The sequence below is a fragment of the Stylophora pistillata genome, chromosome 2, assembly GCF_964205215.1.
Source record: "Stylophora pistillata chromosome 2, jaStyPist1.2, whole genome shotgun sequence".
NCBI lineage: Eukaryota > Metazoa > Cnidaria > Anthozoa > Scleractinia > Pocilloporidae > Stylophora > Stylophora pistillata.
The window spans coordinates 23,522,935-23,595,023 of record NC_142520.1 but is presented as its reverse complement, the minus strand read 5'-3'; the positions used below and the strand labels follow the sequence as shown (position 1 = coordinate 23,595,023).

General features: G+C 37.8%; 3 protein-coding genes and 2 pseudogenes across 3 annotated transcripts; 4 read left to right on the top strand and 1 right to left on the bottom strand.

Moving 5' to 3' along the window:
- Positions 1–14,721: 14,721 nt before the first annotated feature.
- On the bottom strand, positions 14,722–16,034 carry LOC148737907 (uncharacterized). The gene is made up of 2 exons (XM_088748758.1): positions 15,875–16,034; positions 14,722–15,406 (listed from the first exon to the last, which is right to left on the bottom strand). Exons 1-2 carry the CDS (start codon positions 16,007–16,009, stop codon positions 14,957–14,959), a joined length of 585 nt encoding a protein of 194 aa, XP_088604884.1. The 5' UTR covers positions 16,010–16,034; the 3' UTR covers positions 14,722–14,956.
- A 3,016-nt stretch (positions 16,035–19,050) lies between these two features.
- On the top strand, positions 19,051–19,753 carry LOC148737906 (uncharacterized; annotated as a pseudogene).
- A 7,557-nt stretch (positions 19,754–27,310) lies between these two features.
- On the top strand, positions 27,311–28,228 carry LOC148737905 (uncharacterized; annotated as a pseudogene).
- An 11,805-nt stretch (positions 28,229–40,033) lies between these two features.
- LOC148737904 (G protein-coupled receptor GRL101-like) lies at positions 40,034–46,020 on the top strand. Its single transcript, XM_088749359.1, has 6 exons — positions 40,034–40,068; positions 41,251–42,247; positions 42,599–42,680; positions 43,254–43,295; positions 43,454–43,534; positions 45,974–46,020. The coding sequence occupies exons 1-6, from the start codon at positions 40,034–40,036 to the stop codon at positions 46,018–46,020; spliced, it is 1,284 nt and encodes a 427-aa protein (XP_088605485.1).
- A 693-nt stretch (positions 46,021–46,713) lies between these two features.
- Positions 46,714–49,392, top strand: LOC148737903 (OTU domain-containing protein DDB_G0284757-like). The gene is made up of 3 exons (XM_088749358.1): positions 46,714–47,020; positions 47,794–48,061; positions 49,292–49,392. The coding sequence occupies exons 1-3, from the start codon at positions 46,799–46,801 to the stop codon at positions 49,390–49,392; spliced, it is 591 nt and encodes a 196-aa protein (XP_088605484.1). The 5' UTR covers positions 46,714–46,798.
- Positions 49,393–72,089: the final 22,697 nt, after the last annotated feature.

The following is a 72,089-nucleotide window of genomic DNA, read 5'->3' as shown; positions in this document are numbered from 1 at the left end:
TTTTGGGCAATTTTTGTTTTCTTTCATTATTCCACTCATTTAGGCGGACAAAGAAATGGCAAAATTGAGAGGGTCAAATCGCACCTTGATACATGGCATGGGGTTATACCAAGTTAGTCCAGCGAAGAACAAGGCTTCTTATTCACAAAAATCCAATACAATTTTTGGGCTACTCAAGACTACAAAATTTTAGGACCCCAAATAAAACTGACACAGAGGTCAAAATACGCTATTCCTTGTCACGCAATTGGAAGTGAAAAATCAACAATGCGCACGTTGAAAAGACACCAGGCCGTTTTGGGGCGAAAAATCGTTTCTACACTGGATAGAGAGCTAATTTAGTTCAACTTTCGTCGTTTCTGTTGCTCAGGTTACCTGATATTCAAAATGTTGGCGGTTATTTTATAAACAAAACAAGCCAAAATGCAAAAGCGTCCTGTACGATACGGATACAATTTGAAACTGGTAACAAACCATAAAATCAATATGTTTGCCATATTTACCCTTTAATATGAGTATTGTTAATGAATTTGTACATACCATGCATTAGCGCCAAACATAGATTGCGCATTCGCCTCACGAAATGCTGTCGTGAACTGCCTTCTGCTTCTCTCGGGTTACACGACAAGCGGACCCCCCTGTCCTGGGCCACAATTGCAAAGCACACGTCCGTTACCCCAAACACTTGCATTCTTTCCTTATAATTCTTGCTCACTTTTAGCAAATGTTAATTTGGTAAAAGAGAGTTATTTACAGTCATTTTCTATGGGCATCTTTTTATCCTCTCTTTCTTTTTGTTCAAACTGATGGGTTCAGAGAGGGATTCAGTCTTTCCAGACTGTGACTTTTATTTTGGAGAATTCTAAGACATCCTCTTGTTTGACAAAAAGCAGTCTCTTCTTCAAGAAAGACAGAAGACATCGTTTAAGAAGAGAAGTTGCATCCATTGCCAACAAACACGCCGATCTTTTTTTTCTCTTTAAGTTTAAGGATGCGTGAGTACTTTTCAGCACCACTGCAAAGTGTTGCGGCGTATACAGTACGGCAAGTGCATATTTACAGGGGAAAGGCACTCGCTTCTCGACAAGGCAAAGATGCCTTTGAAAAACATCAGGAAGGATCTAGTGCATAGACCTATATTGCCACTTGTGAGATTGCAGAGTAAAGAATTCAGGCGTTACTGTAGAGCTGGGCAATACCATCTTCGAGAAAGGCTTTCCATTTTAGTGCTAAGCAGAAGGCCTTCCTAGAAGGCAAATTTAAAATAGAACACACTGGAAACATAGCAGATCCGGCAGAGGTGGCTCAAGGATATGGGGCGTGGAAATCATGAAAATGGAGCCGCATATCAGTCATTGTAGATGAATTCCTAGCACCCAAGCAAATGATGGTCAGTTGCCTAGGGTTTTCCTCCCGCAACTCTGATGCGCGCTGGCGCAGAAATTGCCAGCGGCAGTTGACACGAAAAGTAAGGGCCTCTTCAAAAAAGGCGGCAAACAATGATAGCGCGAACACATTAAACAATGTTTAAGGCATTTCGGCATGGAGGATGAAACAGAGAGAGGAGACCGGTTTTGAAATACCAAGGTGAAGTTTTCTGCAGAGAAACAAGGCTTAAGGAGGGTTCGTTTTGCAGAAAATAAACCCAACTATGGGATGAGAGAACAAGAATGGTCAAAAAATCACGCTCAGTTTCCAAAGGCTTGACACAGCAGAGAAATTTGGTCTCCGGCGAGATTTAAGGGTTATTTCCGTCAGCCATAACGCACAAATTTCACAATAAATATTTTTCGAGCAGAGACAGCTAAGAATGTTGCCGAACAACCACTAGAGTTGTGAAATTCTGGCTGCTAATCGCACTTGCTTGTAAAATTATTCATTCTTTAGAGGTATTGCCACAGATGATATAGCGCATGCAATATTTATGACACCGCTAGATTCAATGGGAATAGTCTGAAGGCTCAGCCAGCAGATGGGTGTAAGGGGCTTGGGGATGTAAGCCGAAGTTACACGGCGCGAATTTTGAAAAGACAACTGTACGACTGCATAGTCGACCGTAGATCGCACTTTGAACGGCCGAACGATGTGTTGGTGCCAAATAAAATCAAAACAAGCCAACTTGTGGGAATGAGAGTCAACAAGACTCAATATGTTCTAATTTTTGACCCAAAATAATACTTTTATCTCTACTTGAAGAAAGTACCAGAGTATTGTGCGAACATACATAGTGTAATACACCGCGGTTAAATTGAAAACCGTTTACTCACGTCCTTTACACACTTACTCTTAACCAATAAAGAACTACTGCAATAAATTAAATACACGCTACATATATACATGCAAATTCGTGGGCCCCGAGTGTATTACATCCCTTGCATTCGTTTCCACATGTGGATACTACTATACACTACACATAGATTTAAAAATAGTCTCAACTTTGGAAAAGAACACGTGACAATTAAAGGAACTAAAAGAAAGGTGAAGTATCGCTTTGAATCACAGCTATGTGACATAATCATAAACTAAGTTATTGCTTACTGTTGCCCGCGGGTCTTGATTACTTTATCGAGAATTACGGTCTAAACTTGTCTTTTACTCCAAAAAGGAGCTTGATTACACGGAGTCTTATCCTGACTTAAAACTTTAACTATAATTTTCTATCTAAAAAGCACTAACTAAACACGGAGGCGTCAATCTAACCAAACTATCAAGAGACCAAAACGCGATTTGTAAAGTAACCAGCTCATTCGGCTTTAATAAAAACTCCGAAAACCTCATTAAATTCGAAATTAAGGGATAACAAATTGGCGTAAACGAAAAGTCAAAAGGAATTAAGAAACCAAACTAACTCCGTAATAATAGTAATAAACAATAACAACAACAACAACAACAAGAACAACAATCAAGAAACGCGGCAAACGTCCACGTCAGTTTTAATGTCAAGATTAAAGTTCTTTAAGGGAGGGGAACATGGGGGGTTCTGAATACCACAACACCGCGAACAAAATAGACTCTATTCTGTTTGCGGTAGTCAGATCCCCCATTTGTTCGGAACAAACACCGCATCTCCACAAGGGATATTATCAACACGCCGACAGTATGATATACTCACAGGTTTTACCTGATCCGGTTTCAATCATCGTTACCACGCGCTGGTCTTTGACTGGCTCATAATGCGTGTTGTAGTGGTCCAGAGGTCAAGTAAGATATTATCGAACACAGCTTGGGGTTGATCAGCCAACGTTTATTAAAGATTAGCTCGTTTTGTTGGACAATTAACTACAGGTTAAAAAATCCAACGAAGTTATTCTTCAACACTGGAACTTTCAACGCTGGAAATGTTCTATTTTACCAAACACCGTCAATTTAAAATTACAAACATTGTACATCGTAAGCTTTGAGATCACTGCAAAACCGCAATGTGAGTTCTTCTTCACCGCAATACAGCATTAAAAAAGGGTCAAGACCGCAACACCGCAAAACCCCAATATCTCAGCCATGTTAAAGTGATTCGTTAATTTGAAAAATCACACGCACCATGCATGAATACGGAAATTGAAATTTGAAAATTAAAACCAAAAGAGATTGTCTACACCTGCCATGATCCAGCTCAAGAAAGGACTGCGTGGAGCGGACCTACAAAGTTCATGAATTTTTTTTGCAATGACGACCATTCAGAGTACTAAAAAGGCGAAAAACAAAGAAAACATTAAACGACTCTCATGGGTTTATTGCGTTACAAACACTGTTTGATTTCTTTTCTGGCTCTCGAAGTAAACAAGTCATTGCTTATTCTTTTTATGTCGAACATTTTTTCCAACCTAACAAAGCCGTTATTGACCAAATCTGTCCTGTCGAGATGGCTAGATATTGGCGTTATTCTGTTTTTCGCGTTTTAATGGATATCAATTTTGTCTCGGACCACAAAAACGCAAAAAATAAAAAAGGACGAGGACAATATCCAGCCATCTTGAACGAAACAGATTTGGTCAATAATGCATATGTATTCGAATGGTGAGGCAAGCATTTTTGAATTTGTTATCACAATGAGCAGTTACAGTTTGTAAAAGCTAATTTGAAACCTTAAACAACAAAAACCCCAAGGACAGATTATAGCGAGATCGTTAACTGCGTTATCATGGGAGGTATAATTAAGCCACCAAAGAAAGCACGACCGCCAAAATAGGATTGGCCAATGGCTAATACATGTTACATGGAAGGATTTCTGATATATCAGCTCCGCGCAATCAACGAAATGTAATAATGCAGCGGACACGTTTGGCTCAAAATATGAATCTCTTGCAGTATCAGTAGCTTTGCTTCTTATCCAAAACATTTCTCACCACTTGAAGGTATTGATAATAACGATAACGCATTTAAATCAGCAATGCAGCTGAACGCTCGTTACACAAACTAACTGCCATCATTTGTTGACAGGTACTTGGACAACAATCGGTTGGAGGACTTACCAAAAGAGATATTCATGAAGAATACCAACCTAAGAACTCTGTAAGTCAAAAGTGAAGACTATTCCTCCTAATTTTAATCCTGCAGGCAATGTAAAAGGACAATGCACAGGGAAAATGAAAGTCTTAAAGAGTTAGTTGTAACAGTTACTACACTGAAATGATCAGACGTATTCACCAAAGTTAAAAAAAAAAGCTAGAGCCGTTATACCGCGTGGGATATCCTGTTTTGGTTACAATGCGAACAATTTTTCGAATAATAGTTGCTTACTTCCTAAAAAAAACATTTAAAGTGATTCCAAAAAAAATACAATGTAAGAAGATTAGTTGCTTTTGGTATCGGAGTTTTCATAAGACACGGAGAAAAAGATCACCAATCATTTGCGCTCGAGAAACTCGTAAGGGGTGGAGGAGGGGAGTTTTGCGGTTGGCAGAGCAGAAAAAGGTGACTTGTTTTAAAAAACGAATGCAATATAGTGGCCCCGATAATGCTTGGGAAAAAGAAACGATAGTAGGCAAAAGGAAAGCTTCTTGATTACATTTTTTTCAGACTCTTCACTTACAGTGTAACAAGAACTTGGTTACCTCGTTTCCTTTTATTATAAGTTATTTTTTTGTTTGGCAAACCTTTTACTTTGAAGTTTTAATTTTGCGCGGGGCGGTGGAAACATTCAACCTATTAAAAAGGTGTTCAATATTAAACCAGAAATATTTTGTTAAGATTCAGGTGTAAATTTAAAGAAAATTGTTCAAAATCAATAGCGGAGAAAAAAAAACAGGATTGAACAGAATATGATAGCAGCCTTTTTTAAAACATTCAAACTTTCTACTTATTCTGATTTAGACAAATCTGTGTGCAAATAATCCTTCTCATCCACCCTTAGGAGCGAACATCACTAATCATAAAATATGCAAAGTTTGTCTAATACAGCTTGAATGCAAGACTACTGAGTCGGGTTTCTATTGATTTCAAAAGGTTCCGCTGATTCCTTAGCAGAGATACAGATTTTATTCCCCCCCTCTGTCTTGCGAAATAAGCCTGATCATATCATATGAATCTGTGCGTGCACGATTAAACAGGTTTTATGTAATCTTCAACAAACTATTTTCAATATACGTTTCATATGACTATTCCAATATTTTCCGCTCCAAACCATTGCTGCTAATTTACTCAACCCTTATCCCCTACTCAGTGTTGCTTGTATTATTATGAGAACTACAATACATGACACTGTGTAATGTCGAGCCTTGTGTAGTACAACGATAGGTAATCAAGTTGCTTTCAGAGCTAAAAAAATCGAATCTATCTCAATTCATATTGTCACAGATTATAGCTTCTTATCCTCTCTGGTGCCTTGAGATGTCAGACTAAAATGTAGATATCAAATCAATGAGAATATTGGATTAATAAAGTGTATGATATTTTAGGCCCTCGTATTAGCACATGAGGAATAGATTGAAGCATATTTGTTTTCTGAACTTTGTTGTCAAATACTATGTAATTGACACTAAATTTACTAAATTTTGGCTGGTGGCTGGACAACAACCAGTTGAAGAAATTGCCATCATGCATTTTCAGTAACAATACCCAGCTGCAATGGCTATAAGTTTGGAGTGTTTCTTAATATTGATGTAAGAGAAACAAGTCAAATTTGACCTTCAAAACAGGCATTTGAATGGGTTGTATTGCATATTTCATGCATATCATTGGTCATGTCCAAATAAAGCCGCACTAAAACACAGACTAAGAAATTGCCTCTAAAACATGCATTGTATTCGTTCGCAAAAATGGATTATCGAAGAAAAATTTGTAAGGGATTTTGAGGTAAAATTCTAGTGTCAAATTTACCATTAGACCCTTCCCCTCTTCCTCAAATAGTCTCGCTATCAAATGAAGAATATTCTGTGTAATTCAGTGTTCAAGGGTGTGTTTTAGTCCTCTGTTTATTCTCCTTTGCATGAGCGTACGATTAAAAAAAAAATAGAAAAAAACAACAACAACAACAACAAAATAACAGCTTAGTGACACCTCTAGTGACAACCCAGTTTGAATGAGCCAGCCGCCAGATTATTTCGAGAATCGAAAATCAGTGACGAAAAATTTCATTTTCTTTTATTTTAGCAAAACATCCCTTTCTGTGATCTAGTTTCGAAAAAAATATTTTACAGTTCCAGCGTTCTTTTTTTTTTTTTTTTGGCTGAAATTTAAAAAAGTTAGAAACTTGGCTAAAATAGCCGTTTTTGCCTTGCCTAAACGCGGGTCAAATCATCACGCAACTTTAGAAACATGTTGGCAGCGCTAAACAAGTCCATTCCTCATCAAACGTTGCACAGTAATTATAATATCACAGCACAATAAAATCATACAGAAATTTTCTGGTAATTCTCTTTGGTTTGGGTTTTATCGCCGTTTTTATAGAGGTGTATTTTGCACGTCTTTTTGGGAGACAAAATGAAGGCTAACTTTGACCGGTTTAAACGACAGCTGGTACCTAAAAGATTTCGATATTAAAACCATATCAGACGAGAGCTCATTTATCAAACTATACACCTGGAAAGTTTGGCCTTTGGAAATTAAGTCTCGTCTCGGTAGTCAGATAAAACGTGATGCCACCCAAGCGCCATGTAAGCGTGCAGAATTCGATTTTCATTTCAAGCTAATTATGTTTGTCGAAAATACACAGAAAAAATTAAATGACCATTAAACGGCATCAGCATCGTTATGTTTCCTCTGTGAAGCTGTGAATGTAAAGCAAAGTAGTTTTTAATCTTTTAATCTTTCTTAATCACGTTTTAAGTGCCAGCGTGTCTCTTCACGCATGTTAACACGGCTGATGGGATTTACAAACTTCAGAACATGTCGAAAACAATCACAGTGTTGGCTAAAACGCCGCTAAATTAATGATGTGTTGGTTGCTTCTTATCATATATACACAAAAATCTTCGTGCTAAAACAGGAAGAAAAAGAAAGCTATTTGGATCATTCACAGCATTCATGGCATAGACAATGTATGCAATTTATCAAGTTTATTGACCTCTGCGTGACCTAAGCTGTGACGCTTAACATGTTCAGATAAACAAAGAATCGCCTCAAATTCTTTTATTTCTGCTTAAAAAATCTTGGATATGAAAGAACAATATAAAAATCCGTCGAGGAAACCATCTTCATATTTTTTAAGGAACTTTCCGAGAATTATTTTTGTGAAAATCTATCGTCGCGCAAATGGCCTCCTCGAATGGCAAGGATTCACCCATGAAATCCAATCGTGCAGTCAAGGAGGTCCTGAAGTTGTGGCTATCATGCAGGATGTTCTGAAGACCCTAAAGCTGAACACGGGGAAGGAACGAAGGCATATTTCAGGCAAGACAACGCCGGTTGCTATCATTCATCATGTTCGATCCTAGCGTGTCCAGCCATTGCAGAATCTACTGGAGTCCAGGTTATAGGAATTGACTTTTCTGACCCGCAGGGAGGTAAAGGTGCCGCAGTTAGACTTGTGGCAAAATGTAAAGGCCTCGTAAGGGTCTACATAAACGAAGGCAACGACAGGATGTCAGTTCCAAGAAGCTCTTCTTTCCCACTGAGGCATCGAAGGAGCGAGAGTAGTTGCAATTGACAGCATGGAGGATTTCGTTATTGATGAGGCAAGGAAGATTTCCGGTATCAGCAAGCTCAACAATTTTAAGTTCAACCCCGTAAGCATTATAGCTTGGCGTGCCTATGAAATCGGGAGTGGGAAAGATATCAAATTAGAGAAGCAATCTTCCGGTAAGTGCTAGTGAGCTACATCATACAGTGTTGACAAGTAGCATATTTTTGATATGTTGCAATTTTTTTTTGCCACCTGTCCGTGCGCAAGTCCCCCGTCCATACTCGACCACACCCGTGTTCGTGGGTGTGCTCATCACCCGACCGTCTTACCGTGCATCCGTGCATGTGTTTGTTAAGTGATCGCTTCCCTCCCGCTTACTGTTTCTCCTTTTTTTTCCTGTCGGTCAGATCCGTTAGCCAGTTTCACTTTAGCCAATTTACAATTAACATCGCAATACTTTTTTTTACATGCATGGTCTTTTTCGTACCGATTCTTCTTTGCAAAATCGCATAAAAAATTACCACAAGTTAACAACGTCTTCTTTACGGAATCTTTTGATGACGACAACATCATTCTATTTTCAGAGTGTAGTTATCGCTGGATGGGGTCAACATTTTCCACAGGTGGTTTTAAATTGCTCAGCAAAAAGCAGCCCACGCAGACGGAGTCGGAGACTACAGAGAAACCTGAAGTCTCTGAGACGCATGAAGAGGTTGCTGGTGATGAAACAGAGGCATCAAGACGGGTGCGTGAAATTTTTTCAAAGGCATTCTGCCTTAGAGAAACGCCTGTCCTCAGAAAAGTTCACAAGGTCTTTAGAGAAGAGATCTTTGCTAGACCTGGCCAAGATCGTATATAAATCTGCAGTGGAAAAAGGTGTGGAAACCATACCAACTCTGCAACTAGTTCCAGGAAGTGAACGTCGAACTGATTGCTGTAATAAGACTGGGATTTTAAGTCAACCAAGAAAGCCTACAGGCTTATTGAGAAGCAAAAGGCATACCTTGATGCCAAATTCAATATTGGCCAAACGTCAGGTAGAAAATTAGATGGGGAAGTAGATGCAAGAGAGATGAGACGTGCCCAAGGACCTGACGGTGCCAAGGTTTGGAAACAACTACCGGATCATCGCGATGCTCAGGCCAGCGAGGAGGAAATCAACCTCACGATGGCAGGGAATTTGGCCCCAGAAACCATCTCTCTTCAGCACCCGATAGTGTTCGATCAGTTCGATATCTGTACCATAGTGAAGAACGACACGTTGAAGAGGCTAAAGCTTGGCATGCTGCAGAGTATTTGCCAGAACTTGGAGCTGAATGTTCATGAACCTGCCATTCGATGAAAAGCTCAATACTGTAAGAAATGATTGACAGTTCACAGTCACGTGATTCGGAGCACATGCTCTCGCAAGCTGGCTAGGCTTTGTTTTTTACACATTCTGTATGATTCTCGCTCAGTTATGTTGGAATGTGAATCGAATGATTAAACAATTTTTAATTTGGTTGTGGACAAACTCGAAAGATTTGATACATACCTTGCCTAACTTGGTGAAGCTGTTTCCCCGTGCACATGCCAGATTCGCCAGTAACCTATCTTAATCAGTTTTGATCGGTTATCTCGTTTGCTTGTTTTCAATACCTAGGGCTATAGTGGCTGAACAGATCGCCTAATCGATAACATTTTTTTTAAATAAGTAAGTTTTAATCAGCAATTTTGGCATTTTACGTGGTTTAGGAGTTTCTGTTTTGGTTATTTTAAGTTAATTAGGACAAGAGCCTCAGTAATTGAACAACAAACAAAAAACACAAAATATAAGTACGAGATAAGATTTAAAAAGAAATGCAGCCAATGGAGTAAATGGATAACTTAATATAACTCTAAAAAAAGCGAGCAATGAACAAAAAGAACACAATCGTGCGATTTTAAAATTTCCCCCGTAACTGGGCATGTTCTAATGGTCCTTTTATTATTGGGGTGAGAGTTAGTTCTCAGTAGACGTGTTTGAGACCCGAACAAGTGTCTCCTTGGTTAGGTTATTAAAGTGGGGTTATTACATGTTAGTTGACTTAACCCTCTCGGGAGTTGGAAAAATGGTCGCGTTAAAACAGCGTCATGATCGACAGGTACGCAGCGAGCTGAAATAATTATTCAACCGTCGCATCCATGTAAGATACACTTTGCGCGTTGCCAGGAGGTTTCTGACGCATTGCACATGCGTTACATGAGTGCATATGTAGAACTCAAATAAATATTGTGATTTCGCAGTAGTTTGATGCACCCTCTTTTGAATTGGAAGATTTTTTATTATCAGCTGTAATTAAATGTTAAGCGTAAACGGTCACAATAGAATCGAGCTACTTCTTGTTAAGGAGTACGCATGCTGTTGTATCGAGAGAAAACGATTTACCTTGACATCTACACAAATATCATTAATAAATTTGATGTAATTTCATGGCTATCTAAGCTGCACATGTTGCACGGCGTCGACCAAAGACACATTTTTTTTTACACTAAAACGGGTATTTACTTGCGTTTACAGTGCCGTAAGGTGCTAGTCATCTGCACGTTCGGTTATGTTTAAGTTTGCTTTTCTAAAACTATATGCAACTGTGTTTTTACAGCTGTTAAATTTGACCACTTACTCTCAGTTATGTTTCCAGTGCACTTTCCCTTGCGGATTTTCAGTGTGGCACCAAAGATTCTTCATAAGAGTTTGAAGAAGTGAGCAGGGGTTAGGTCACGTACACAAAATGGTCACGCGAAGGATGAACTTACCGGAGAATTCTCAAATGTTTTCTACGTTTTCGGTAGTTATATATAAGTCACCAAACCTAACATACTTCTCTTTTACTAAGTTTAAGTTTTAAGAAGACGCTGAAATGTATTTTTGGATATGTAGTTAAAACTAAACAGACCATTTCTTCAAGTATAAGAAGCGATGTTTTTGTTTAACAAATGTTTCGGAATGTTTTTAAGTTCCTAAACCGCCTCTGTCGCGTTAATAATAATGATAGTAATAATAATAATAATGATAATAATAATAATGATAATAATAATGATAATAATAATAATAATAATAATATATTCATAGAGCGCTTTAACTATTGGTCAATATTCAAAAGCGCTGTACAATAAGAATATATATCAAATAGACTAAAATTCACAAATTAAAAGCCTTTTTAAAAAGAAAAGTCTTTTTTTAAACACAGAAATAATGCTACTAGAACTAATAGTCAGTGGTAAAAGAGTTCCATAGAACCGGTGCAGCGTGGGTGAAAGCACGATCCCCAAATATAGAGTAGTTGACTCTGGGAACTGAAAGAAGAAACTGTGAGGACGAACGAAGAGAACAGTCGGATTCGGTTTTCAGAGACAGAAGATCGTTAATATAATCTGGAGCTTGGCTATGTAAGGACTTATAGACAATTAGAAGCAGTTTGAACTGGACTCGAAACTCTAAAGGGAGCCAGTGTAGGTCAACAAGAGTAGGCGTTATGTGGTCGAACTTAGACGATTGAAAAACAACTCTAGCTGCGGCGTTCTGGACTTTCTGAAGGCGATCGAGTTGATATTTAGGTAGGCAAAAGAGACATGCTGGCACTTAAAGCGTGATTAAGAAAGATTAAAAGCGACTTTACTTAACATTCACAGCTTCACAGAAGAAACATAACGATGCTGACTACTTTCAATGGTCATCTAATTTTTTCTGTGTATTTTCGACAAACTGACTATATAACTAGCTTGAAATGAAGATCGAATTCTGGACACTCGCATGGCGCCTGGGTGGCATCACGTTTCATTTAACTGCCGAGACAAGACTTAATTTCCAAAGGCCAAACTTTCGAGGTGTAAATTTTGATAAATGAGCTTTCATCTGGTCTGGTTAATATGTCGAAATTTTAGGTACCACGTGTCGTTTAAACCGGTCAAAGTTAGTCTTCATTTTGTCTCCCAAAACATCGTGCAAAATACACCTCTACAAAAACGGTGATAAAAATCATACCAAAGAGAACTACAGGAAAAATTTTAAATGATTTCATTTTAAAGTTATATTGTAATTACTGTGAAAAGTTTGATGGTGAATAGACTTTCTTAGCGCTGCCAACATCTACCTAAAGTTGCGTGACGATTTGACCTTTTAGGCAAGGCGAAAACGGCTTTTTAAACAAATTTTCAAACTTTTTAAATTGTCAGCCGGAAAAAAAAATCGCTGGAACTTTAAAATATTTTTTTTCGAAACTAGATCACAGCAAGGGATGTTTTGGCAAAATAACATGCCAGTAAACTACATGATATTTGCCTCTAATTTTTTTTTCGTTTTCAGGCCCCCAATAGTGACACAAAATCCAGCGGAAGTTGTTAATTTTTTAGCGAAAAGCAGAACTAGACAAAGTTAACGATAACTTTATCTAAATGTACGGTTAGATTTACGATATATATTTATTACTCTATCTAGAAGTCGCAAAATACTTTGGAAAAGTGAAAAATAAACCATGTAAATCGGGCTTCGAAGTCGTCGAGCTTGAAAGAAGTCGTGACTGGCATTGACCGCTCGGCCAAACAAACTCATCACTTCAAGCGGTCTAGTCGTTTAAAATATGCGTATGTACGAGTTGATCTGGAACGCCTGGGATCTAATAAACATTTTGGCTCCAAATTCGTACGTGTTGAAGCGAAAAAATATATGTAAATCGGCGATTGAAAAGTACTTCTTCGCTAATGTTGGCGATGTTGTGCAATGCCCGGGCTATTCTTGTAGTTTGCATTACGTTTGTGTTGTTTTGTGCAGTATTGGTCGTGCAAAACGACGAAGAAGAGAAGGAAAACGGCGATGGCGGGAATTACAGCCACAAAGAATATCCATCATTTCAGGCCCAAATAGACAAGTAATCTTTGAATCTATAAATTCCAAATTTGTCGTAAATTTATGAAGTTGCGCCCGATTTCATGTTCAGCAATTGATAAATGTTCTACGTGTTTGTTGGCAGTAAACCTCTTTACGAATTGTACAAATCTTCTAAACAAGAGGCTGACCGTGATGAAGAACTCGATCCAGAGGAAAGCTTAGGCAAAGAAAACTCCGTTTTAAGGATACTTATTCAAAAAGTCGGACAGGAGTGCGGGATCCCTAGTGTAATAATAAATCATAGGCTGATCCAAGAATTCAAAACAAAGATCTGGCGATTAAATCAAGTACTAGGCAAAGCCAAAACTATGGGAGGCAATTGGATGAAAAAACTCTTTTCTAAGTGGACAAAGGGTAAATTTTCAAATTGGAATTTTAAGATCTATTACTATGTAATGAACTGTGTTATGCTCCAAAACGAAAACAATGAACTGAGGGGACAGAAAAGAAAGCTTGAAGATGATCTTAAAGAGGAAAAGTGCAAGAGGGCCAAAATTGAGCAGAAAATGAAGGAAGCTGTTGCTAAAAGCAAAGAAATTACTAGCAAATTTCAAAAGAAATATAAAGGGCTTGTCCAGAAACTAATGAAACTACAAAAAGATAAGAAATCAAGGGGTCCTGCCAAAAGTAAAACATTTCTAGACTATAGCAAAAGGCATCAAACTAGAGTTCGAAAGCAAATGATCACAGACTGAAACTTCATTTTTCATTTCTTGGACTTCATAATTTTGTTGCCACTAAAGTTGAAATTTTCCATGAGAACACTCAAGAGTATGAGACTCTCACATTGGTTGATAACAATAACATTCAAAACTCATCTCGAGCCGAGACAGTCACTAATGAAGAGATTGATGACATAAATTTACTGCTACACACAAAGGAACGATTTAATATATCAAATGAAGCATACCATGAACTTTCTATGATTAGCAAGGAACTACCTCGGTCATGGAAAGTCAAGGAGAGGATAAAAGCTTCAAATAGTAAATGGAATCTGTCAAGTACTCCCAATGATACTTGTGGGATTCGGCAGAGCATCAAGGAACGACTAGAAGTAAAGTTGCAGACTCTTATGCAAAATAGTCCTTCTAATGCTGCTTTCAAAGAAAATAAGACTCGAGCTAAACTTTCTGGGGATGATACCAAAATTGGTAAACGACTACATGTCATCAATGTTACCTTCACTGTCCTTGATGAAGGAACATTGGCTCAGGCAGCTGGTGGCAATCATTTGATAGCTGTTATAAAGAAGCCTGAAAACTATGAAAAACTTTCCAAAGCATTGACAGACATCCGAAAAGATGTAGAATCTTTAAAACATTCGTCAGTGGGAACAGAGCAGTTTGAAATTGAGTGGTTCCTGGGAAGGCATTGGAAATTCCTTGCATGTGTTTGCGGTCTTGGTGCTGCCCATGCTACATACCCCTGTATTTGGTGTAAATGCCCTTATATGACAAATATGATGGAAGAAAAGAATGGTCTCTCACTGATGTCTCAAAAGGAGCACGTTCAATTGAGGAGATTCAACAACAAGTGAATACAAGGTCAAGAACAGTGAAGTACAATTCTAAACATGCTCCACTTTTTCCCTCAATTCCCATTGATCATGTTGTCATAGATTCACTGCACCTTTTTCTTAGAATTTCTGACAACCTAATTAACCTCCTCATTCAAGAGCTGCGATGTCAAGATGCAATTGACAAAAACAAAACTTTTAATGATGGTTTTGAGAGATCAAAGTACAAGCACATGGGCAACAACTCATCCTCTTTGGTCAACATTAATGCATTACATGTTTGATACTGTCAGAAACATTGTGACTACTACTACTGTTAGGATGGGGGCGATTTCCACTCATTGCTGTTGTATTCAGCCTTCACACCATCCCCACGAACAAATGTAAAAATGACTTCCAAGTCACTTTCAGTGTGGCTTTCTACAAGAGTATCGCCGACATAAACAAATTCTCTCACAGGCTTTTTTTCATGAAGTCAAAATCTTACAGTTACAGGAATGACATAACAAAAGTCTCCATTTACATTTTGAATTCTCTCAAACCACTTACTACCAAGTAGATCGCATAAATGAGAGTTATCATCAACACAATGTACTTCCCGTCCTCTTGACTTTTTTACAAATCCAATATTCTGTAAGTCTGTTTTATAGATATCCATGTCAATCTGCATCTCAATTCGAACCACCGGTGACTCCCTTTTGGTTGAAAATAGACTAAACTTTACTTCGCGGCCGAGGCGGTTGAATAAAGCTGAAGCCCTGTCAGACAAGGAATCTTCACTTGGTATGAATCGTGGTACCAAGCGACCAAGACTACTTTTGTCTCTGTCAACTAAGTCATCTCCACCTCTCCATTCATCAAAATCACTTGAATATCCAATAAAGTGAATTTTCACTTTATTTTCTATTTTGTCTCGGTCAACAATCTGCAAAGAAAATATTATCTATATCTTAGGACTATTATCATTCACTTTGACAACATAACTTCGGGTAATTTGTAGTACTTACTTGAAATGCTCACGGATAAAAAGTTCTTGAAACAAAATTATTTAAGATTTTTTCAGAAGGATCCCAGTTAAACCATGAGTATCCGAGGCGACGAAAATTGCCTTTTAGGTTAACTTGCTAAATATCAGTACTGTTCTATTTACTTACATAGCGGCAAGAAAGATGGGCTAAATAACTCTCAATAGCTACGGTCAACTATGCTATCAGGTATTCTGAAGTTACTCCTTTCATGTTAAACCGAAAACTATGAAATTTGTAGAATCCTTTATCTCTTAAAGAACTTATTTCTTTCGGAAAAAGTTAAAATTATTCAAAAGAAGTGTGGTTTTATACCGCATGTATTACGTTACGAGGAAATTTATCAACAAAGCAATCTCCCTACTTACTTCAATTGGATACATTTTCTCCTGATAAACTTTTTCCGGTTTTTTGGGACGTATCTTCTCGGCTTTGAGACGAATGCGGCTTTCTGTTCCGAGATAAAAACCTTCCACGGGACGAGTGTGCTTTTCAGCCGCCATTTTTTCTGTCTACTTTGTTCAGCCCTAGAGCCCGCTCATTCAAACTGCGCAGGAGCAGGACCAATTTTTCAGTCTGGTGCAAATGTCTCCCTCAAAGGGGTCATTTTCTGGAATGAAATTGGATTTTTCGTCGCTGATTTTCGATTCTCCAAATATTCTGGCGGCTTCTTTAAAACTTACAGTGCAATAACTGTTAACGACTATTTAAAAATGTGTCATTTCCCTTAATTTCTCTCCAAGCGTCTATAAAATATTATCACGGCATACGCGAAATTTAGAAATTTTGTTCATCTGAAAAAAATGTTCAACACTTTGGAGGGGGTACGTATCCCGTGTACTAGTCCTTTCTAAATCCAGACCCCCCATTATTGTGTCTCCGAACCACGTTTCTTTTGCTAAATGAAGTAACAAAATACCAGTGGTGAACACTTTAGCTCTCATTCTCTGTACATTATCACAAAATACAGGACGGTGTTAGATAACTTACAAATCCCCAAGGATTCTTTAAGGCCGTTATAGAGACATCCGGTTCCTTAAAACCGTACTTGAATTTGACAATTTAATGTTGTTTATATTTCCGTTAAACTGGATTAAGGGATGCGCTAAAATTAGGGTGCAATGGGGCTCTGGTGTGTTATTTCCATTTTGTCCTTTTCCTAAGTCTTCTAGTTGAAAATTGTTTTTTAAATCTGATAGAAATATCTAATGGACGAGAAAAGTGTGCAACATTGAACAGGAAGAAGCCCCTTTTTTTTAGAATTTTGAGATTATAACCTCGGATATAAATACAAAGCAAGTAATAAAATAGCATAATTCAAAAGAAACTTTTACATGGTTAGCGACTTTGGCCGAATTTTTTCGTAGATCAAATGAAACTTAATTACTCGAGAGCGGCCATTCCTAAATATCGCCTGGAGGTGCTAGGTGTGCAATATGAAAAAATCGAAAACCCCCAAGCTTTGCCAGAATATGGGTCTGGACGAACTATTTTTCAACAAGATCCCTTAAGTTCCATTACATTTTTTATTTTACGGCAACGGCGGTAAAAATCGGTTTGGTGGCTCTCATGTCAGCTTCATTAGGTCCAGGCAACCCATCATTATTTGAAAGTCGCTTGAGGATTAAAAAAAAACCGTAAATGTGACCAACGATTTTCTCGATAGAAAGAACACGTATTTACGAACAGGCTGAAGTGTTACCTGTCCAATTTCGGCGCGAACTAAGTTTTTTGGGAAATTTTTGTTATCTCCACTATTCCACTTATTTAGGGGAACAGAGAAATGGGAAAATTGAGAGAGTAAAATCGCACCTTGGTGGCTGGCATGGCGTTATACCAAGTTAATCCAGCTAAGAACAAGGCTTCTTATTCACAAAAGTCCAATAAAATTTTTGGGCTACTCAAGACTACGAAATGTTGGGGCCCCAAACAAAGTAAGACAGAGGTCAAAATACACCATTCCGTGTCACTCAACTGGAGGTCAAAAATCGAGACGGCGCACGTGGAAAAGACATCAGGCCGTTGTGGGGCAAAAAATCGTTCTACCCTGGATAGAAAGCTAATTTAGTTCAACTTTCGTTGTTTCTGTTGCTCAGGTCACCTGATCTTTAAAATGTTAGCGGTTATTTTCCAAACAAAACAAGCCGAGATGCAAAATCGTCCTGTACAATGCGGATACAATTTGAAACTGGTAACGATCCATAAAGTCAATATGCTTGCCATATTTACACTTTAATTTGAGTATTGTTAATGAATTAGTATATACCACGCATTAGCGCCAAACATGGATTGTGCATTCGCTTCGCTGCTGCATCTATTAATTAGTTAATTTGGTTAGGCAGGGGACTTTAAAGAACCCACTCACGAGATTACTGTGAAATGGTCTGGCCTGTTTATCGCGAGTTGGGGGGAGGGGGAATATTCAAATAAGTTTCCTTCGATTGTTTGTAAACTGCTTATGCAGTCCGGCGAAAGTCCCCCGAAAAATGTTGTGATGTACATTTGATCATATCCACATGTTGATTTGCGCAATATAAATAATAAATTGTTGAAAATTATTAAATTTTTACTCGCCTCACAAGCTACTGTAGTAAACTGCCCCCTGTTGCTCTCGGATTGCATTAGATGCAGACCCACAAGTCCTGGGCCACAATTGCAATAGCACGCGTCTTTACCAAAAAACACTGGCATTCTTTCCTTATAATTCTTGCTCGCTTTTACCAAATGTTTATTTCTCACACGGGTTAGTTATATTCATCTTTTATAGCCATCTTTTTATCCTTTCTTTTTTCGTTCAAACTGATGGAATCAGTGCGGGATCCAGTCTTTCCCGACAGTTACTTTTCTTCGGGAGAACTCTAACTAAAGATATCCTTTCGTTCGACAAAAAGCAGTCTCCTCTCCAAGACAAGACAGAAGATATCGTTTAAGGAGAGGAGAAGTTGTATCCATCGACAACAAACGCTGATTTTTTTTTTCTTTTAAGTTGAAGGATGCGTGGGTACTTTTCAGCGCCACTGCATGGTGTAGCAGTGTATACAGTATGGCAAGCGCATATTTATAGAGGAAACGCACTCGCTTCAATTCTCGACAAGGCAAAGATGCTTTCCATTGAAAACCACCAGGAAGAATATAGTGCACAGTCGTATATTGCTCGTTCTGAGATTGCAGAGTAAAGTGTTCAGGCGTTACCGCAGAGCTGAAGCTGGGCATTGCGATCTTCGAGAAAGGCTTTCCGTTTTAGTCCTAAGCAGAAGAACTTGCTAGAACTGAAATTGAAAGTAGGAGGACACACTGCACTTAAAGCAGATCCGGCACAAGTGGCTCAAGATAAGGGGCATGGAAATCATGAATAAGGAGCCGGAGATCAGTCATTGTAGATGAATTCCTAGCACCCAAGCAAATGATGGTCGGTTGCCTAGGGTATTCCTCCCGCCACTCTGCTGCGCGCTGGCGCAGAAATCGTCAGCAGCAGTTGGCACGAAAAGTAAAGGCCTATTCAAAAATGGCGGCAAATAATGACAGCGCGAGCACATCAAACAAACTATGTTTAAGGCACTTCGGCATAGACGATGAAACAGAGAGAGAAGATCGGTTTTGAAATACCAACTCCGTAGAGATGAAGCTTTCTGCGGAGAAACAATGGTTAAGGAGGGTTCGTTTTGCAGAAAATAACCCCAGCTACGGGATGAGAGACCTTGATCCCGTGTTACAGGAACTCACAGGCAACAAGCTGGAGCCCGCGGGTCCCCTGGTGAATGGCTTTCATAAGAAAATCGGGCTCTCTATTGATGTGAAGCTCGCTCGCACTAGAATGTCCGATCTTATAACGCCCATCATTCTATTCATGCCATTTCAAATCTCTTAGCACTATCTGGGTTTTTAGTATAAGGCTACGGGGGAAGCGCGAAAACAACAAAGAATGGTAAGAGTATCACGCTCAATTGCCAAACTGAAGGCTCGACACGGCATAGAAAATTTGGTCTCCAGCGAGATTTAAGGGAGATAATTTTCTCAAGAAGCGGCACTTTGAGAATATTCCTGAGGATCGTCGCGTGCTTCAAAGTTACAGCGGCAAGTTAATTGTTGTTGTCACGCAAACTACGCCGCTTCAAACGATTTACTCAGTAAAACAACAAAAGGTAACAACCACATTTTACTTGCAGCGCTATGATCGAGAAGCTTTTGCAACGGACTCAAATTTACAAAAGCTACTGAATTTGAATGCATTCTGGCTTGACAGTTAATTAGCTAACAGCATAATTTGCTAATGTTTTGTTAGATCTTGTCACGAAACTTCATATAGCAAAAGAATGACAACCCTGAATGTAATTTGAAACAGAGTTCTGAAGAAAATATGTTTTTAACACAAGCATATATTTTAAAATTTAATCTTCAGCTCTTGTAGACAGAAATACACTGGAGTAAATAGATAGAAGTATGGATTTACCTAAACATAACAGCTAAAAGCTTGTTTATTGTTTCACTCATGATGTCTGATTCATTTATGAAATTATCCTAGCAGTTTACAGAATTACTCCTATTAAATACAAATTTCATTTATCTATGTATAATTCATCCTGCTCTTAAAAATATCAAGCTGCAACCTTGTGTACCTTTTATTTAAGACAAATCCATTACTAAAACAAATGCATTGTGTCAACATAACATGCAAAATGCTGAGTCATTAGTTATTATTCCTTTGACCCCTAACAGTGACCAGCATCTAATTTCTTCTTACAATATTAACCCCAAATTAAACATAAAGTCACAAGAATGAAGGAAATAGTTACTAACTAGAGAATCTCTTGATTGTTAAACAAATTCTCCTTGTCAGCACCTTGGAAAATGTACTGAGAACAGTATGGAGAATATTTATACTGTTGTTAGCATGTAAAGGGTTTAGTGGTCAAACCTTTATGTACAAAATTCCATAAATACATTAGAGCAGAAACTCTGCCTCTAAAATGGAAGTCAGATAAAAAAATGGGTTTATAAAGTTTTCTATGTAATATATCAGTGCACACCAACTGATATCAGTGACAAAAGTACTTTTGTGTTCCGACAGGTTTAACCTGTCTAGCAAACATAGCTACTTTGAACAGTTTTGCACCAGTTTTAAAACTTTTTTCTTATAAAGTAGGCATATTATCACTCACATTACTGGTACAAAGAATTTGTTGAGAGCTTAGTTATCATTCTCACAACGAGTATGTCTTATTGTGCACCAACTTGACCAAGAAAAATAAAATTCAAATGAATTATTTTAGGAGATTTAAACTGTTGAATAAAAAATTAATCAACTACCCTTCTCCAGACAATGCACCTTCAGTTTCCTTATTACCTGCAGTGCTTAGTCCTCTTCTATGTAAAGCTTCCTTTAACCCAGGTACTGTCATCAAAGTTGGATTGATAGCTACACTTCTTACCTCAGTGGTATTGCAGAACTTCAGATGAGACCACAGTCATAAGTTGTCAGCAAAGCGAGTATTGCACTGTGTATAGACAATGGGTTTTAGTGTACACAACACTGATTCTGTCACGGCTCTGCTGCTTGAACAAGTCACATGGTCAATATTAGGCAAACAAACTTGACAACTGAGAAAATCATTTTCTTTATTTCCACCACAATTGCAAACAAACGATTGGTAACAGTGTAGGGGAGAACGTGATTGGTAGTGTGAGGTATAAGAGGTGGGCATTGGTTGATGTTCTGGGAGGTAAAATCAGCAAAAATAATTACTTCACATTACTTGCTACCATTTACCTGTGACAGTGCTTACATTTGACCGTTTAGTTCAGGTCAAATCTTCCTTCACTCCAGAATGTTTGGCCTCTTTAGCCTGCAAAGAGACAATGCCACAACCCACCCTATACCTCGTAAACAGCAAATTTGCATGATAGGGAATGGCATATCCAACTGTCCATGTTGTGACATTAACACTGGATGAAAAAAAACAAAGACATCAAGTTAAAACACATACTACACATTTCTTTCAGTTCTGCAACCTGGGCAGAATTGGTCTCTATTCTATTAAAAAGTCCCCCTGCATTCCTCAGAAGGTTAACCCATCCTGCTAAGAGCCAGTCATTGGATTGTTTGTGCCTCTGTTTCATCTTCATTTCTTAAGTGTCAACTACGATAGTAATATCGAGCCAATGAAATGGCTTGATTGCCAACAAGCTTAACTGGTAACTTGATATACCTGTTAGCTTCATTACTAAAATTTTCTTTCACTCTTGAAACCAAGTATCCCATTCCACACCCCCTAACCTGATACAAGCCTTACATGAGGAAAATCTGTCTTCTGCTAGTATTGTTTTAGGTCCTCCTCTTATTTCTGCAACATCCCCTGCTTCGTAGCACGCTCCCTAACACTGTCTATACCAGAAACCCTCAAAAGAGTCCTTAGGGTTGTCCCCCTTTAACATCTCCATCTCTATTCCCTATAGGTGCTCCCAGGACAGAAACAAAAGGATCAAACTTTGCTCTTCTCACTGTCTCTAAGTATAGGAGATCAAAATAAAATGCTGCAAGGCATTGATCTCACAATGCATGTGTTCTGGCCTTAACCTGTCTGCAAAATGCCCAATCCTAGGGAGACCTAACTGTCAGATGCCGTTTTAAATCGTGAACTGTAACTTTCTGGAATTTGTATTTTTTTTTTTTCTGAAAGATTTGGGGGAAGAGAGGCAATAAAGCTGTTTACCTTTTCAGCATTAGAGGTTCTCATCTCCATAGTGTAAGGCTTCCAGGTGTCATCTTTACCCATTCCAATGCTACCCCCTCCCCCCCCCCCCATAGTGTTTAAATCTCCTTTATGAACATTTGCATTTGGGGAAGGATATGTAGTTGCCTGGTTAAGTTCATTGGCAGCCCAGCTCTGCCAGAGCATGTCTGCTCCTGGCTGAAATTCGATAGTGCACTCTTTATCACAAACAGTTAAAACATTATCTTCCAACATTTTCATCTCTTCAGGGTGCTGCTGCCAAAGATAATGCATTATTTGATCTGTCTCTTTTACACTTACACAGTGGAGGAGGTACTGGAAGTGTCTACTTCGTACCTGACCACCAAAGTTCCAGCACACCATACCTCCAATTAACATTATCAGCTCATTTGATTAAGAAGCTCCATTATTTGAGAACTGAAAAATTAAATGATTTTCACTTTCACTGCACCAGATAAGTTTACAAGAATTATGTGTCTAATAACGTTTATTGGCATGAAAATGGTGGGGGACTTATACGGAAGGTTTTTAACTTGGGAACAATTATTAAGAGAGTATCACAAGACTCTTATCAGTTGTTGGGTCAGGTGACACGTCCAGACATATTCGAGAGAAATAAAAAGAAGGATTATGAGGCGAGATTTTGTTGGATAGTGGTTCGTTTCTGAGCAACTGTCATGAGCTGATACGAGCTCCTCCTTGCTTATAACAGAAAGCCCCATTTCCAGAACAAGACATAGAATCAATTCCGATATTCTTTCCCTCGCTGAGGATTCTAAGCATTCTGTGCAAGAATTGGTAAAAACGTGGAAGGAATGTGGGGCCCTAGTCCAACATCTACCTATTGAAATCAATATCACGCAATTTAATAACGCTTTAATTATATTACGACGAAATATGTACATAGAAAATACTTGAGTCCTGCAATTCTGCAAGAAGTAAGGTGTCTACATTGTATGTTAAAAAGAGAATCATTATAAACTGAACAAACTTATAGTCATGAGAAGAATATAATGGGTATATAGGAGATATTGTTTAAATACATATTCAGTAGTCAACTTCAATTCAAGTTCACCTCAGCCCATTTGACCAGGAAATTGCAAGGGAAGGATTTATTTCAGTGTAAAGCGTTCCCTTGTTACCAAAATTTCTCCTTAAAGTTAGGCTCAGCCCACCCCCACACCCTCCCCCACTCCATCCATCCCTATCGTACACAGGGATACCGACAAAGATGTTCCTTGTTGATGTTGTCTTTTTGTTAATTTTTTTTTGCTTGTTCCTTCTGTTTCTCTGTTTGTTTTTTTGTTTTGTCTCTTCAATTGTACACAGAGATGCCAAGACTATTACCTGCCGTGTTTTTGCTTTTAGGTCTTTTGTCACCTTAAAGGTCTTACTTAATCGATGGTTTAAAATGTTTTCTTGTAATAGGTTAATCGAAGAAAACCAGCTGAAGAATCTGTCTTCAGGAATTTTTAGAAACAACCATCTTCTGAAGTCTCTGTAAGTGGGGGATGCCACTGTACCTATTAACAGTGTAATGCAAGACACTCGTGAGAAAACCTGAAGAACCAACCGATATATTTTTGTGAATGTAGCTCTGACTTGAGTTTATTCATGCTGGTTCGGATAAAAATTTTGCACTTTTATGGAATTCCTTAATTGATTGTAAATACCTCAAAGCATAAACTGCAACCAAAATCGCATGGACTTGTAATGAACTTTATCAACATAGTTGTGCGGACTATTGCATGGAGAGTTCAATTTCAGCGAAAATGGAGACCGCGCGTTTGATAGGTCAATGAATGCGCTAATTGAATCAGGTTTCTAAGTAAAAGGGTGCAAGAACCTACATTATACGAATAAAGAAGAGTTCGGTGTTCGTCATCAGACCACGAATTGGTCTGAGTGCAAAAAATAAGGGAAGACGATTAAAACGAAGGAGACAGGAACAGAAAGGCAAAATAATAACAATAGTAATAATAATAGTGATTGAACTGATGATTATGACTATTATTCTTATTATAATAATGAATATTATAATAGTAACAGTAATAACGATATTTTTGTTGATAAATGAGCTAACAGATGAAATAAAACAAATAACAGGGGTTGGGGATATATATTAAAAATATGAAAAAGATGGCCAAACGCTCCATGGAGTGGGAGACCTTTTCTTATAAGCGTTAAAGATATCCGGAATTGCGAAGAGAGTTTTCTGTTCCGGAAAAAATATCGAAGTAGCTGGAAGAAAAAAAGAGAAGGCTAAGCACTACTTCGATGAGTTTGAAGCAGCCAGATAGATAGCAAAAAAAATATATATATATATATATATAAAGTGTTACTTGATTTTCGTAGAACAGTGCTCAATACATAGAAGTAGAGCGAAGTATATATTGTGGGAGGAAAAAGACAAGTAAACAACAAGTTCATCGCTACAAGCCTGTTTCGTGGTCGCCCACTCATCAGGGGATTTAATGAGAATAAACTTTACCATTGCTTATATACAATATAATTTGCATGATCTAACTAGTCTAATTTATGCAGCGCGAAATTGACAGTTTAGTTGTTGCGTAGGAGGGCTTTGCTTCTGTAGCGGCATGAAGACACGAGTTCATTACGTTTGTTTAGTGTTGATAGTTCGGGCCGGCAGATGATTAGGAATTTTTCTTTGAGGCAGAGGTTACATCTTTTAGTTGAGCTGTTATACGGTGAGTGCGATGAGAGAATGCGCCAGGAAATAAAGTGATCGATGTTGTTGTCTTTGAGGGTCCAGATGTGCTTGCTGAGTTCGGTAGAGTTTCTGTGTTTAGCGTGGCGGAATGATGCGGTGTGGTTTCTGTATCTTGTTTTGAAGTCATTCTCTGTGAGTCCGATGTACGTTTCTGTGGTGTTGTTGTCTTTGCGTGTAACGGAGGCTTGGTAGATTACTGATGGTTGCAGGCAGTTTCCGTCGAGCGGGCATGTGTTCTTTTGTCGGCAGTTGCATGTCTTGTTGTTATCAATGGTAGTGGCGGTGGCGGTGGCGGCGGTGTCATCAGACTGTATAGATGCTGTTAGGATGCGTTTGTTATGGTTGTCGATTGTCGTTTGTTATGGTTGTTAGAAAGCCTTGGAAATATCGTGTTATATACATATTTCGGCGAGTAATTACCTGTCTTTGTTAGAGGTTTCTAGCCTTAAAGGTCTTAAAATAGCTCAACAGTTGATTAGTTATAAATGCACTTGTAACTTATTTTGTTTTCGTTGCATTTGTAGTTCATTGTCCGGAAACCCGTTGAAGGAATTGCCGTCAGATATTTTCATTACAAATACTGAATTGTACAGGCTGTAAGTTGGGCTAGACTATTTTAAGACACTATAAGAGTAGCAATAAAGAGTTAAAGTAGCTATTTTCCTTTAAATAGCTTATAATTCGCTGATGCTTCCACTTTTAAGAAACGATAACTTGATATGGGAAATTATGTTACATGTAGGAGGCCTTTGTCAAAAGAATGATTGTGCAGCAAATTCATGTTAAAATCCGTACATCAGAAATTTCAAGAACAGCTTCAAGAACAGTTCGTATGAGGAGGAAGGAACTCACGACTATGAACTGAACAGTTGGCAAAGGCATCGTCCATTACCTTTCAGTTATTTTAAGAAATCATGCGATCACAAACAAAACTTGAATGATTGTTTGTTTCAAGACCATACGTAAAGCAATGCGGTAAAAGACAAAACAAAACGAAGAAATAAATAAATAGAAAACGAAAACAAAAACAAATATGCAAATCTTTTAATTTACCTAAAGCTACCATAACAAAAGTTATTATCCTATGTCTATAAATTTGAGTTATTGCTGAAGTTTTTGACTCTATGTGGATATGGATTAACGACCCTTTGGTTTCCTTTTTTTCTTTTTTTAATTGAAAATTGATAACTTTTAGGGGGCGAAAAGAATGACACTGTAATGAAAATTTTCCTGATTAGTAATCTCAGTCTTTACTCCGAAAAAGACCAAACATTATTGGCACCATTAGAGTGAGGAGTATGCAGCTAGGCCACTAGGAACTGGATGTTCGACATCTCAGGTTCTTTGTGAGAGTTTACTATCGATAAATATGCATGGAGATTCGCTTGCTTGCTGCTGGCATTTCCTATACAATGTTAGACATCGAAAAGTTAGAAAAAAGTAACGGAAAGTCAATGCCTAAAAATGGCTACGTTCCTTTAAAAAGCAATGTTTTGATAAGGTTATAGCTTCTTCTCTTTTTTTTTATTTTATTTTTTTCCTTAAAACGAGCTTCCAATGATTAGAATTGCCCGGTTATTTCTCAAAAGCTGCGATCATTCTTTTAACAATAAACCAGAGGTTTTCATAGAATCATTGTGAACTCTTTTAAAAAAATATCTTCTGTTTCATACGCCTGCCAATCCTGGTTTTGGTGGCCTCTGTGTTTACTACTGAATTGCAATTAGTATATCGAGAAACACAAAATGATTCAAAATTCAGCTACTTCATCGAAAAGTATCTCCTATCCTATATATCCAAATATATAAATTACTTTAAACTAAGAAGACTGAATGCTTAAAAAAAAAATCAGAGCTACGATCAGGAATACAGCTGCACCCGTTTGGCATGATGATTGAATTCAATAAAGCAGATAGAGTTGTCGGGCATATGCCGTACAATGAAAACATCGCAAGTCGAAGCTATTTCCGAGACACCATATAGGAAAAGGGCTCGTGGAGACCGAGTATTATCTGAAGAAGAGCCGCCTGAAAAACATTTGTTCGAGGTCGTTAATTGTTGGAATGGGGCCAGAAAATTCACATCGGACTGGTTCAAATAAAACAATACCGCAAAGACCCTATGTGCCGGTCGGCACGAGATTTACCGATTATGACAGCTATAACTATTACAACAACAATGACGATGATGGATACAATAATCCAACATCTAGTCCGCATGAGGGGTAAGACAAATTTGAGTACAACACTTACTGAAGATTCGTCCTCACTAATCCCGGAGATTTGAAAACCCAGCTCTTTCTTACGTGGAAGGTGGGTGTGATGATTGAGTTTCTTTTCACCATGGACATTACATCTCTTTACCCTGCCATTCTTAATGGCGAAGGTCTTCTGGCCCTCCAAACTTTTTTTTTTGATCAACGCACTGTTAAGGAGCCTAAATCTGAAACCCCTACTTCGCTTAGCTGAACTAGTGCTCACACTTAATTGTTTTTCATTCGGGGACCACTTGTTTCAAACAAACCAATGGCGTAGCCATGGGTACCAAAATGGGACCCATCTATACCAATCTTTTTGTAGGTTTTGTTGAACACCAATTTTTTAGCCAACACATTGGCCCCAAACCTGAAATATACGGTCGCTACATCGACGACGGTATCGGCGCTACCTACTCTTCCAGAGAGGAGCTAATTCAATTCATAACTGCAGTGAATTGTTTTCACCCGGCTCTAAAATATACCTGGGAAATTCCCGACAATTCTCCATGTTTTTTAGATATCAAAGTTTCAATTGAAGGCAACGGTTTATGCACTAGTGTGTATTACGAACCTACAGACTCACATAGTTACTTGTTGTATTCATCTTCGCATCCATCTGATGTTAAGAATTCCATTTTCTTTACTCAGTTTCTAAGACGTCGTCGCTTATGTAGTGATGACTCTGAATTTTCCCACAAATCAGAGTCAGTGTGCCTGTTTTTCGAAAAATGCGGCTACCCTGTTTCTGTTTTTCAAGTGGGTCACCACCGCGCCCAACTTATTTATCGACAGTAGGCACTACAAACATCACAGAAGGGAAGTTCAGACCGCATTCCATTCACTGTCACGTTTCACCCTCACAACCACTCAGTTAAATCCATTATTCTTAAAAACTTTAAATTACTTCAAAACGATTCAGGGACTAGCACTATCTTTGCTCAACCTCCACTTATTTCATTCAAACGCGGCAAAAACATTGGCTAACTTTTTGGTGAGAAGTTGATTCCACACTAATAACCAACCCGGTAATTTTGAATGTGCTCGCGCACGATGCAAAACTTGCAGTTTCATTTAAAAGGCTGAGAAAATATCGGGACCCAAACGATCCATTAAGATCACCGATCACTTCACGTGCACCTTCGCTAACGTAATATATTACATAACTTGCACTTATTGCAAAAAGTTATACATCGGCGAAACAGGAAGATGAGTTAGTGACCGATTCCGAGAACACCTTCGCGACGTAGAAAGGAATGACAAGGACTCAAAACCAGTCGCTAGACATTTTAATTTACCTAATCATTCTAATCAGCATATGGCTGGTGGCAATCTGCCGTCTTTCCTTGCATTTAGGTAACACGGAAAGCCGCAAAACTCTTGAACAAAAGTTTATCTTTCAAATCGAAACTCTTAATCCCACAATTATCAACGAACGCTTTTCATTCCACTAATTTATTCGCGTTATTCTCGTCGCCATGTTCCCACCTAGTGCGTACCTCCACTTTCTGCAGATAAACCCACACACAACCCACAATTCCTCCATTCGCTCTGACGAAGGGCTAACGCTGAAAACGTCAGCTTTTTTACTCGTTACCGTGGCTAATTTACAATTTCAACTTAGTTGATATAACCAAATTACCTGTGAATCTCGTTACCGTGTTCCGTTTCGTATTTTCTGGGGTTCCCTCGTTCTTGACATAATTTTCCACCAATAAGTACGTTAGGAATTCACAAAATTTCCAAGATTAAATGTCAACTGAAATGTCCTTCGCCAGAAGACACCTGATTACAATTTCTTGTGGCTCAGAATATCATGAAAATTAAGTGTGCTTCGAGTTACAGTCAGGTTTACAAACAAATAAATTATCTCTGTGGCTGGATACATTAAGTTAAAAGATGTGCTACTGGCACTTGGTTTTACCATTAGTTTATACCAAGAGAAATCATCTTACATCTTATTAATTAATATTTTTTCGAAAAAATGAATCGAACTGAAAGAAGAAATTGACTCATTAGTCAAATCCTTAAAGTTACACTTCTAGTGTAGGAATACCTAACTAACAAGTAAATGATTTTGAATGGTATTGCTGCTGTTTTATATGCTATGCAACATTTATGTATGTGGGCTTTGTCTATAGGTACTTGTCTGAGATTCAAGTGCAAAACCTTCCCCCGGGAATCTTTGACAAGAACACAAAGTTGCGGTTTTTGTGAGTAATATTCTTTTTTTCTTTTTCTGTACGAATTTTCAATCTCAGGATTACCGACAAGTGGGTGTTAACCCGTATTTATGTACGTAAAGATACCTATAGATCAAGTTTTAAAGATAAAAAAGGTCCTACTCGTTTGATTTTAATTTGTGCTGTAAAAAAAAAAAAAAAAAAGGAAAAAACCAAAAAAAACCAAAAAAACCAAAAAAACCAAAAAAACACTGAAACAAATTAAGAACAGAGAATTCTCCCAGCCATCTCTGACAACCGCTGGTTGAAAACCTAGACTTCAGACCAGTTATATCCAATTTCTCAAGGCTAGACGAACAAAGAGTTGTAATGATTCAGTGGTGGATAATATGTATTGTCAAATCTTTCTGAAAGAGCGGCCAAGATGTGTCTCTTTTGCTGCACAACAACTCTAAAAGTCTCTTAACGTTTTTGTTTGAAACTGATAGAAGTCAAGGTGTTACAGAACCTATGACAGGTGTATCAGATTCCCCGTTCCAAGTCGTCATCTTAGTACTTATAACAAAAATGCAACCTGACATCAACTGTCACATTCTTGACATGAAATTCTGTAATCCGACAATGGTCCAACACTGCCCGTTTACGAGATCCACTCTTTATACGACAGGCGTTTCCTAGTGTAATTAATAATAAAATATTTCCATCGAATGGCCGTTAATTATACATAAGTTACGGAATTAAAGAGGATACATCGATTCTCTGTAACTCTGTCTGACGAGCGCTTAGGCGCGGAACTCAGAGTTACAGAGAATCGAAGCGTCCTCTTTAACTCCCTAACTTATGTATATATATATATATATATATATATATATATATATATATATATATATATAACTAACTGCAGACAGTACTGTTTCGGCCTTCTGGGCCTCATCAGTGCAGTGCTAATGCTAGGATGGAGGAGAACCAATATGGTCACCCCAAACGATCCAACCTTTGTGGTATCGTCTAAGCCATGCCAGAGTGCTCAAACTAGAGTACACTAGCGAGCATGCGCAATTGCAGAGCAATGACTCATCCTAGTTAGAGTGCTCAATTTGGACATGAAAGCAAAGCTTTGTATGCCAAAGAGCTATATATATATATATATATATATATATATATATATATATATGTATATATATATATATATATGTATATATATATATATATATATATATACATAAGGATCGTTATTCAACTAGTATCTTATGCACCTGATGAAAGAGGACTCAGATCTTTAGTGCGAAGTTTTAGTGCGAAGTTTAAATTTTTATTTTCCTATATAATTTAATATCTATCTATCTATCTATCTATATATATATATATATATATAACCAAAATAGCGGAATGAGATCATCATCTACTAAAAAGTGCTCAATAGCAGGGCTAGAGCTATGGATAACTATACCTCAAGATTTAGGTTCCTTGAACTTTTACTGCAACTCTGAGTTTCATGCCTCTTGCGAAGCAATCGTCAGGCAACTGCCAGAAATAACGGTTACAATCCGTTATTTCTCACACACATCGATGGTTACAAACGCATGTTGAGCTTTATCAGGTATTGAATGAAACCATTCGATGACATTGGATGTGCTTTTCCAGAGGTTTACTTTCGTAAGATTATCATGGAAGCTAATAAGAAAGCAATCAAATCTTTAGATGTAACCTTCGACCTCGCAAATGAATCTTGCAACCCATTCATGAAACCAAACAACAAACTCCCCTATGTTCACAGTCAAAGTAGCCACCCACCTGCACTGCTAAAGAACGTCGCGGAAAATATAAACAAGCAATTAACCAGCATATCATCAAACAAAAAAGTTTTCGATAACGTCAGCCCTCCTTACCAAAAAGCCCTCTACGAAAGTGGCAACGACTATAAGCTTACATATGATCCACAACCAGCCCGAAAGCGCAACAAAAATCACACAAGAAAAGTAACATGGTATAATCCACCATGGAACTCCAACGTGAAGACCAATCTGGGAAGAAGTTCTTAAATATTGTTGACAGATGCTTCCCGAAAAACCACCCTTTACACAAGATCTTCAATCGCCACACACTAAGGATAAGCTACTCCTGCATGCCTAACGTCAAAACAATCATCGCGTCACACAACAGAAAGCTACTATCAGATTACAACCAGTCACAAACTTCCCCACAAACACTAGACAAAGAATGTAACTGCCGGAAAAAAGACCAATGCTACCTAGAAGGAAAATGCCTCAGATCAAACGTAGTCTACCAAGCAACAGTCAACTGAAACGTCAACAGATTCATACGTGGGACTAGCAACAAACTTCAAAGAACGGTACAGAAACCACACAGCTTCCTTCCGACACCAAAACAAGAGACACGAGACTGAATTATCTAAACACAGATGGACACTGAAGGACAATAAAAAACCTTTTAACCTAACGTGGAAAATCGTCAAACAATGCAAACCGTAGAACAACATTACTAAGAAATGTAATTTATGTCTTTTTGAAAAATTCACTATCATATGTAGAAAGGAGCTTTGCAGTCTAAACAAGCGAAATGAGCTTGCAAGTTCATTCCCCCATAGAAACAGATACCTCCTTAAAAACCTCCTTAAAAACTTCATAATAAAGTAACAATCTCCGAGATTATACATACCAGTCACATGACTTATATATATGGAAAAGTAGCGTTCTTTTTATATCTCCTAGCAACCGTATTCTAGCTTTTATAGCCAGTCCTTGTAAGTTAACGGTCAATCGTTGAAATTATCTGATGGGTGTGGTCATTTTCGACCATACGAAACAGATTTGTCGTAATAAAACGATGAACTACCTCTGAAGTCTTGAACCAGTTTGTTATAATTACATATATATATATATATATATATATATATATATATAAGTATACGCTTGTAAGGGGTCCCACAAACAATGCCGATCAGTCTCAAACGCGCTGCCTGGAGGATCACTGAAGCGATCGTGGGCTCTTGAAATAACGTAAATAAAAGCAGAAATGTAATGGTCAAGAGGCCAACTCGAATGTAGGTTTGTTGGTTTATTAGCTCGACGTTTCGACCGTCTCTGTCTTCCTCAGGAGCATACTAATTACATGAGCAATATTCAAATTTAGAATTCGTGTCAACAGTAAACATGTCATGACGTAATAATATAAAAATTGAATAGATAACAGCGAAACGTGTTATGGTGACTAAAATAGATAAGTTAAAGTAGTTATAATTCATGTAGCTCACCACATGAATTATAACTACTTTAAACTTTAAGTTATCTATTTTAGTCACCATAACACGTCTCGCTGTTATCTACTCTATTTTTATATTATTACGTCGTGACATGTTTACTGTTGACACGAATTTTAAATTTGACTATTGCTCATGTAATTAGTATGCTCCTGAGGAAGACCGAGACGGTCAAAACATCGAGCTAATAAACCAACAAAGCTACATTGGAGTTGGCCTCTTGACCATTACATTTCTGCTTATATATATATATATATACATATACATATATATAATTGTACCTCAAGATTTAGGTTACTTGAACTTTTACTGCAACTCTGAGTTTCATGCCTCTTTCGAAGCAATCGTCAGGCAACTGCCAGAAATAACGATTACAACCCACCGAAAGTTAAAAGACAGGACAATGTGTACATGCGCGCGCAACATACTGCACGCGCTATCGTAACGTTACGTTCTTTAACAGGAATTTCCTGACATGTCTGCAACCTGATGTCAGCTCATTTCTTTTGTTTAAACTTGCCATCTGCGGTTTACAAATAATAAAATATTTTTCCCACAAACCCAAATTGCATCTTTTAGCTACATTGGAATATGAACTAGCTTGTTCCACCTTGCGCCACTTAATATTAAACTTAGTGTCCTTATCTTTAAGACTCCATATATATTTGCTAAGTTCAGTAGCATGCCTGTAACGTTCGTTTCGGAATGAAAACAAGTGGTTCCTATAACGCATTTTAAAAGCGGTGTCACAGATACCAATGTACGTTTCCTTTGCGGTTTCTGTGGTGACCTCTGCCTGGTAAATTATGCTTTCCATGTTACAGCTTCCATCCATGGGGCATATGTCATGTTTTCTACAGTTGCAGCTTTTCCTAGCTCGATCATTAGTGCGTACAAGTCTCCGGATTTCAGATTTGTTGTGGTTAGATATGACAGTTTTAATGCTGCCCATGCAGCTGTAGCTCAGTTTAAGGGTGTTCCGGTTGAAAAATTTGTGAAGAGGATTAGTTTTTGTGAAATGCTTATCAATAAGTGCAAGGAAGCCTTTTCCGACGTTAGCTTCCACGTTCTTGCTGTATGGTGGGTTAAACCAAGTAATGTTCTGCTGCCTGTTTCTTAGTGGACGCGGTGCCTTGTTTGATGCAGCGTTGAATGACAGGGTGTAGCTATACCCACTTTTTTTAGAGCCTCTTGATAAATAGGTTTGGCGCTATCGAAGCATTCCCTGTCGGAAGATATCTCGGAGAGCCTCCTATTGACTGATTCAGGGATGTTGTGCAGAATGGATGGTGGGTGGTTAGATTTTTTATGCACGTACAGGGGGATGTTGCCTTCCTTAGTAAAAGGGTAATACTTTCCACTTGAGAGGTCAAGCGTGACGTCTAAAAAATTGGTTTTGGTGATGTTAGCCTCGACTGTGATTTTTAAGTCATTGTCGCGGAAGACTTTGTAAAAATCTTTCTTAATATTCTCTATTTCCTGCGGTGTTCCATTGAGGGCAGCCGAACCATCATCCCGGTATAAACCAATATTTTGACCATACTTCTCAGTAAGAATTGATAAGAGAAAGAATCCAACCAGCTCACACGTTTCCGCTCCATCGAAGGACCCCATGGTAACATCAAAGAGGTTGCTGGCAGACTTTTTCTCCCACGGGCAATCATCGTTAAATAGCAGAGATCGTTTTGCATGCAAGATAATTTCACGCTCATGGCTGTTGATTGGGCAGTACTTAGAGGCAAAATCTAGTGCTTTGAAAAGCAGCTTCTCAGTGATGGAGGGGTAGAATTCACAAACATCGAAACAGATGAATGAAAGAGAGCTCTTGTTTTCTAAACTATTAAACCATTTGAGGACGCTTGAGGTGTTTTTCCACTGGTTTATTTTACTGCTGGTGATGATAGCGTTGTTAATTTCATCGAGGAGATGCTTACTGATTTTCCCAATTTCAAGCTTAAAAGGGTTTATTAAGCGGCATGATGGATTGTCTTGAAAATTGGGCTTATGTTCTTTCAACGTGATGAATGTATCTTCCTTAGCCAATTTCTCAATGCGGTCGTCTAACTTGAGTCGCGCAGCAATTTTGGCAGACTGAGAGTCTAACTTGTTAACAAGATGATCGCTTGAATTTTTGTAGGTTTTGGTAATGTTCTCTTGAAGCAATTTGTTGTATGAGGAAGGATTCATGGTATAGAAATTATTGGTTTTATCGGCGGAAATGAGGAGGGTGCCTGGCTTCTTAATCTTGTTCTTAATGATCTTAATTAAACTCAGAGTTGCAGTAGAAGTTCAAGTAACCTAAATCTTGAGGTATAATTATCCATAGCTCTGGCCCTGCTATTGAGCACTTTTTAGTAGATGACGATCTCATTCCGCTATTTTGGTTATATGTATATATATATATATATATATATATATATATATATATATATATATATACATATGTGTGTGTGTGTGTGTGTGTGTGTGTGTGTGTGTGTGTGTGTGTGTGTGTGTGTGTGTGTGTAGTGGTTTGAGGAGTATTCATTAGGATTGTACCTATGACAGATCCTGACTCAGGAGATGGATGTCAATTTTTAATTAATGCTTAATTGTCAAAAAACACAAATATCTGTCAAGGACAACAGGCCTGGAAAGTTTTAGTGATCCCCCTTGTCTAGGGAAGTACACTTTAATAGTATCTTAATTATATTAATCAATTTATGTGATAAATAACACAGACGCCTGAATGACAACGACATGAAAGGATTAAATGAAAGTGTCTTCAAAGACATGACTGGATTAAAGGAACTGTAAGTAAATTTTGAAATACTTTTTTAAAGGCATTCCTCGTCCCAAAAAACGAAATTATTCATGATGACAGTTCATCATTTTGTATTGCTCAATCGCGCTGCTTTAAGATCTCTTTTGTGAATCATCACAAGACATAATGTGGAAACAGATAAAAAAACAGAACTAATAACATTTGACATTATTCAAAATTATAAAAGTTATCGGATGTTTCTTAATTCTGACACAACTGAGACTTTCCTTGTTAAAAATATATATCTCGAAAGGCTTGATCAAGATAAATTCTGGAGCAAGTAACTGCTCAGCATTTCAGAACTGAGATAAACTAAATATGAAATCTTTATATTGTATCAGGTTGAGAGTCCATTATCAGTATGTTGAAATTGAACTGAAAAAACTTCATCTGATCACATGACACAACCCGCTCCACTCGGTCCTTACGTCAAGATCTCGAGCTCAAAATTTTCTACTTCGGCCCTCCTTCCCATTGAATAAGTTTAAACGAATTGATCGCCCGCTTTGATTTGCATTGGGTCGAGTTGCATTGTTTTGTAACGTGTGGTTAAAAACATAATCAACATAACAGCAGAACCTTTCACTCCCCCCTATTAGCCTTTAGTTGTTGGTTTTGTTCCTCTTTACCTTTTTTTTCATTTATTCCATTGTTTTCCATTATTGCCTCCGGATCTCTATAACCAGTAGACAAATATTTTCTTTTAATTTCTTTGTGTTTTTTTTTTTAACTTTTATCGAGTCGGAGAGTGCAGTGTTACAGAAGTTGCACCCTCGATATAATCACTAACCTTAACACACTCTATTTTAAGATTTTAATTTTACTTACGCCTGCCCATCCTCACATACAGTTTACTTTCCCAGTTCTTCCACTGATCATACATCAGAGGAGAGGAATCCCATCCGTCTGGGATTCCTTTTACCAGCAACAAAAAAGCCACATAGGTTGCTAGTGAAACTTCCGATTAATATTTTATCACACACATACAACCAGAGGAATAGTCGTTTGTAAGCTTCTTAATAAAACTAAATCAATTTCTCTTTTTCAACACAGATGGTTGCAAGACAACAATTTCACTGAGTTGTCTCCCAAATTATTCCAAGATCTAAAAAGTCTGGAAGAACTGTAAGTTACATGCAAACGCCTTTTTACAGTAATTAGCTTTGTAGCTGTGTTAAGGGGATGACTTTTAGCTTTTATTGTCATCTCTATTCGAAAAGAAGGCAGCTCATGAGTATTGTGAGCTGTTTTAAGTTCTTAGGTGCTTGTTTTGTTTAAAAAAATCGTGACCTAACTAATATAAGACGAATGTATCACAATACCTGTTCCATCCTCTTTACTAGAATACACATATTGTTTGCACATGAATGATTACCTTCAGCTCTTTGCATTTCGTCACTTTTAATTTGATGACCAGCGTCGGTATGTATTTTGAATTATGAGTTACAAATAACAGGGTAAATCAAGACGCATTTTGTTCTTTTGCCTTTCCAATCAGCTATTTGTCAAATAACAAATTGGATAATCTTCCAGAAGTAATTTTTGACAGCCTTTCGAAGCTGACACTTCTGTGAGTAAAATGAACAAAAGAAAATGTTATGAAAAGAGGTAATCAGAACTTTCTAAGACCCCGACTGTCAAAGCTGTGCGCCATATTCAGTTAACTGAGACACGGTAAAATTGATAGGTCTGACAAATGTTTATAAATCAAAATTTTCCAAATGTTAACTCCTTGTTACAGACACACCATGGTTTTTTTTTTATAAATTTTAAACCCAAGCTCGCTAATGAAAGAGCTAGAAAACTATAACGAAAGTAATATAGGATCAAGGAAGACCAATTACTCGAGGACCTTTCTTCGTCATAATGATTAGCAAAAATTAAGGATAAAAAAATAAGCGTACCTTTAATTGTCTCGATGTCTTGAAAATTTTTAAGAAAACAGTTGCGAAACTGTTTAGATGAATTACACAATGCCATGTCATGTAGCTGTGTTTGGTAATTGAAGTTGAGGTGCACTTGTTCTTCAGAAGCCGTGAATGATTTTTATTCTGCCAATCAATGGTAACATCTCACAATTATAGATTTTCAACCTTGTTTTGTTTTGTTTTTTATTCAGGGATTTGTCAAATAATCAACTTGGAAATCTCCCGCCATACATCTTCAAAAACATTACAGAAGTAGAAATGCTGTAAGTGAGGTTTTCTGTTTTCTTTAATAAATTGAAAATTACTTCGAAGGATTGTCTTGCAAATAACAACGAGTGGTAAATAAATCAGTTTCCTAGCTATGAAAACTTACATTTGTAAATTTTTTTTCATCAGTTAAGAGCTTTTGTCTTATCAAATTTTTTTTTTAAGAGAGAGAGAGAGAAGCTTATAACTTGTTGCCTTGGAGATGTTTCACCCAGAATTTTAACATCAAAAGTGGCTGCTAATTCACTAAAAACATTCCCTGTAGTAGATTTATAAGTAAGCTCCAAGCAGAGTTGAGGACATCAATCTACGGTTACATGTGCGTCTTTCAGTCTAAACTTTGCACGGTGCTTTCTTCAGGAAAATGGACTATAACAAAATTGAGAGGCTTCATGAAGATCAGTTCCAGGGCTTGGTGAAATTGTTTGATTTGTAAGTATATTTAGAACTGACACGTTAATTTTCCACGGTGATCTGTTGTATTCACAAAACAATCCAGAACCAGCCCATTGAACTGCATTTTAAAAGCACGGTAAATAAAAGTTGGAGTGAGACTGTCTACAGATATTAGTTGGTAACATATATTCGGAGCCATAACAGGAAACACCTCATAAGTGAATGGAGTTAGAATCCTCTATCAGTGACGGCTAGTACAATAAATCTATTAGAATATTTGCCATCAGATAGATATTTGCAAATATTGTGACAATATTTGATATTAATTATTACGGTCAATTTAAATGTGCCATGCCTTATTACAATGTTTCAGTTGTATATTAATTTAGAAAATTCCCTTTCACCTGTTTAAGATATCTCTCGGAGAACAGAATTGAGGCCTTACCTGAGAAAATTTTCAAGGGCCTTAATAAACTCAAGTCCCTGTAAGTACAGCCGATCACGTACAAAAAATGTCTAGAGTTTTCTAAGGAGATAGAATGTATGTAGCAGAAACATTTGAAATATGGAATTTTGATTTCAAAATGTTAACCTGAGGTAGAACAGGCGTGTTAAAAAAAATTGCAGTGCTCAACAATGTAACTTTTGCTGATAATATCTTTTTTGTGCTAAAAAAGGTAATCTTTTTTGTAAAACATGCTGTTAATGACCAAAGTGAATATTTTCAAAAACGCTAACAAACATAGTTCAGTACTTTTTAGCTTTAAAGGCAACTCCATGTGAATTTTTAAGGAATCAAACAACGTTTAGCTTCTGATTGTAAATAGTTTTGTTATTCATTTTTACAGCAACATCTTCGGTAATAAGATACAAGACGTGAGCAGTACGACTTATAAGCACGCCAATGAACTGCGATTTTTGTAAGTTCATTGTAACTGACTGATCTTTGTCATGGTAAATAAAGTCGCATGTTTTGCAATCGGATGAGATGTCGCCGTGAATTTTATTTAGAGTATTGAAGTGGATACACTTTCGGTTTTTTTGCAGTCAGAGGGAAGGGTTGTAAATAGTTATTTGAGAAAATGAGATAATTGAACAGTTTATACATCATAATCTAAGGTACCTTTCACTTTCTACTCGAAATTGCAGGTTCATGCATTACAACCTAATGGCTGAGCTGCCCAAAGGATTTTTCAATTATTTTCCGCACATTATCAGAGTGTAAGATTCCATTCTAATCATTTTACTCAATGGTTTCAAAAGGATATTTGAGGCGAATGTTGTATGAATTGCCTTGGAAAAAAATAGTAAAAAAATATATATCTATACAGCCAAAAACTAACGGTAAAATTCCGACGTTTCGGCGACATCTTGGCGTCATTGTCAAGGAAAACTAGATTAAATATGCGATTTCAAGAGTAACTCATAAGAATCCAGAGTCACTAATTTGCATAGGTCAGCCAAAGACCTTGGCGCGAACTGAGTCTGACTGTACGTTCAAACACGGTCGTAGTTTTTTTAATGGGTAACATCTCATTAAAGAGACAATCAAACTTGTTATGGCAATTTTTCAACACCTTAAAACAATTGTGAAAGTCATCTGGAATCCTGCCCGCGTGTCTACAGTCATAGTGTTTGCGCACTGACGAGGTCTTTCCTCTATATCCATCAACGCGTACGAAGAGATGGCAACGGGTGTATCCGACATAACCAGCATCGCACTGGTCACATTTGAAGTTATACACAACGCATCATTGATCAATAAGCTGAGGCTTTGGTTCGCTTGTCGGGAGCTCCTGAGCAATCTTGCAGCTCGTAAACACTGGTTGGACAATGGTCTGGAGTTTCACACTGAGAGCTTTTAACTGTGTCTTAACTATATAAGTTGACTCCTGGTCTTTAATAGAGGGTCTGGCAAGCCGAGTGGTGTTTGCAGTCGTAGATTTTAACCGCAATGAAGACTGTGATGCCTGATTTGTCTACCGCAAGGTACTCCCTCAACACCCTCAACCACACTCACCCCGCCATCAAATTCACTATGGAGGTCGAAAATGATGGAATGCTCCCCTTTCTCGGTATTCGACTCCTAAACCGAATGCCTCACATTGAAACTAAAGTGTTCATGAAACCAACAAACAGCGGTCTGCTCCTCCATTACCATAGTCATGTTGATAATAGGTCCACGCGCGGCCTTTTGACAACTATCCTCGATCGCGGGTATCGCCTGTTCTCGTCATGGTCTTACTTCACTGAGGAGTGCGAACGACTGTAGTCGTTGTTCTCTAAACTGAGGTTTCCCTTGCAACTTGTGGACTCCACTTTTACAACCTTCCGAAACTTAGGGATCGCTGACCAGTCTTCATTGCGTTAGAATCTACGACTGCAAACACCACTCGGCGGGCAGAATTCCGGATGACTTTCACAATTATTTTAAGATGTTGAAAAAATGCCCTGACAAGTTTGATTGTCTCGTTAATGAGATATTACTCATAAAACAACTACGACTGTGTTTGAACGCACAATCAGACTCAATTGGCGCCAAGGTCTTTGGCTGACCTATGCAAATAAGTGACTCTGGATTCTTAGTTACTCTTGAAATCGCATATCTAATTTAGTTTTTCTTGACAATGGCGCCAAGATGTCGCCGAAACGTCGGGCTTTTATCGTTAGTTTTTGGCTGTATATGTTTATCGAAAGCATTGTTGATTAAAAAAATAATAATAAGAGGATTGTCAAATTTTGACATGAGGCGCTGCAACTTGCATACAACTTTACTACAGTAGACTAATAACAACTTTAAATTTTAACGTCTCTTACTTTGACATGCAGCATGTTGTAATCATTTCAATTATTTTGTCTCAGCTCAGCCTTTTATAGTTCAGATCACCAGTGACTTTGGATTCATGAAAACGTTCCCCAACACTTCGAATTTCAATATTGGAAATGATATGCTATAGTTAGATTTCAAACGCAAGTGCTTGAAACATACTTTGTGAGGCTTTCTTATTATTATTCAATCAATGAAAAAGAAAGAAATTACTTTCTTATCAATCATCTTTGTCTTAGCTTCCAAAAATCACTGTTTTGCCGATTTTTTTTTATATCTATATAATTTCGTTCTCAATGTTCTATGCACCTTTTAAAATTTCCTTTTCTTTTTTCGAACTCCAGAACTCTGGACACCAATCTGATGTGCTGTCACCTTGATCTTTTCAAAGAGAATGCAGATTGCGAATACTCCTTCAATGACAACTTTGCAAGCTGTCAATCCATGTTCCGCAACCTTGCTCCACGGAGAAGTCTTTGGGTTGTCGGCCTCCTGTCGTTGTTTGGGTCTCTGTTTGTAGTTGGGTGGCAGTATTTTTTCCCTGATAGCAATTTGGTCCAGTCTATCATGTTGGTGAATCTGGGTATATCAGATGGCATCATGGGTATTTACCTTATCATTATTGGTATAAAAGACCTCCAATGGTCAGGGGAATACTACATGCACGACTATAAGTGGCGCACCGGTTGGTTTTGCCATTTCAATGGCGCCATGTCTGTCCTTTCAAGTGAGGTGTCAGTTATGATGATCTCTCTGATTGCATGGGACAGGCTCAAGAACATTGTGTTTCCTTACACGTTTGCAAAAATTACACCGAGGCAGACTCGTATAATGTGCGCAGTGATCTGGCTGGTGGGAGGCATTATGGCATTCCTTCCCTTGTCTGGAATGCACTACTTTGGTGGCTGGTATTATGGCAAGAACGTTGTGTGCCTGCCCCTGCAACTTTCCCCGCAATTACAAGAAGGCTGGGAATACTCCACTTCTATCTTTATCGTGCTAAATTTTTCTCTTTTCATCTTCATTATGGTGGCTTATGTTGCCATCTTGTTGAAATCGTGGTCTTCAAGCAGACGGCTCGGTGCGCATGGAACTGTTCGTGAAATACGAGCAAGAGCACAAAGTGCACAGGCCAAAAGAGAAAGGGCACTTGCTAAGAGAGTCTTCTTTATTATTCTGACCGATTTCTTGTGTTGGATACCAATCATTGCCATTGGCATCAAGTCGCACGTCGAGAAAACGTTTGATCCACCTGGTGATCTGGCGGTGTGGATTGCAGTGTTCGCCCTGCCGATCAATTCAGCTATCAACCCACTGCTGTATACCCTTTCTACTCCACAGGTAACATTTTTATCTCTCTTCGGAATAGGACAAACTGTCATTTTTAGGTTAACAGACACACTGCAAGATAATTGTTTGAAACAAACACCGATAGATGTTCCTCAGAGATGTTGGCGATAAGTTTACTTCGACGACGGTCTCTTTTTTCCCTGACGGACAAGAAATATTTTGAAACCATCACATTTCATTCAAGGGGAGTTTTTTTTTTGCGAAATAACCCGAAATAGAGACACAAAAGTCGCATAGATCAAAATGCAATAAATGATTGTACAGTTCTTTTCTTGCTTGCTTTTTCACGGTTGATAATACCCATTCAGATCACTAACAAGCCCATGAATTTCTAACGTTTAGGTGCAAGCCGTGTTGAAAGTAAAACTGAGGAAGCTGTGGGCCAATGTTCGATCTATTTTCAGCAGGGGAAAAAATCAAGAAGGTTCAGTTTGATGTTCTATTTACCTATACTATCAGTTTTTCAAAGAGGATAAGGGTGAAATTACTTTGAAATGGCAACAACAGACATTATTTCCAATAGAATAAATTAATTATTGAAACCACAAAGGTGTAAGAAGCAAAATGTGAAAACAGGATTGTTATCAAGAACATGAATTACTAGAGAAGAAGTAGGTAAGATGAAATCAGTCATGTGAGTGACTCTAAGTTTAAAGGTAGAATTGGTGACAAAGCAATAAATTAACGAATTCAAAAGGGGCAACGACGCCATTTGAAATCATGATTTGATCCCAATTTATGTTGGCTGGTGTCTTTAAAGGTATTTTTTAGGATCTAATTGAATTCAGTTTGCAAATTTTCTTGAAATTATGAAGAATAACGGAATTTTCTAAATTATTCTTAAGATATAAAGAGACGTTTCTAGTTCCAAGGTGAAGATACAAAGCGGCCATTTAGAACTATTTTTCAAAATCAATATTTCGAAAAGTTTGACATAAGTTTATTCTCCGGTTGGAGAAGAGCAGTACAGATTTATTGCTGTTGTTCTATTGAACAGAGGAAGCAGAAAATGATCAGCAGAGACAGATCAGATTTCAAGGTGAGATGCTAACAACGGTAAAATATGGGTATTCTCAGTGTAATTATATATAAAAAGTCTTCTCCCCTCTTCGGTAGGGGCTCTGCGTGTAGTACCTGTCTCTCGTTTCATTCTGTCCCATTCGTAGTCCCATTTGTTTTGCAATTTCTTTTCCATAGGAGAACAAATTGAAATGCAAGAAATAAAACAGAAAGAAATCCCAGAAGCGGAATCCCCTGAGTTCCCTGCTCCGCAACCAGGTCTGTGCTTTATCCGTTCACTTATTTTTATTGATACGTCATTTTAAAATTAGTAAAGTGGACAATGAAATGGGAAACCTCTGAATTCAATCATTTTAATCAGAATTGATTAGTCTACCAAACGGTAGCTCTTGAAAATACTGAGATATCTAGAATGAAATCATAGCATTCCTTACCATGCTCTGACACATAAGTTTGTGCACTATAGAATAAGTAAAGGAGATACAATGAAATATATGAAGTTCATATATTTTGTACTGCGGTATTAGATACGTATGATGCAGAATCCTCGCAGTAGATAGCGCTGCTAGAGCGCTGCACTAGTATCGCAGAGGTCAGTGGTTCGAGTCCCGTAAAGGCTTGATTTTTTTCAGGTCTGATCTTCGCTATTGCTTAAATAGCGCTATCTACTGCGAGGATTGTGCATCATATGTATCTAATACCGCAGTGCAAAATATATGAACTTCATACATTTCATTGTATCTCATTTATCACTTTCACGGGTTTATTACGAATCAGCTTAGCGGCCTGCTCCTAGTTGGCTTGTTAGCTCAATTGGTAGAGCGCTGCACTAGTATCGCAGAGGTCAGTGGTTCGAGTCCTGTACAGGCCTCATTGTTTTCAGGTCTGATTTTCGCTATTGCTGAAATAGCGCTATCTACTGCGAGGATTGTGCATCATATGTATCTAATACCGCAGTGCAAAATATATGAATTTCATATATTTCATTGTATCTCATTTATCACTTTCACGGGTTTATTACGAATCAACTTAGCGGCCTGCTCTCAGTTGGCTTGTTAGCTCAATTGGTAGAGCGCTGCACTAGTATCGCAGAGGTCAGTGGTTCGAGTCCTGTACAGGCCTGATTGTTTTCAGGTCTGATTTTCGCTATTGCTTAAGTAGTGCTATCTACTGCGAGGATTGTGCATCATATGTAGAATAAGTAAAGATTAACCAATGGTTTCCCCATATGACATAGGTGGGAAGAAATTTGGTGTTATCAATTTTGTTTGATAACTGCCAGAGGAATCCATATAGAAACTAAATCAACTCGAAAAATCCTGATGACAATTTTCTTAACGCACTTTCTGAACCTCGCTTGTGAGAATCTCATGATCATCCGTTTATATAAGTAACATATACGTCGTATTGTCTAAAAATTATACCTGCGTCGTCCGTATGACACAGATCTGGTAATGTGTATTGACAGTAACCATTCAGGGTATCAAGTTTTCTAATTTATTACTTGATAAATAACTCTACTTAAAAAAAAATCATTTACTCCATCGATAGCAGTGGAACAAGCATGTGGAGGGGAAGACGCCATATCTCCTTCAGGTACAAAGTCCTATTAATTGAAATAAAATTCCTTGCCTATTATTTGCTTTTTTTTTAATTTTAAATTTTAGTTTATCAATGAAATATGAAAGCAAGTCATAGATAACCGCTTCATTCGCACAAGATTAGTATTCCATTCATCCCACTTGAACTGCTTTCTACAACTATTTCTAAGAATCGCCAATGCTTTGGAAGAAATGATGTAATGGGAATGAATAAAAGAGAGACACGAGTGCTATCAAATTTCCTTGGCAACAGTATTAGTCTTATTATTTTTATCTTTTTAAATTTTCTCTCTATATGTATATATTTTTGCTTGATAACTCAACTAAGTGATCGATCGTGTTTTATTAAACTTTGGTACAAGTTACGCGAGTCCTTTGCTGACAATAAAACGAACAGTAAGCTTGACCGAAAATGAAATCTGTTTTTTTCTTTATTATACTTATATTTTTTTAAATGCCTTTACTGGATAACTTAGGCCTAGTCTATACGTCGCGTTACAGTCGAATTTAATTCAGACGAATTCAATTCCATTAAATTCGTCGTTCCATCGACATAAATCGTGGTGTGGTTGCATGCGTCGGGATCAATACGGTCGAATTTAATACTCTTCCTAAATGCAGTGTCTCTGGTCAGAGGTGTCACTCGAAAAGCTCGCCACGGGTCACTCCGGGCTCGCCACGGGTCACTGCGGGCTCGCCAAAATAAACTAAGAAAATGTATGCATTTCATTCGACGCGACGCTAGTGCGACGTTAAAACTGAAGACGCCTTATCGATATTTTATCCGTCTTGCCAAGACGGATAAAACGTCTAAAACGAATTTAATTTAGCAGACAAATTGAATTCGCTTTAGACATCGTGCCATCGTCGAATTTAATTGCCTGTGGGATCTTGAATTAAATTCGTCTGAAGAAAAGTCGGCTGTAGCGCGACGTATAAACTAGGCTTTACAATCTTATTTCATGAATCAATGAATAATTGAATGTACACGAATATTAACTTTTGTAAAAACTTCATTTGAGAAGAATTTCTTTCAAAAGAAAACACCAACCATCAGCATCATGACCTGGTTTAATCTACTTGTTCTTTGAAACAGATTATGACGATGATTTTGACATCCGGGTTTTTGGTTTGTCTGTTTAATGGGGAAATAAATCACTCTACAAAACAATAAACTAACGCTCAAGAACAAATGTGGCCAAAATTGAAAAATTTTCGAAATATCGTGGCAGCAGCCATAAAATTGACTCGGCCCATATTCTCAAGCTATGTGGGCTTTACAATGAAACCAACCGCTACATGTTTCGTTTGGCTGAATATTGATTTCTTTTCGAGAAAATCGATAGTAACTGAAACCAAAATGCCGCGTCAGAAGCTAAAAACTACAGACGAATCTCGGAGCGCAGCGCCACGAATTGAAAACACTTGAACTAATAAAAAGTACTAACTCTTGAAAAACGACATAAGTTTTGACAGCAATTTGAGCATTTTTTGATTGTTTTGTATACATAATCTCATTGTATTTATCCAAGCTTCATCTAACTAGGTCAAAAGTAACCCGTTACTTTAACTATGAACTAAAAAAAAGTATTGGACTAAAATATCTGGCTTTTGGAGCGCGAAGTGTAGATCTTTTTAATCTCCTAGGAAGTTTTTGGAGAAATGACTTAGTGCGATTTAATGAAATTTGAAAACCGAGGCGTTAAGAATTCTTTTTTTACTTCCTTTTCTATAACGCTCCTCCATATATCAAGAAAACTTAATATTAAGAACTTGCAGAAACCTAAAAAAAATATTTACATTGTAGATATTTTTTTTTCTTTGGTCCTCCTTTAATCACGGGCATGGTGGTACTTATCCTCTGTCTATTCATCCGTTTGTCCACTTAGGTTCTGTCCAGTTAATTGCTCAGCTTCAACAGATGCAACTCGATGCAAGCAAAGTCAATGACAAGACAGACCTAAAACTTGAGTTGAAGAAAATTGCTTCAGACAAAGGTTTCAGAATTGTCGACAATGAAGGATCAGGAAACTGTATGTTCTTTGCTTTGTCAGATCAACTGGAAATTACTATGGGAATCAAAATCAAACACGACGAATTAAGACAAATATTGGTCCAGTACCTCAAAAAAAACCCTAAACTAGTAAGTTGATGTCTTACACTCTATGTAACTACTATTACTTTAGGAGCACCATGAACGTTAGATCTCCATGTGGGCCAACTGGCCAACACATCACTACTCCTCCTGTAGGGGTTAATAAAGATCATAAATACTCTGACATCAGCTTTTAGTATAAACCACACCGCGTGCTCATTGGCTATGGTAAGTGATTAATAAGTACCATTCACCGCCTTCTGCTATATACGTAAATAATTTTCTACCTCAGCGTCTGTGAAGGTGATGGATAACTACCTTGCCTCCTCGCCTCGATAAATACCCAGCTCTAGTCACCTTTATTCTGGGGAATTATTGTTTAATATGTCGGATGACCCATCGAACACGCTTTGTAGTTCTCGAGTTTTAATAGAAACCATGTCCGGGTCACGGATGAATGCAGAATGCAGACCTCCGTGTCAAAAGGGCTTTGTCCTGTGGAGAAGGCAGCCAACCCGAAGTTTCTTAAAAGTACTTTACGTTTGAATCTCCCCCCAGATGGGACAGTCCCGACTGGGGAGCATTGACTCTGGATAAAGTGGACACTAGACATTTGATGTTTCAAAAGGGCAAATAGACTGCTACATCCAGTGTAGAACATTGAGTTCATAACTTTGATCGGTTATTGTCCGTTCTTACTACTGTTTAGTATCCTTTTGATATTTTCTAAACCGATGATTCCTTCCAACGTCCTCAACTTCGTCCAGTGTACCATTCCCATTACACTTTAAGTTTCGTTCTCTTATTTACTCTTCTCTCAGCCGGATGGAACAGATCTGCTTCACTTCGTCCATGGACATCCATCATGGGCTGATTACTTAACGTACATGGAGCAAGATGGCGCTTGGGGTGACCATGTTATTCTATTTGCCGCAGCAAACTGCTACAAAACTAGCATTCATGTGGTCAGCAGTCTTTCCGCTGCCCACGATGTTATCTTACGGCCACAATGTCCTGTTGAAAAAAGCAGGACACTTGCTTTGGGACACATCCATGAAGTACATTTTGTCAGCCTTCATTGTACACAAGGTACAGTTCTTTACATTCGACTTACTAAATGAAGTGTGGGTTTATGGTTATATTTTGTGCAATTATCTCTATCACTCTACTGTTCTCTTGTATACGCCGCCGTCAGATGATCAATGCCAATATGACGTCACATAGCAACATTGGAAGCGCTTCCCTAAGTTTGCTTAGTCGAGATTGAGGACAGTAAAAGGAGCTGGCAAAAACAAAATGCTATTACAGGCTCCTAGTTGATTATTATTGTTTACTGTTCCGTGAGCGTACAAGCTTTGTTATTCATATTTTGAATTGAACAGTGTACTCTCTTGTGAAAATGTTTACTTATAATATCAGCAAAAAATTCCGGGACGAGTGCGGCGCGGCTGACCGTCATATTTACTCCCGCGAGTGTCAAAACAAACCAAAACGTACGCCTATTTCTCTTTAGGCTTTCACCAAATCGTCCTTATAAAATAGGTTTTATTATCCAACTACACTCCGTAGAGTGTAAATAACGCCGTCCACGTGTACAAGTATCACGCGATATTTGTACTCTAGAGAACCGGCTAAACAGGTTTTCTTGCATCGCGCAAGCAAAGATTTGGATTGAGGTTTGGAAAAAAAAAATGGCGGACAATTTGAGTCATATTTCTGACGACGAAGAGTCAGAGTGGCTGGCAAATATAAATCCAAGTTTATTAGATTAATCGAATAAAGAAAAAAAGCTAGACGCCAAGGAAATTTCATCATTTATTGAAGAAAGTAGAAACAGCAACACGACAACACGCCAATTCCGTTCCGCTTCGTATACTTCTGTCACGCACTCCCCGTAAATGAATATCCGCGAAATTCGCCTGCATTGAAATAAGAATTTGGTCTGTTGGATAATTAGTAACTTATTAGACGTTTTGTTGTGCAGTATCGTTGAGTATTTTTATTCTTTATCTCTCTTTTGACTCGCACTACGGGCTCGTCAAAATACAGTACAACTCGTGAAAATACTCAGCGATGCTACAGTAACACAACAAAATGTCTAATAAGGTATATTTATTTCCTATTCATGGAGGTTTATACATACCGCTACTTGGAGTGAATCTAATGGGTCATTTTTCTCCTTAATCCTTTAAATTTTGAAGTTGTCGTTGTTTTGAATAATGATGATCTTCCCAAAATGAAAAACAAAAACAAAAACAAAAACAAAAAAACAGTAACATCATTCTATGAGTACCTTTTGTTTATGACGTATTTCTGTAGGTCAAGAGGATGAAAAAAATCCTGATACCGAAGAGCCAACTGAGGAAGGTAAAAGCGATGAGTTCTTACGGAACGGTGCATTATATAGCACGCTTCTTTAATACCTCATACAGTGCAAATTCTTGTTTTTTGTTTGTTTTCGTTTTTCTTTGTATGAAGTTAAAAGCCAACAAGGCCATGTACCTGGCTTACTTGCGGGCCATTTTCCGGGTTCTTTTATATGACGCACCTTATTAATTTGACTATAATTGTGTTGACCTACTCAGTGGCCATGAGGGTTACTTAATTGCATTCTATTCGTCGCTTTGAGCGACTTTACTTAGTTCTAATCACTAACCGTTTGTTATCACACAACAGGTAAATGTGAGGAGCAAGCGGAGAGCGAAGGGATTCCAGAGCCAAGTTGCAAAGGTAAAGGTGGGGTTTTGACTGGTCGATCAAGATAACAAGGCTCTAGATGAGTTAATAAAAAAAATATATTCGACTTAATAGAAACTTTAAAAAAATATCTTTTGAATTCCTTTAAAACGAACAAGATTAAATGAATGAGGACTACTGCATCTTTGAGTACACACATCATCTTACATCTAACTTGGCCTCGGTCATTTTAGACTCTCTGCTTCGATTGGGCTGAGGGGCATAGACGGGTAGGCCTTGTATATGCATTAATTCACTACTTGAGGGAACAGAGACAATGGAGATTGGTTAAACTGGTGGTCCCTCACCAAGGCTTTAGGGGTCGCAATTTTTAACTCTGAGCGTTTCAACTCTCTCGATTACTTAGTGATTCTCCCAACATCTCGATCACTTCGTCGATTACAAGTATTCAAATAGACATCATTTTGTAGGTTCAGTTTTTTTCTGCATACATTGCAAGTTTTCTTCATTATCATTTCTATATTTTTTTTTGGACTTAAGAGCTAATTGGAGCAATTAGTTGGCTTAATGGAAGGGCCATGGGTTAGGTTTACTATGAAGACCACTTTATATATTTGACGACATTGGTGTTAACCCACACAGTCAGAATGATGGTAACTCAATTACTTTCTATGCATCACCTTTAAGATACTTATACTTCATTATAACAAATAACTTTGCTATTACACAGCTTTCGAGGCTGAGGAGAAAGAGGAGAGTGAAGAGGTTCCATTACTTAGTGACAAAGGTAAAGAAGAGGGTGGTATTTGATCGGTCACTCATGAGGTTTGGGCAAGAGGTTGAATTATTGAAGCATATCTTTCATCTTTACATTCACTGGAAAAATTAATGATTTTTTAACATGCTTAAATAGAAAGAAGATTGAACAACTCAATACTAATATAGTGTTTGTCAAATACATCATCTCCTTCAGATGTTCAGAGAGTTGAAGAGGAAGAGAAGGAGCTTGAGCCTTAATTAAAGATCGGAAAGGAAGGTAAAATACCCTCTAAATCCGCCAACATAGAGTCAAAGTACATATGACGTACGATCCTCGCAGTAGATAGCGCTATTTAAGCAATAGCGAAAATCAGACCTGAAAAAAATCAGGCCCGTACAGGCCTGATTTTTCTCAGGTCTGATTTTCGGTATTGCTTAAGTAGCGCTATCTCCTGCGAGGATCGTACATCATATGTATCTAATACCGCAGTTCAAAATATATGAACTTCATATTTTTCATTGTATCTCATAGAGTCAAAGTGTTCATAAAGTGACACATAATCACTCCAACTTATCGCTTAAAGAAAGTCGGAACGTGGTGATCCACATCAGAAGTGACTGATTCGAGAGAAAAATGAAAACACTAGGTATTATTATACTTCGTCTTAGTAAGGAGCCAAAATCTGTCTTGAAATACTGAAATTTGATATATGTCACATTTGAATTTGCTAAGTTACTCACTTTTTATAACATCTATAACTTGACAGGTACTTGCACAAATGTACACTAAACAGATAAAATATAAATAAAGATTTTGATAAAAACTTCAACACAGACAAGAGAGCATTGTGTTAGGAATAATATATTCATATTACAATATTTTGTATTTCCATGTCTTTTCGTAATTCATCCAGGGGAGGAAGAGATGTTTGATACCAGGCTTTAGTTCTCTGTTTTTGAACCAAGGTAAATCTTTATTATGTTTGCTTTAATGCTGAATACCATTAACTGAAGGGGTGTGGAAAACAAAGCCCAGAAAAGAACTCGCGTTTTGATCGATATCTTATCAAAGTTACACTGTACCACATTAGTCTTATATATATCATTTAAAATGAAGGGTGAAAATATCTAATTTTTGTCCTGATGCATTGCCGTGTATACGCATGGACGGTTGCCTCCTGATTACTTAAACCTCCTAATACATGTATGAGTCCCACTGACTTTATTTCCCAGTTGAACAGAGTAAACTTCCATGTATTATTTAAAGCTTATGGTCAATCTAAGAAGGCTCAAAATCGAGATTCTGACTGCAATTGATATAACTGAAGCGGGCTCTGGCGAAGAACATAGCACTGTAACTACTAATGATTATAATGTCCTGGTTACGGTTTTACATACGCGTCGATCTGCGTTCTGATTTTGGCGATGTATGACTTGAAAAAAGTGAAATCAAAACGAGTCCTGTGTGGCTAGCGGTCTCTATGAGTGCCCTGTGCTGCATATCCTTTGTTAACTCACATCTACTTGCCCTCCTCGAATTATTACCCTGCATATTGACTAGTAAAACAATTTAAATTTTGATAATTTAAGTTAGCCAACGTAACGAGTTTTTATATAACAGTATGGCTGACAGATCAATTGGCCAGCTGACGAGTAAGCATTCAGATTACATTGAGCTAATGACTGCTGGGCTGACCATGGCTGACAGATGATCTAACTATTTAACTGCTTGATTGTCAGGCAGGCTGTCTGCCTAACTGCTGCTGTGTCTATCAGCTCGACTTTCTGCTTGACTTTTTGCCGGAATGCCAGCCTGACTGTACGCTTAAATGGTTGGCATGGCAATCGCTTATCCCATTTTGTAGCTGCCTGGCTGGAACAGACAGCCCAAAGCTACAAAATTATTTGATAAAAGATTATTTGACAAAATTTTTTTTTTACAAAACTATTTGACTATTTGATAGGCAGGTCAAGTAATCAACTAATTTTAAACGTTTTGAAATCATTTATCTGTGTACTTTTCCTCTTTTCATCAGCAAAGAGACCATCAGGGCTGGAGGAAAGAAACAAAGAGTTCAAGAAATAGAAAAAAGTAATTCTAGTAACGATCAAGTACAGTGTCTGTGGAAATATCTTAGTCAACACAATCTGAGATTTTTTTTTCATTTCCCTAATTGATTCCTTAGCTATATAACTCGTAGCATGGTATAGTTAGTATCAAAGATATTGGGCGCTATCTCTGAATAGGCGTGTAGTGGCAGTTCTGTTTTTGTTTCAGAGTTCATTTGGTCTGATTCCATTTTTTTTTTTTTTTGTGCTCAATTGCGATATATGTCTAACTACCTGATATTGTAGGTCTATTATTTCCAGCAGATACTAAGATATCATAGATTTGTGACAGAAGTTTAAGCTGCCGGACGGCTTCACCCGGAAAGCGGCTAAACACTTAAAATCACGCCCACATGCTGATTTTTTTTTTTAATGAAGTTATTTTCCTATCATTAATAGTACACAAGATTAACCTAAAGTGAGTAGGAAAATGCCTCAGTGATTTTAAATATGAATATTAGCTGATTTTGATTATAACTTTTTAGCCTTCTTCGGGGCTTTCTTCTAGTATAGGGGGGATTCAATATTTCAATTTCCTGAATAACTTTTTTCTAGAGCAGGTTCTACCTCAGTTTTTTTCTAAAACCGTACTTTGATAAAATGACATATATCATATTAACAAAAGCAAATGTTCAGCACTTAGATTGCGTATCGACGGTTAAGTGTCATAGGTATCTCTAGTTTAAGAAAAAATCAACTAATATTAGAAAAAAAAATTAGTATGATCTTGAGGCAAATATGTCAAGAGATTTGTTAGTATAACAAAGCTCTGTGGCTCATTGTTAACTCAAAACACGTTTAGGAGTATTTTTGCACCTAATGCGCGTTTTGAGACTAAAAAGAGTTTTTAGAATGTGGCTATAAAACTTAGACAGCTGTACCGTTCACATGGCAGATACTTAGTAGTATCCTCATAATCCAAATAATTCATTTCTTAGAATTATTTGACTCGTTTGGAAGCATTTCAGTCAATAAGAGTAACAGTGACGGTTATTTGGGACTGCAGATTATCTAAAAAACTTAGCAAAAATCTACGGTCAAGACTTTAACTAAAAGAGGTTTAATAAAAGTAGTCTAAATAACGTAACCTAGTTCCACAATTCGTCTGGTGAGTAATCAGAGTAAAAAATGTCACATTTTTTGTTTGTTTGCATGTTTTTGTTTTGTTTTGTTTTGTTATGTTTTGATTTGTTTTGTTTTGTTTTGATTGTTTTGTTTTGTCTTGTTTTGTTTTGTTTCGTTTTGTTTTGTTTTGTCTTGCTTTGCTTTGCTTTGCTTTGCTTTGTTTTGTTTTGTTCTGTTTCGTTTGGTTTGGTATTTTGTTTTGTTTTGTTTTGTTTGCTTTATCAGTATCTCTAAATGAAAGTAAATAAGAATAAAAATGGCACAAAAAAAGAGAACATTTTATGGAATATCACGTTACCAACAAGTGTTCAGGCATTAAGTGATATAAGTAGTTCATTTCTATAATCTTTTTGACTCGTTTTCAAGCATTATGGAAATTTAAAAGTAAGGTGAAGTCTACTTTCTTAATGTTAGGACGTTTGCCACGACTGATCGGGAGGATTCATTATATAACTTAAACAAACGTTTGGGTACTTAAGTCAGTTATGAGTTAATTGGTGGACAACAATATAAATAGTTTTCTGCAAAACTCGCTAGCGAGTATTTTGCACTCAAGCTGCGAATCTAATCATTAAATGTCATGGTTATCTTCAGTCGATAAATAGACAAATGAATAGAACAAGTGATCGCATTAAAAAAAAAACTACACAGGTTGACATCTGGTAATCAGAGATTTTGTAGTTTATCAATAACCTAGCTCATTTCTTAAATTTTTTAACTCGTTTGCGAGCATGACAGGCATTAGGGCTTTAAGTGACGTCTAAGCATATTACGCTTATATTATTGATATTTCTTTTGAATATAAAATAAACAAAAAAATTAAAAAAAAAAAGGTCTAAGAATATCATCAAGTTAAATATTTGGTAATGTTTTAAATTTAATTTTGTAGTTATTTTGTAGATTTTTTAACTCGTTTTGAGAAATCTAGCTCATTCTAGCACGTGATATTCAAACTGTTTAATAGCATGGTCCAAATGCGATCATCAAACAAGGCTTTTACAGTAAGAATAACCTGAACATGAAAGTGGCTTTTAGAGGGACATGGCACCGAGTTTAGAACATTGTACCAAGCTATAAAATTGTCAATAAAGGAGTCATCTTTACCATAAACTATAGCCTTCAATAAAATACCTTTTAGACCTTACGCTTGAGTCTTTTGTCAGGAAAGTATTGAGTCTTGCTTGAGCTTTATCTGCAGTGTTATTGAATCTGTTTAGGAAGGGGTACAGGGACGGCCCTGAATCTCAAATAGAGCTGGACTTGTGATTTTTCGTAAAAGTTGAAGGTCATTTCAAAAACTCTTTTCATTTAAGACGTTTCTCAGGGGAGCGGAGCGAGCGCAACAGAGTGTTTCGCCCCTCTCGACAAGCCTAAACAATGGGATTGTTACAGATGGGCTGTCGGATAAGATGAATTGAGAAATCTGGTAAAATGATGCCGATTTTGTTTCGTTTTATGTTGCGCTACTTCGTTACGTTTGTTTTTCAGTGCTCTGAATAGATTCTGTGTAACTTCCCTCTGCAAAAACAACAACATGAAATAACAAAAATTTGCATGCTTCGAGAAAGGGAACCTCAAAGCCCGGTTTCCATATAATCGTCCCTGTCGCAACAGTCGTCTCTGTCGCTGGCGGCAGTCGATCGAAGAAGAAGATTTTTGGCGTGTTTTTTTTGCTTCTCCGAAATGTTTTGCGAAGAAGAAGCGAGAGAGAACATCGAAGAAAGTATCGGTTTTGGGTTCGGCCCATATTCCAGGGGAGAACGTCTTGGAATTTTTCATACACGCCTTCAAGAGATGAAAGACGAAGATCGCGAGTATTACTACAAGTAAGCTTGAGCTCCCGGTTAGCTCAATTGGTTAGAGCGCTGGACTGTTGTGCGGGAGGTCGAGGTCGATGGTTCGATCCCCGGCCGGACCAACACTCAGGGTCTTATAATAACTGAGGAGAATGCGCTACCTTTCTATAATATCAAGAAATGGATAGACATTCTAGTCTTCTCGGAGAAGGACGAATAAACTGTAGGTCCCGTCTCTTGGATCTAGTAATTAGTTAATATGGTTAGGCAGGGGACGTTAAAAAACGTACTCACGAGATTGCTGTGATGTGGTCTGGCCTGTTTACTGGGAACTTGGTGGAGGGGGCATCTTCAAATAAGTTTCCTTCGATTGTTTCTAAACTGCTGATGCAGTCCGGCCAAAGTCCCCCGAAAAGTGTTGTGATGCGCATTTGATCATATCCACATGTTATATGCGCAATATAAATATTGAATTATGATTATTATCATTACTATTATTATTATTATTATTATTATCATTATTATTATTAACCACTTTAAATTACGTGCTGCAATCAATCAGGTGCATTATGGGAAATGTTTTTATGCAGAGGTTAATTTTACAGTCGGTGGAGGAAGTGAACACTTAGGCACTATACAGACGTTGACTGTTCCTCGGATCTCACGCTATCTCATGAAGGCCCGCAGCGCTCGGGGAAGAACACATGCGTACAACTATGGAGAAAGCCGAGAACATATTATGGTGGAAAGGGAGCGTTTATAGAAGGCAAGTTCAGACCGAATAAAGGGAAAGTGCGGGAATTGTGGTGGGAAAAAGAGGAGGAGATTCGGTGGAGGTTAAGGGCGGACAAAGCACTAGCCAGACTGCAGCTCAGCTTGGAAAATCTGTGGAGGACCATGCTGGCTCTGAAGGAGGGGGAGGAAGTTTTGCTTATACTACAGATAATGTACTGTTGCTGGCTGCTGGAGGAGGAGGGGGTGCGTCGGCTGAATATAATGGATGGGATGGTGAGGCCGGTTTAGGTGGCACCAGTAGTGCGGAGAAAGTATCATCTCGAGCTCGAAATGGAGGTAGTGTTGGGCAGCCAGGTGAATGCAACATTGAGGGCGCTAGCTACCACGGAGGAGTAGGAGCGGGCTGGTTTGGTTAAGGTAGTCCCCGACGTGGCTCCTCCCACGAGGAAAGAGGACGATCACTTGCTGAAGGCTTGATCGGAGGCAAAATCGGAAGTATGAATAGCGTAATAACGGCGACTCCGCACCAGGAGCAGTAGCAGGGTTTGGTGATGGTGGAGAGGTATCAGAAGATCACGGCGCATAATGTGGAGGTGGAGGATGTTCGGGGGGAAGGAGTGGTACCCATGAAAAACAAGCCGGAGGAGGGGAGAGGCTCCTACTTTAATGGGGAAGAATGCTCCAGTTTGACTGGTGGCAACTCGAATGATGATGGCGTTGTCCAAATTCTGGAATTGATGAGCTGATTTCAAAGCCATGACCATTACATTTGGTTTTCTTACACACATTCTTTGTGTACCAACAATTTTTTTTAGTTCTCATTGCACATTTTTATTTCTATCCCACTCTCGTTCCTAGCCTTTTTTCGATCAAATTCTAAATTATATTGAATTAAATGGTATTTTAGTAAAGGAAAAATAAAACAGCAGAATACGTATTCTGATGATTGAGAATGATGAAAGAGATAGCAAGAGCTCTTACCTTATTGCCAAGCTCTTGAAAGGTTATTGTTTTTTTTTTTTTTTTTTCCGTAAATTAAGTTGCAGTGGGAAACTTGAAGCCTCTGTAATTTTTATTAGTGTTATTATTTCTTTAAATCAAAGCGGTATCTGTTGAGGGTTAGAGGGGAGCTTGAAATTCGTCCATATCCAGTTCAAATCTATGAATTCTTCTTAAAATCAAGATAGAACGTTACAGACCCCATCCAAATTACACCGCTGGCTCTATTGCCCTAATATTTTGCTGTCGAAAGTTTGGCATGGATTTTTCATGCCGATAATTCTGTTAAAGTCACTTCAAACATGCTAGAATTAGGTACTTTCTTGAATAATTATGCAGCACCATTATCTGGGTGAACAATACTGAACTGTTAAGGTTATTATTCACGTCTTCATATTATTTCTTTTTTTTGTAATTTCTTTATTTTTTTTTTTTGGCATTTTACAAAACATTACTCTACTTACAATACACTACAGGACTCAGTTACAGTACGTTGCTTACAATAGTTTACTGAGAACACACCACAAACAAAGTATAGTTTACAATAAACTTGATCACAGCATATGACTTACTATCAATTACTTCCAATATCTACACGATATACCCTACATATTATCACTGATCTTCTGAGGGTTATAACATATTCTAGATAATTGGACTTGACCTGAAAACTGTGGTTCATTTATTGATAAAAACATTGGGATTCTGCTCATCAAGTATGTGGAGGAAGGAGCCTCACAGTTCTATTTTCCCACAACTTATTATCAACAGAGTATGATATATTGTCGTTGAAACAAATCCAACCGTCATCGATCTGTGTATCTGCTGATGAACCATTCCATCTCTTAACATTTACGTATTTCTAACTGTTCACCACTTACTATTTGAAATTAAAACAATTAAGAGAGAGAGCAAGATTATTCTCAAATGCAAAGTCAAAACTAACGAAACACATGTGTACAGAAAAACGAGAAACTGAACCTAAATAATCAAAGTGCATTTTGTGTCTTCCATTTTAGTTTACCATAAGATAAGAAATAAAATCGGCAAAATATAGTACAAAATGTTACATTTCTATGCCTTGAATCTCTGGAAAAAGGTAAAAAAGAGATTCTGCTAGCTAGTAACTGTGTTATTACACTGCTTGGATGGAAAACAAGGTCTGTAATAGCTAGGTACGGGTTAGATATCTTTTGAGTTGACTTGGAGAAAATTACAGCTTGAGGAACATGCAGATTTGACCGATGATATATGTTAGGCCTATTCTGGGACCTTATGTTGCCTTAAGTCGCCTAAAGTCGTCCTAAGTCGCCTTAAGTCGCCCAAGGTCGCCCTAAGTCGCCTAAAGTCGCCTTAAGCGATTGCCTTAGGTTGCCTTAAGTCACTACTGGTTACGCAATGTTACAAGGGTTCCACGCTAATTCTAATTGAACCCATTCACCCAACTTTAATCATAAGGATCAGAGGAGGAAGCATGGTAGCTAAATGGCTAGTCCATTGGACTCGACATTAGTCCAGTTTTTGTGTCTAGTGTTGGAGCATTGCATTTTGTACTTGAGCAAGATACTGTAAGCTCAAAGTGCCTCACCTTTTCCAGGTGTAAATATGGGTACTGGTTGGGAGGGGGAGGTAACCTTGCAATGGACTATGAGTTTAATTATTGTTATTGTGAGGTGGGCAGTCGCTTCCATATACATAGAAACCCTTGTAAAAATATTCATGCACCCGTTTAACCCCTATGCTGGCATGGGTAATTCCTACATGTAGACAATACTGATGTAGGAATATGTCAATGTGTACTCTTCCACTTTCTTACTAAAACAGCTATCGGTTTCAATGAATGAATGAATGAATGAATGAATAACTTTATTTTGACATGTGACATTGATGAGTCTAAGAAAAAGACTCGTTACAGAAATGTATGTGTATCTACAATAGTTATAAGTATTGAAAAGCCAAAAGTATTTAAAAAAGACTAAGAATTGTTACAAAAAAATTAAAACCACTTATCTCATTAGCTACAATATAATCTAGTCAGAGTAGGAATCACACGTCAACAGAATTTCTGTCTTGTATTTCATGATGAAAAGGTTGATAGAAGGGTTGACACTCGGTATTATCATCAGGATATAATAAATATTGAATCACACAAAACCTACAGTACCAGGGCCGGGTTGTTCAAAGCTAGGTTAAGATAACCCAGGGTTACTGTGAAATTTGATTTCAGATCTGAAAGCTTGTGGAACAAATTCAGTTTACTGCTTTTTGTTTACAATTTGATTTTTGAATGCTCTAAAAATAATAAGAAGAATTATTCCAAAACGGCTCTTGAACAGCAAAATATAGAAACTTGGATTAAAATTTAACCCTGGGTCAACAGTAATCAGCCTTAATTTGAACAACTGGGCCCAGATCATCAAGATCAAACGATAGAAAGGTATGTATTCTTGCCACTCACTCATACCTTTAGCAGTATATATAACATTATCAAAAGTCAGCTAAACTTAACTGAAACTAAGTTTTATCCACTTAACTTGCCCAGAGTAAAAGAATGACAAAAGTGGGCCATTTCTTCAGCATAAACCCATTAATCTGTACTAGCTACTTCCAACATGGTATTCGACCAACTGAAAACATCTGAACTTTGTAGCTCGACGAACCTACTAAAGTTGTAAATATTTATGTATCTTGAGACTTTGATAGTATTTTTGTACATTTCATCTTCGTCAGTTTGATGATAAACATACATAAACCATTTCTTAGCCAAGAAAAGCCTTTTACGGGAAACATGGCCGCTAGAAATATTTGATCACTTAACTTAAGTTTTGTCGTGTGACCAAAGTGCACGTGAGAACAACACGCACGCGAACCTACTGAAAAGTGTATAGAAAAATAGTTTATTTATTTGTGCAAAAAAAAAGTCATCAAAAAATTTTGAAAAATTCACTTTGAAAGTTTAACTGGGCGATCGCTTCAACAAAATGGGCGAACTTGAGAAACATATAGTGTTATCCCGCTCCTAACCTCGAAGCATGGAAACTAGTTAGCGGCACAAAGGTTGCTTGGTGAATTAAAATGGCGGAGACTTTTAGAGGCAGTTATCAGCTTGGGGAAATTCGTCGTGACTCGTTAGTTTCTGCAGTTGTGAGGTAACAATGAATGCTTTTAAACCTGTAATACTGCCACCAGGCTAAAAATAAAACTTGAATGCTTAGAATGTCCTGCTGATCCGATCAACAGTGGAGAAAGACCTTAGCTTATGGTTCTCAGTATGGTATTGGAGTGTTTTGTCTAACGGAGGCAGAAGAACAACAAATTGGTTGGGTCCCTGAAAAGGACCGAGAAATTCTGGATGCTGTTGGGAAGGCATGCGACTTGCCAAACTTTCATGCCAAAATTGACAGTGCAAGTGGCAAAAATATGGGAGAAAAGTTTACCAAGATAATAATTTTTATCGTTTGTGCGGCTTTGTCAAATAATTCAATAATCAAATTATTTTTTATTAATTATGTGGAAGATTTATAGATAGTTTTATGTAAATCATGTCCCTTCTCTTAAATTAAAAATGTGTGTCTTTAGGTTTATATTTTTGATAAGTTTGTTTTATGTTGGGCATACGACCCATGATGTTTTCCTGGCCATTTATTCACTAGCTTTGACTGTATAATTTAACAATAACTGTTGTGGTAATTCTGTCTAAACATTTTAAGCTAAATTGACTTCTCGGCTATTTATTCACTAGCTTTGACTGTATAATTTAAAAATAACTTTTCTGGTAATTCTGTCTTATTATTTTTAGCTAAATTGGTTTGAAATCCTGATATTTTAGACTATGGTGACTTATGAGCATGCAAAAGTAACCAAATTGACCATGGTATTTATTGCAAGGAATTTTGTAAATGTTTTTGAGGTTTATAGAGACACTCTTGCTAACTTTGATCTTATCATTTCAGTCTAATAGAATCCCTTTAAGTCGCCTTAAGTCGCCTTAAGTTGCCATAAATCGCCTAAAGTCGCCTTAAGTTGCCATAAATCGCCTAAAGTCGCATTGTTCGGTAAACTGAGGTTTTACCCATAAGGCAATTTTATGCCCCATAATGTATTGTCTGACTGTAATTACCAGTACATGATACACGAGTACTAATAAAGCACATTAGTAAAGGTACAAACAATTAACCTGACCCCTATTGTTGTCATTCATTCCACCCAACAACAGCAACACAATTGTCGACTTTGGATTTTTTGCTACAGTACCGATAGAAAAATGAGTAATTAGCCGATACACATTTCTCACTTCTGATTGGGATTTCACAGCTGCATGATTAAAATTTTAATTTTAATCACGTTTAATTTTAATTACATTTAACCCGTAATTTGATTCTGGAGGCAAGCTTAAAACTTTCAAGTCCAGTTTAACGAGGTCAATTCCTTTTGTCAGTATGCGATTACGGACTGAAAAAAGTGTTCGGTTTCCAGAAGTGAGAGGTTCCGGTTTACTGAGCTTGAAAATAGTGGAAATGTATGACAGAGATTTTGGGGCCAATAAAATGGTCCAGTAAAGAGAAGATTCCGGTTTAATGTGGGTCCGGCTTAGAGGGGTTCCACTGTACTGCAAATAAACTTGGTATCAAAGAGCCCAGTCTAGCAAGCGGCTGGACTGCTGCCTATTCTTGAAAAGTTGAGGAAGAATACTCACCAATACATAGTTGCCCACTTCTTTGTTATTTCAAGGGTTATTTGAAAGTGATAGAAGATTGGATAGGAAAGATATCCCTTTGAAGTTAGATTTAGCTTGGAAGGAAGCCATTGTCAGAGGTTCCTCTTGCCTCTTAAACCTTGTCGCCTCTTCCCATTGTAAATTGCTGTTGGGTTGACAGCCATCGTTGCAGGTTTTCGGCTTGTCCTCGGCGAACTAGAGTAATTTGAAAAAGCAATGTGTCCGTTTTAATTTTTTTTAAAGCTCTGTAAGATAACTTAGATGAATACGTCAGCTCACAAAGGAGTTTACTATACAATACAAAGCTTTGTTCGCTGAGTCGGGAAACTCAGTGCTGTTATATTCCTTTCTTTTTGGGATCAAAGATAAGTGTTGCGTTTAAATGTTAATTGCGTTTCCGTATCGAGGACTAGTCTGGTTTTGCAATTGCTGCATTCCTCTTAAGTTTTCCAAATTTCCTGTTGATTTCAACTTTTTTTAGCGCTTTATTTGGTGTATTACTGCACTGTTCCGTCCGCGATCGCTACACGCGAGTATTTTGTTTTGGTACATGACACGCTCGTCAGTTTTCGACAAAATGTTCCATTTCATTAAATTTGATTGTTCCTTCAAGAATGCGTGACATGTCGGGAATGTTATGCAGTGTATAGGGGGCGGTTAGTGAGAAATCATGGGTTTCGGGCAAGCAGTTTTTCTGGTCCTCTCCACTTTCCCCCCTCCCCGCACTTTCTCACGTGTAACAAATCTCTACCCGTCTCCCGGTTAGCACAATGGATAGAGTGCTGGACTGATGTGCGGGAGGTCGAAGGTTCGAGCCCAGGCCGGACCAACACTCAAGGTCTTAAAATAATTGAGAAGAATATGGTGCCTTTCTATAAAATCAAGAAACGGTTTAGATATTCTAGTCCTCTCGGATAGGGACGAATAAATGGAGGACCCGTCTCCTGCAGGGTTAGGGGTAGGAGACGTTAATTTCCCACGCACGAGATTACTGTGTGATGGCGTCCTCCGCTGGGGTGGGATGGGTGAGTTGTTGCCTTGCGTTTCATACATGAGCCTCTGGCTCGAGCAATATGAGTAACCATGCCCCACGTAAAGACATTAAACTTTGATTACGATCTTTTTTTTTTGATATTGTCCAATATGGCAAGGAAATATTCGCCGCGCCGAATCTCTTGCTTGAAAACGCAAACTATCGCATGCAACCAAGCTTAATGCTGTCAGAATAATTACTGTGTACTGAATTAACTAATTCTGTCTGAAGATTTTTCACCTGTTATTCTAGATCCTTGTGATTTTTTTTGTTTTTCATTCTTTCCAGAAATATGCAAACTATAATTGATGCGCTGTGAAACGCATGCGCAAATAATTGAGTCTCTTTTATGTTTCACCTGGAATAACTGTAATATTGACCGCCAATAAACGATGCAGATGCTATACAAGCACTATGAAAACACTCATAGTACTTTTCTCATGACCCAGTCATCGCCCATATCCAGTGGAATGATTTGAATATATCAACAAAGTTGAAATGGTAAGTTGGCCACCGTTACTAAAATAAAAGCTGACGTTTCGAGCGTTAGCCCTTCGTCGGAGCGAAAACCATTTCAACTTTGTTGATATATTCAAATTATTTCATTACCCCTACCGACACAGTCCCAAACAGTTTCTTTAGAAACTATCAGCCTTTATTCATATACAGTGGAGCCAGGGGAAGATCTCCAACTAATCAAAGGACCTCCCATGGTTTATTTGAAGTGTAGACGTTTCAACAAAGATTAACTGGTATGAGTGATAAGAATGGGAAATATTTTCATGTGAAGTAGCTTTGAAAATAGGTATAAAAAGTGTTACTTTAAAGTGCCACTGAAAGGAAATTTTCATATCTGAGATTTTTTCATAATTGAGTGGTTTGAAACACGCTGATTATCGTGGGCCAATTTGTTTTTGCCAGAAAAAAGTGGAAAATTGTCTTTTTTAGTGTTGAAAACCGCATTTTGGCTTCAAAACATGTCCGGCCCTGGGAACGAATGAAAACGATTCCTGACATCACTGGTTGTATTTACCTCGCAAGCGTGGGTCTTTTCTATCGCATTGTTTGTATTTATACGGTTCGCCATAATGTCTGGAAACGAGCCTTCAACGGGTGAATCTTCTTCTGAAGGGAGCGAAGACGTTTGCAGCATTGATGGAGAAGATTACTATGTATTTAATGGCGATTTTGCGCCGTACCAAGGCGAGCCCTTTGCTTCTAGTGAAGACGGCGATAACAATGGCGGCAGCGAAGATGAAGAAGACGAAGACGGTATTTTTCCCTCCGCTTTAGAACAACGTTTCGAAGGACAAGTTCCTTTAGACAATTTTTGAGAGCTCATAGCTGTGTTTTTTCATTTTTCGATTGAACCTTCAGGCTTAAGTCTAAACATTTCTGTTTACAAGTGTACGTGTGGAAATTGCAGTGTTATAAACTTAGCTGGGGCGCGTGACGTTAGATGCTGTTACGAAATACTCCAGACGAGAGGGAAGTTTACATTTATCGGTCTCGATGCGGAATGCATTTTGAACCATCCCGACTTTTCTCCATAAACAAACCGTACTGTTCTTAAAGCAAAACACTGCATATTCATTCCTCGTCCAAACGCCAAGCGGAATTTCGCACCTTTTGTAAGTACACACTTACCATTCTTTGCTCACGCGAGGACAAGGCATTTTTTTGGTGCTGTACACCATCTTTGCTTGGCACAGCATCCTTCTTTAACCATCGCTTTTTTTGAAGGAAGCTAGAGCCTTTCCCGAGATTTAGATCGAGCCGCTGCTCAAAGTTTGACAATTCAAAATGCACGGAACACAGTACTGATATTTTAGATGGCTGCCACTTTGCCCGATGTCTTCGCACGAGGCGAACCAATTTTTCGCGAGTTACATCGTCACGAGGAAACAAATGCATCGATAGGCCCTCTTTTCTGAAGTCATTAGTACAACTTACATTTCCGGGACCACCAGCAACACAGTACTTGCTCAAAAACATTTTTTTTTTTGGCTTCTTAACATTTTCGCCGCACTCCATGCTCACTTGGGGTTTACTCGGAGTTCTGAGATGTATACAACCAGTGACGTCACAACACTGTTTTGGCCGCGCCTAGCCGAGTTTAAGTGCCTAACCGAGTTTAACTCGACTAGCCGAGTTTAAGGGCTAGAAGAAAGCTTTCCGCGCTCCGTTGGACCAAAAAAAAACTCACGGCGCTTGTTAGTAAGGTTCAAACTTTATTATCATGCAAAAATCTCAGATACGAAAATTTCCTTTCAGTGGCACTTTAAAAATCAAAGTAAAGAAGCTGGGATTTTGACTACATTTCTTTTTCTGAAAAAAGAATTAGAGATGAACATCAGTTAGGAGGCTTTCTGAGCAACAGCACTCGCTCAGGCCTGTAGGCTGTTCGAAGTTCCACTTTTCAAGAATATCATCTGTTCGTTTAAATTAAAAGATGAAAAAAATTAAAATCACTTGACTAAGGTATTTGACACCCTCAGGAGACAGCTATGGAGAGTCTCCACTTAACCCAATGTTTAAGGTTGGGGTTGCAGAAATCCATTAACCATATTCCAGTATTTTGATGTTAGGGTTACATTTAAGGGTTAGACTTACAGTTTAGGGTTAGGGTTACAGTTTAGGGCTAGGGGTACATTTAGGGTTAGGGTTTGAGCAACCACAAGTCAAGTGAGAAGTATTTGCATTGCCCTCCAGCACCCTGGGGCAAGTAGTCAGATGGGACTTGTCTTGCTAAGCCCAAAACATTTTGCGCTAACCTGATAATTTAAAAGCTGGTATTTGCACTTTGTGTTCTAATCCCAAATTGAGCCCTGCAAGGCTTTTGGGAACTACCCTCCGCTTCCAAATCCCTATTCTTTACTAAGATCGACAGAAAACTTTCTAGGTTTACTAACATCATAAGTAGTTAACAGCTTGCATAGTTAGAGACTTGAAAATGGCAATATAGCGACAAAGGAAGATTTTATTAATGAATTCATAATTTAAAAGAAGTGTTTGCGGCGGTGAAATTATAAGTTTCGTTTTGTGTCTTTCGCAAGATTGATTCATCGACGATCTGCTGATGAAAAATTTTCGGTTGCAAACTAGGGAGAAATAACGGTGCAAACTTACAAGTTGAGGGATTCATCATTTGGCGAAAAGTACATGAAACTGTGAGATCCCAAAAAGTAGCTAATTCTTTTGAAAAGCAACCTGACAGATCAGCTCAGTGACAAGCGCTAGCAAAATTAAAACACACTAGGAAAACTGAGACGATGTAGACTAAGTAATAAGCCAAAAACAGTTAAAAAAATAAGAAAAAAAGAAAGCAAGTTTTAAACCCAGTTAAGTGGTGATATAGAATCGGCTCATCTGATGGGATGTCCACGAGTTCAAAAACGATATTTACCATCATCAAGTAATGGTATAAAACAACCTTCCATGGAGAGTTTCATAATTCAATAATGGTCGATGCACGATAAAGCGAAAGGAATATCTGTAGCGGTTTCAAAGGTCCTTTCAAAACTATTTATTTCATATCTAAGCGTTTTATTCTGAACAAGTTGAGTTTTTGTGGTAGATATTGTTAACTAAGCCAGTTTTTCAAGAAAAGATGAAGAAAATTCCGGTTTAATAATTGTCATACGCAATCGTTGGGTTGGGTAATTTCATAGTTCACTCTGTATATACAGGTTTGGCATGTATGCCACTTTCTCTAAGGGCAGTCCTCTCGACTTCCCGTCCAAAGAAAGTTTCCCTTTTTTCCTTTGCTCATGAAAATTGTTTAGGGTAATACGCAACATTCATAGTCTGGTTATTCTTTAATCCTCCCTTTTTGTGTCGCCACAAGCTAAAATTGATATCTGGCTGGACCGCCCTTGCCGATAGTGATCGAAAGGGTCGAGCGCGCTCACGAGACTCTCTCTTGCTACTAGTTAAAAGATGTACTTAGTCATTTCACAGACAAAATGAAGAAATTTCTCTTGGAATCACAGGAGAACCTTCTCTTCGAATTTAATTTGCATATGAAAAAAATCACTAAATTCGAGGAAGGAATATTTAAAATGCAGGTGCAAATCGGGCTAAGAAAAAAAGAAAACGGTCAACGAGAGCGACACAACAAAAGAGTCTACCTCATTGAAGCCATGATCTCTAAAGTTGCGCTCTAAAATCTCTTAGGAAATTTGGTCAGAATGCCACAGAGATATGAATTTGAATTATCAGGCTTTTTTATGCGCGTGCGTTTTCACAGAGTTTAACTAACAATTTGTTTTCTCATTTGATACTGCCTATAACCTCTGAAACAGGTACAATAGGAGTCCTTAAGGATAGAGAGTGAAAGATGGGAATAGCTGTCTGAGGAGAAAACTAATCAAATTAATTTTTTCAGCACAAATTAATTAATCTCACGGCGTCTCTGTGACTGGCGATGAAACATCTTTCATATATCACGGCCAAATGTGATTGGCTAACACGTTTCTAGGGTGTGTAGCATTAAATTAGTGGTACATGTCAGTCAAGAAACTGCTGTTAAGCTCCTCGGTTTGTTCAACAGCTCCAAAACGTCGAAAGGATTTCTTTTAACTTGGCTTTTTGCGGACATGGGAGTTTTTCTCCACTTGTTCCTTAATCTCTTAGGAAATTTGGTGAGAATACCACAGAGATATCAATTTAAATCATGGGCTTTCTTATGCGCTTGCGTTTTCACAGAGTTTAAGTAACAATTTGGGCGGTTTACAGAGTTTAAGTAACAATAAGGGTGGTTGACTAACTCAGAACAGACTCCCCTAAACAGATGTCAACAACTACCCGCCCCTTACAAACGACTCATTCACGACATAAAAATCACAAACGACCGAAAAAGAACAACCTAACTTTACCGACAGATCGAAACAGACCAATCACGACCGACTTACGTCACTTGAGTCTTACAGTCAATAACATCACGGCAAAACCAACCGATCATTTTACACGAACTGGAATAAGAACATTCTACTGACAACAATCATTCACTTGACTCTGATGATGACTTCCGCACAGGTTGTCGAAACGTCAGTCACTACCACCGACAACAGTCCTTCTCAGGACTACACTCACCCGGACGATCAGACTACACCTTCACATGTTCCTTATTCGTATGGTTCTTCCCCTCGGACAAGTTCAGTCCTGCCCAGATGGTATGTATCACAGCATGGAATTGTTGATAAGAAACCTTTATTTTTCTGCTCTTAATTTCTCAGCTAAGCAAACTAGTAATAAAAAACAAACAAGGAAACGTAAATTTTCGAAGACTGAAATTCTCGTATATAGAGACCTAACTAACAAAATGGCTATTGAAACTCATCGTCCGTTTTAATGCACTGGTATCTTTTGTTTTTTGGAAATTCTTCTAGATTCTTTTTCACAATATGCGAACGTGTGTTCGCAAAGTAGCTGATACTTTGCTTTTCAATGTGGGTTCTTAAGGAGTTGAACAAAGAAAATCATTAATTGATTGTGAACAATTATGATTGAATATGTACGCTGACAAAAATTCGTTATTATTATCATTTTTAACCTATTGGCCCAGACGGGGCAGTTACCTTCAATCTCCGTGTTTTTAATTAGAGCAATATTCAATTGAGTGCCGAAAGTAGTCAGGGATGGGTTTGGTTTTGCTTACTTTTGCTCTGTGATTGGTCTAGGAAACCTGTACCTCCCTTTCAAACAATTAGCTGCAAAACTAAAAATAATGTCAATGAGGTCATTTGTGTTTTCCAGTGCTTTAAGTAGTTTGCTTGTTTTCACTTAGAGTTCTCATTAGCTAATGAAAACGTAAACCTTTGTTCTGATCGGTCGCTAGGATTACTTTGCTTTTTATTTTTCGACAATCAATGAAAGTGCTTCAGAAGCCCATTTCCCAACTATCTTTGGCCTTTTTTTCAAAGCATGTCCTGGTGCTCTATCCTCTTGCTTGATAATTACTTTGTTAATCACATAGATACAATTGAACTCATTTTTATAAGAATGGTTCTACATTACCCCTCCTTTTGAAAAAGAGGCCAAAGGTAATTCGGAAATGGCCTAGCTTGATAAACCAAACAGGAAAGCTACGCCTAAAGCAATGAATTTTCAGGCCAGCGGTGTAGCCCCTGATTTTATTAAATTGTTAATTCAAATACTGGTCTACATGGCACTACTTTTGCCCGCGATCATAACATGAAAATTTTCTTGCTTTTGTTGCTTGTCGGTTGGGAAACGTCCGACCTCATCTATCTAGCATTTTTCAGTTACAGCTAATTGCATGTTAGCAACGGTTGCACTGTGTAAATCGGCCAATACGAATAGGGTTCAAATACGTTCTGAGCTAAATCAATGTAAATTTTCCTACCAACGCTTAGCCATGATCCTGGGTACCAATGCCACTGAATCTGTCCTTGACGTCGGTGATGCTGTGTAGATGAAAGATCATAACAGAGGCGAGATGTAAATCTTGCAAGCTCAATAGCTAACGGCTGAGAAGGGTCACTGAGGCTGTGTAGATTATGCATCAATACGAACTGTTGGGTTCAGCCCCTAAATTATGTAACGATCTTCCGGTCACTATCAGAAATACTCAATCTTAAAACGAGTTTAAGTAAGCCGTTAAGACTTTTTTATTTGCAAAAGCTTTTTAATTCTTTGTATCTAATTTTATATTTTCACATCTTCTTGGTGAACATTTCATTTTTTAGCTTTTAGTATCTGTGTAGGGTTGAACTTTTAACATTTCATTGAAATGGGCAATTGAAAATTATTGTATTGGTAGTTGCGCAATATAAGTCGATAAATTATTACTTGTTATTATTAGTAGGATTTCTCAATGAAGGGTTGACTTTCAAGCTCATCCAAAGCAACCTTGACTTTTTTATTGATCTCATAATAAGCAAGATTTTTCCTTTTGAAAAAAATTACCTAATTAAGACAAGGAAAACTGTGATATATTTCATCAGCAAAAAAGTAAAGCACGCTCGTCTTGTTTTAAAGCTTAAAAGCTTTAATCAGTGGCACTTGATTGAGAGGTCGTCCGCATACGTATCTAACTTAAATAGATTTATTATTTGCAAAAGCGAGCTGTGCGGGCTATCACCAACTAAGACTATCGAGACCACTCTGCCCAGTTTATTCTCCAAACTAGGAGTTTTAGATATTTTTCAAGTCAATACGTTTGAAATCGCCAAATTTATGTCAGTTTTATTTCAAAAATAACTTATTGCCCCCATTGCTTCTCGATCTTTTTGTAAGGAATAGCCAAATTCACAACTATGGTACCAGAACAGCCAGGAATTATCGAACGCATTTGTGCCGTACAAATGTCAAGCACTTTACAATTCTCTGCCAAGGTCCTAAAATTTGGAATTCTCTCTCTATTTCAGTTACTCGTTTGTCATACTTTCTCAGCTTTAAAACGACACTGCAAGAGTTTTTACTTAAATAATTACTGAATTGCCAAGCCGCACATTCGCAGCACTTTTTCTTTACTTAATCTATTATTGTAAGTGAGGTGGCTCTCCCATAAGCCTGGTGGCTCCTTGGGTCTCCTCGCCTTCTAACTGTTATCGCTGTAATTAAATATTTTTTAAAGGCAAATAAAGATGATGATGAGGTCTACTATATTAGTTCACATAAGAAATAGTTATAACTGATTACAATCAATCATTTACAAGAACTATTTTATACTGTACTACGCTATTTTTTTTTTTTAAAGTTCTGTCAATGCTTTTTTGTTAAGGGGTTCTTAAACTTGAATTTATTTACATTAATGGGAAATTATTTAGCAGATTTCGTACAGGAAAAACTCTAATGTCTTTTGCTTGCTTTTTGTAACAAAAGCAGTGAAATATATTAACTAAAATGCTGCCTTTTTTCCAACTAATGCCTGTAGTTTTTTTCTATCGTCGATCAATTATAATTTCGTAAATATAACAATGGGGAGGCTATTTCGGGAAATAGCGATTTTCCTTGTGTTTTCGCGCTGCATTCTGGGTATCGAGACCTAGCTGGGTCATTAATAATTCTCGTTACTGTCTGCCATTCAACTCTTATGATGTTACTTCAGAGAATTAGGCATTCATTTAGCATAATCTCCTAATTCGGATAGTTATCTTTTTTCTGATCACCTGACTGCTTAAAACTGTAAAGAGAGATTCTGTCTTGATCACTCCTAGGAGTTAAAGGGAAAACGCAGCACCAAAAAAGCAACTTTTGCCAATCTCAGAACAAGAAAGAAGAGCTGCAGAGTTATAATTTAAACAGCATCACCACGAGGTCACTATACAATGTATTTGTCTTCAAGATGTACAACACTGCACATACATACATGAAATATTTCGCACTTCCCGAGAGAAAGAAAATATTAAAATAATTTCATTCTCATCGGTCATACTGCTTCAGATAGCATGAAGTGAATGAGAGTGTAAGAGCCATTCTCCCTAGTTAGAAAACTGATGCAGAACAGGTTATCACAAAGATAGGAACCAGTGCTCTGGTATCGAGAAAAAGGGGTCTGCGTTGAAACGTTTTCACGATTACCCTCTCTTTCTTTGGCGGGATACGGCAAAAAACAAATGCGCTTTAAACGAGTTTTAAAAGCGCAAATAATTGCATATCCTATTAAATAAGTATAGAAATGCAAGGAGAAATAAGTAGATAAACAGTAATTACATTAAACAATTAAAAGTGAGAATTGGAATAAAGGCTGAAAGTTTTTAAAGAAATCGTGGTGCTGCGTCGGTGGGGTAACAAGGCAATTTGGTTATATCAACTAAGTTTAAATTGTAAATTGGCCACCGTAACGAAGAAAAAAGCTGACGTTTCGAGCGCTAGCCCTTCGTGAGAGCGAATCAACTCAGTTGATATAACCAAAAGTGAGAATTTCTCGCGTTCACGAGGAACTGTCATAGCGGCTCTCATTAAAGATCTGTGTCAGCTGTACTGTGTACATACCCAGTTACTTAATATGCTTTTTAAATAGCTACTCCCGTACTCCCGAAGTCGCTAAACTAAATAGCTACTTCTGCAGTCCCGCAGTCCCATGGTGGAAACTGTGTGGTCGGCTTCAACAGTTGTGAAACATACCAGTATTCCTTCTTTGACTTCGGGAGGCGGGACTGCGGGGGCACTAGTTTAACT

What these genes read in the sequence shown, in the direction of transcription:
- LOC148737907 (XM_088748758.1), bottom strand. Translation starts at nt 16,009, where the DNA reads ATGGCGGCTGAAAAGCACACTCGTCCCGTGGAAGGTTTTTATCTCGGA. An exon ending in AGAAAATGTATCCAATTGAA is followed by an intron (nt 15,407 to 15,874) that starts GTAAGTAGGGAG and finishes TTTTCTTTGCAG; the next exon opens with ATTGTTGACCGAGACAAAAT.
- LOC148737904 (XM_088749359.1), top strand. Translation starts at nt 40,034, where the DNA reads ATGAAGACTGTGATGCCTGATTTGTCTACCGCAAG. An exon ending in ATACCCTTTCTACTCCACAG is followed by an intron (nt 42,248 to 42,598) that starts GTAACATTTTTA and finishes TCTAACGTTTAG; the next exon opens with GTGCAAGCCGTGTTGAAAGT. An exon ending in CAGGGGAAAAAATCAAGAAG is followed by an intron (nt 42,681 to 43,253) that starts GTTCAGTTTGAT and finishes TCTATTGAACAG; the next exon opens with AGGAAGCAGAAAATGATCAG.
- LOC148737903 (XM_088749358.1), top strand. Translation starts at nt 46,799, where the DNA reads ATGCAACTCGATGCAAGCAAAGTCAATGACAAGACAGACCTAAAACTT. An exon ending in TCAAAAAAAACCCTAAACTA is followed by an intron (nt 47,021 to 47,793) that starts GTAAGTTGATGT and finishes CTCTTCTCTCAG; the next exon opens with CCGGATGGAACAGATCTGCT. An exon ending in CAGCCTTCATTGTACACAAG is followed by an intron (nt 48,062 to 49,291) that starts GTACAGTTCTTT and finishes GTATTTCTGTAG; the next exon opens with GTCAAGAGGATGAAAAAAAT.